We start from the raw sequence: 70,150 nt of genomic DNA, 5'->3' as shown, positions 1-70,150 counted from the left end.
AGCCTTCCAAGCAGCCACCAGTGCCCAAACTTTTTTTTTTTTTTTTAAATTATTGATGAACTTGGCAAGTTTGCAGTCTGGCTGGGCTATTGGGTAGGACACACGTGTTGGGGGAACCTGTACTGTTAACATCTCCGTTGACCTTGAAACTTCAGAGCAAGTGGACGGCCCTGTCTAAGACAAATTCTCTCTGCTCTTACCTCTTATTAATTCTGATCCCAAAGGGCAGTCAAAAACACCTTTGTGGGATACCAGATTTGTTTCCTCAGGGTTTTATTCTTCTCTTTCTTTTTTGATATTTTAAGACAGGGTCTCAGGACGGCCCTGAACTCACAATCCTTTTGCCTCAGCCTCCTGGGTGATGGGATTACAGATGTGCACCACCACGCCCAGATGCTCAGTACTGGGTTTGAACTCAGGACCTCATGCTTGCCAGGCAGATATTCTACCTCTTGAGACACCCTGCCTTGTGTGAATGTTGTATCTGTCTTTCCTGCTTTATGCAAATATAACCAAGTGTGGAAACTAGATAGTTAAAAACAAAATCTGAATCCCAGTGGAGGTTGCTTCTAGAACCTTGAGAACAGAGGGTGGAGCCTGGTTTCCCAGTCTGACTACCCAAGTTCAAGTCCCAGCCTTGCCGCTTGCTGGCTGGACTCTGGGAAGCAAAAGACTTCAACCGCCTGATTCAGTTTCCTCATCTGGAAAATGGGTTTCAGAAAATGATCCAGCTGTGAGATGACACTCGCAATAAAAGTGAGTGCTGTGTAAGTTTTCTCTAAGCTTATTGACACAACTATGTACTTAAAAAGATTCCTGTTTCCACCGTGAATATACAGGGAGAATTTATTGGGCATGGGCTGTGCCACTTGCATCAAAATCTTATTTAAATTTTTATTTTTTTTTGCAATGCTGGGGATGGAAGCCAAGGCCTTGTGCTTGTTAGGCAAGTGCTGCACCAGTGAGTCACACTCCAGGTCTTATGTGATTCTTTTAAAATTAAAAGTCTTATTATAGGAAGAGTCAGGCCAGGCACTGGTGCTCACGCCTGTAATCCTAGCTCCTCAGGAGGCAGAGATCAGGAGGATGGTGGTTTGAAGCCAGGCCAGGCAAATAGTTCATGAGACTCTATCTCAAAAAAACCATCACACACACAAAAAAAGGGCTGGAAGAGTGGCTCAAGTGTAGGCCTTGAGTTCAAACCCCAGTACTGCAAAAATAATAAATGAATAAATAAATAAAAAGGTATGTTAGGGACATCTTGTATTTGTACCATTACAACAATTGGTGTTTCAGCATGAGCTCCCAGAAACAGATGACAGAGAAGGTAGAAGACAGTTTATCAGAGGTTGTTTCACACAGAAAGTACATGCAAGGGCTGGCGGAGTGGCTCAATTGGTAGAGCACCTGCCTAGCAAGTATGAGGACCCAAGTTCTAACCCCAGTGTCACCAAAAAAACCCAAAAAAAGTAGAGGATAGTGTGTCGCTCAAGCTGCCATCACAGTCCCTGGCGCTCAGGAGGCCCCTGGGGAACTCAGGCCGCCTCCTGGAGCTGTTGGAGCCACGCTAATTTGCTGAGCCCCAAGACAAACTGGTATCCTGGGAATCAGAAAAGAGAACAAAAAGTCTTTTTCTCCCCCAAGAAAAACTTGACCTGCTCTGGAGAGGGGGATTTTCTGTCCAAGTTCAGAGCCGAAGTGGCACTCCCCTCTCCGGAAGGCCTAAGATCCTGGTCCAAGCTTCCCTGGCTCAAGGGCCACTTGTCCCTTTACCGCCTTCACCCCTGTCCTGGCGCAGGGCCAGACCGGTTCCCCCTGGATCCCAGAAGTTTTGAGAAGCAGAGCAGTTGTGTGCGTTGGTCAAGGGCCACCTCTGGCTTCTTCAGGAGCACACATTGTCCCAAGGACTTTGGCTCTCAGTTCCTGGCCGCGAAGGGCGACGTGGGTCTTCCTGTGCTCCCTGGGTGGGAGGCAGGTCCTGATGTCCACCCTGTCATTAGGGAGGAGCCCACAGTCACCAAATCAGTGAGCCTGATTGACACAGACCCACCCCTGCTTGGTTTCTTTTTCCTTATAATTAATTTCCTGCTCTTTCAACCCATAAACTCCATAGATGCTCTTGGGACCCCTAGAGGCAGAATGTTGTTATCTCCTGGCCACAGAGGAGAAAACTGAGGCCTAAGAATGGGGGCAAAAAGTTATGAAAGCAGCCAAGATGCCCCAGCACTGACGAATGGATTAAGAAAATGTGGTATCTATACACAATGGAATTTTATGCAGCCATGAAGAAGAACGAAATGTTATCATTCGCTGGTAAATGGATGGAATTGGAGAACATCATTCTGAGTGAGGTTAGCCTGGCCCAAAAGACCAAAAATCGTATGTTCTCCCTCACATGTGGACATTAGATCAAGGGCAAACACAACAAGGGGATTGGACTTTGAGCACATGATAAAAGCGAGAGCACACAAGGGAGGGGTGAGGATAGGTAAGACACCCAAAAAACTAGATAGCATTTGTTGCCCTCAACACAGAGAAACTAAAGCAGATACCTTAAAAGCAACTGAGGCCAATAGGAGAAGGGGACCAGGAACTAGAGAAAAGGTTAGATCAAAAAGAATTAACCTAGAAGGTAACACCCACGCACAGGAAATCAATGTGAGTCAACGCCCTGTATAGCTATCCTTATCTCAACCAGCAAAAACCCTTGTTCCTTCCTATTATTGCTTATACTCTCTCTACAACAAAATTAGAAATAAGGGCAAAATAGTTTCTGCCGGGTACTGAGGGGGTGGGGGGAGAAGGAGAGGGCAGGGTGGAAGGTAAGGGAGGGGGTGGGGGGAAGGGGGAGAAATGACCCAAGCACTGTATGCACATAGGAATAAAAGAAATTAAGAAAAAAGAATGGTGGCAAAGACAACCGGAGGCTCTCCGCATCCCTTTCCCTCCTCATAAGCAAAAGAAACCCCATTTGTAGCAGATAACACAGCTGCCTGGGATTTCCCAGACTCCTTTGTGGGTGGGCATGGCTGTGGGGCTTGACCATGGTCACAGGATGTGAGGGACAGTTCCCAGAGCTTCTGAAGAGCTCTGGGAGAGTCAGCTGCTTCTCTGTGGCTGTTCCATGGTTCCTTCTTTTCTTCTGCTGTCTGGAAGGTGGAGCCCGCCATGTTGAACCATGAGGTGGAGCCCTGATCACAGGTGACCATGACACAACGAGGAGATGCGAGCTTGTCCCAATGTGCCAACAACAAGCCCCAAACCTGGAGTGATTGTAGCTGCAGCATGGCTTGGTGGGCCCTTCCCTGGAGGGCCCATGCTGGGCAGCCAGCTTGGTGACAATGGCTCCTTCAGAGCTTTGAACTTGGCCCAGAAGGCAAGTGGCCCTTGTTCCAGAGGGAATGTCAAGAGCTCTTCCTGGCAGGACAAGCGCACACATTCACCTCATTCCCATTGGCCTTCTCTGTACGGCCCACCCCATAAGGCGTGGGGCAGGAAGAGGGGCGTTGGCTAAGGAAGGGAGGCCAGAGGCTCCCGGGCAGTGGAGGCCAAAGAGTTTGGTCTGTGGAGAGTGCAGAGGACATGGCAGCCTTGAGTGAAGGGCAGGAAACTTCCAGATAAGGGCTGTGAGGAATTGCAAAGTGGCCAGAGGGTCTTCCCTCCCCTGGACACCCACCCGTGGCCATGGGACATTGCCACTCCCCCTAGGAAGTATTTCTCTAGCCCTTTAAAGCTGGACTTGGCCTCGTGAGTCACTTTGGCTAGAAAAGGCTTGAGGAATGCTTGTGCAACCAGGCTCGTCACTCCTTCCCCCTGGGAAACCATGGTCGTCACCCTGTGAGCCCTGGGTAGCCTGTTGCATGAAGGGAAATCCATGGTCATCAGCCCCACTAGAGGCATCCCAGGCCAGGAGGACTGGGCAGTTGGCCAACTCAGAATCACCAGAAGTAATAATGTGTGCTGTTTGAAGCCACTGAGCTTTGGGGGTGTTTCTAATTCAGCAAGAATTGGCTGGTTCAGGAGTATTGGGGCATTTTTGGGTCCACTTTCATTATCTCCCAGAGCAAGACGTCAGAGGGCAGTCACGGTTCAGTAGCCCAGTGATGTCATCAGAGCCCTAGGGGTTCTCATATGCCTGACCCTTCATCTTCATGGCTTTGCCTTGTGTCCTGGGCTTGATGCCTCATGTTCTCAAGAAGGCTGCCTGTGCCTCAGGAATCCTGTCCTCACAAGACAGTATCCCAAGCATTTTGTTGGGACTTATTGGGTAAGAGCCTTCCTCTCTTTACTGGGTAGAAATATACTTTCCAGAAGGTTCCACCTTTAGTTCATTGGCCACGACTGGTCACATGTCCACACCTAGATCAGTCATTGGCAGAGAGCAATGGTATTGGTGTGCTTGGTTTTAATTAGTCATGACCCCTCCCCCACAGTAGACACATTCTACTGAAACAATTCAGGTTTTGCTGGCAAATAAGTCGGGGAAGTGGCCACTGGACAGTTCAGGTAATATTGGGTGTCACTACTTGTGGGTAGAGGGTATGTTGCTAGTGTATCACAAACAGCCCCCAATGTATAACTCCACAACAAGTAATCGTTGGGCTCAAACCCTTAACAGGCCACCCAAATCCTTGTGCGTGAATGTTTACACCACCATTGCTCATGATGGCCAAAAACAGACAAAAAAGGAACAGAAACAAGTCAAATGTCTATCAAATGAGGAATACTTAAGTAAAATGTGGTCTAGCCACAGGAGGAATACGATACAGCCATGAAAAGGATTGGAGCACCAACACATCTTACCATGTGTATGAACCTTGAAAACACGATGCTGAGTGAACAAAGGAAGACAGAGGCCACATGTTGTTTGAGTCCAGAACAGGCTGTCCATAGAGACAGAAAGCAGGGGCTGGTGGGGTGGGGGAGGCTGAATGGGTAAAGGGTGTGTGGTCTTTTCCTGGAATGATGAAAATGCTCCCAACTTGATAAAGCTCCCACAGCTCCGTGATGGACTAAGCACTGAGTTGTCCTTTTCAAATGGTGGCATAAGTGGTACAGTGCCTGCCTCACAAGAGCAAGACCCTGAGTTCAAATCCCAGTACTGCAAAACAAACAAACAAAACCCCTGGGGGTCAGGTTAGGGCACACAAGGACAGGCCAAGGAGTTTACTCTTTATTTCCACTAATGAGTGACAAGATTTGGAGGTGCATCCCTGGATATAGACCTCCATTTTGAGGTCCTCTGGGTGTTTTCATGTACACCATCCCTGGAATTCTCACGAAGAATCTGCAGTTGAATGTGGCCACTTGAGCTGTGGCTCAGAGAGGTCTGGTGACTGTCTCGAGGCCACACAGCTGGTAGGTTGCATTTGGATCTGCTTTAACTACAGGAACTTTCCATGCTGTCTCCTGACTCACCAGAGGCTGTGGCCTGGGCTCTGCCATGTGGACCACCTGCCTTGGCTGTCCCCTGTCCCAGCTCTGATTGCAGCCTGTGATGCTGGGGACAGCCCCAAAGGCTCCTCCCAGAGTGCTGATGGTCCTCCAGCCTCCTCATCCCACTGGCCAGTCCACACTAGCATCATGGGGGTTGGTTGCTTAGCAACAGGGATGCAGATTCTGCCTGGAGTGTGAGAACCTACAGGAGACCAGCCTAGGAGAGTCAGGTCCCTGGGCTGGGTTGGAGTCAGGAAGCTCTTGAGGGGGCAGCTGAGCGTCAGAGGACCTGGGTCTATCATATGACATTATTGTGAACACAGGGCCTTTCTTAGGCATCTGATGCCAGGCACTGAGCTGACAATGCCAGGACATTGCCTTCCAGAATCTTCCCCAAGCTGTGTGCAATAGGTTACTATCCCCTTTGCTGAGGAGACCTGGGCTCAGAGGTGAATTGACTTGTCACACAACCAGGATCGGGGAAGCTGGGTTGCGACCCAGGCCCTTCTGACATCCAGCTGGCCTCCATTGTAGCACAGAGTGGGCGCTCGGTGGAGGGAGTCCTCCAGGTAGCCCCCAAGGCCCCGTGTGACCCCCACGCTCCACACATGGCTCTTCTCCCCACCCTCCGGGCACCAGTGGAGCATTGTGTCATTCATTCACCAACCGATCCCAGCACCTGAGGACTTGGAGATAAAATCTGCATGCTCTCAGCCTTCTGGGGAAGGGACAGACGAAGTGACAAGAAACAGACAAGTCAGTGATGACCCTGCTGCAGACTGGCCTTTCCCCTGCCTCCCTGCCTGCTGAGGAGCAGGGATCAGGTCTCAGGCACTCAGGGTCGTGGGAAAGCCTTTTACAATTTTGGGGCAGGGACTGGGCATTGCTGAGTAAGGCTCTGCTTCTGCTTTCAGAGAGATTACCATCTGGAGACCAGTCAGCAAATGGGGCAGATTGTCCACATCATTTAATGACATCCTGGATCTGGGGACAAGAGTGCAAGGACCCATTAGTAACGTCTGCCATGGGATCAGATGGGGACCAAACAACTGCCCTGTCTGGAGTTGGAAACAGAGGGGAATGGAGAGAGGGGGACATTAGAGTTTACACTCCAGGGGAAGCTCTTCGAGGTGTAGATGTGACCTGGGGGTACAGGGGTAGACTGTGGCTGTGACCATGGGGTGGCTTGGCCTCTGCCCAAAGCAGAATTTTCTGGAGACTGGACGACAGCTAGAGAGCACAGGCTCTGAATTCAAAGACATTTTGAGCCAGGTGCTGGTGGCTCCCGCCTGTAATCCTAGCTACTCAGGAGGCAGAGATCAGGAGGATGACGGTTCGAGGCCAGCTTGGAAGACCCTATCTTGGAAATACCCAACACAAAACAGACCTGGTGGAGTGGCTCAAGTGATAGAACGCCTGCCTAGCAAGTGTGAGGCCCTAACTTCAAACCCCAGCACCACTACCAAAAAAAAAAAAAAAAAAAAAGATAATTTGAGTTCAAATCCTGGCTCTGTCATTTATTTAACCTGTGACCTGGGCATAGCATTTCACATCTCTGGGCCTCAGTTTCCTCTTCCGTGATAGGAAGTGAGTGTTTATTCTTACCATATTGACCTGAGGACAGTGGTCTATGGGATGCAGCTTCGCTCCTCTGTGTAAGTGGCGCCCCCTAGCGCAGCCAGCGAAAGGCATTTGCTGGACCTCTGATAAGGCAGAGGCCCGGCGATGTCAGGTCACTTAGCAGGGTCACACAGCTAGCATGCAGCAGAGGTGGAATTTGAGCTCGGGTCTGTCTGACTCCACAGCCCCAGCCCGTTACCACCATGCTGTCTGGCTCACCATGATTTACCAAATCTGCAACAGTGCACATCTCAGAGCGTGGACTTCATGGAGGGGGTGCTGAGTTGGTGAGCTCGGGGTACTGCAGCGCAAAGCAGGCCAGGGAGGAGGGGCGCAGCTGGGAGACCCTACCCTGCTTGGAAGCCCTACAAGTGACAGGTGCCAACAGCATTTTCAGTGGGACACAGCAGATGTGTCTTAAGTGAACCAGGGGGAGGGGGTTGCCCAGCTCTCAAAGGGCCACTGGCTCTCCAGTCATTTAGCTGGTGACACAACAAAAGGGAGGCACCAGGGAAAGGGGAAGTTCCTGGGACTGGGGAGAGCAGGGGGAGGATGGTTCCAGAACCCGATGAGAACAGAAGCCAGGAGAAAAGTGCTCCCTCGTCTCCCCAGTAGAAACTGGGCCATGGGTGGGTGACTGCAACTGAGCTTGGCCGGGTGGCCTACTTCAGCAGCACAGGTAGCCCCCAAAACTCCCAGAGAAGGGATGGTGCTCTGGGTATGGGGGAAGTCAGGGTGCGCTGACCAGAAGGAGGCAGGAAAAGCCAACAACACTCATTCTGCAGCCCTAGAACATTCTGCAGCTCTCAGATTCTTTAATTTGCTGGGCACTGATTTGTTTGGCTTTTATTTTCTGGGAAATTAAAACATGTGGCATGATTTGGGGTGGCTTGGGGCTGGGGGCTGGGCATGAGAGACGGGGCTGTGGTCACTGTGTTCAAGCAATGATGCTCCCAGAAGGTGACAGGCCATTGAAAATGCCCTGCTGCAGCCACCCAGCCAGCGTCTCAAGGGCAGGCATGCAGGAGTGAATTTTAGGGTCACAACAGGTAATCCGGTCTGGCCAAGTGACCTGACTGTCACCCTGATCCTGAGCTACAGGACAAGGGGATTGAGCTAAGTCTGTCTGAGGAGAGACAGCTTCTTAAGCAGGATGACCTTTGTGACCTCGGCCTGAATTCCCAGCCGTCACTGGGACACCTGCCATTGGCAGAGCCTCTGGGACGTGGGGTGGGGCTGAGGTGGACTGTGAAGTTCATGCCCCCTCAGAGGGGCCAGTGCCAGTTGACTGTCACTCATAGAGCCAGACCATCTGGGTCATGTCCCCAGGCCTCAGTTTCCTTACCTGTAAAACTGCACAGCACTAGAAGCACCCCACAGAGCTGCTCCGAGGGTGATGGATGCAGGTTTGCAAGGTTCAGAGCTAAGCTGGCATTCCTCTCTTCCCGCACTGGTGACTGGGGGTGACATTATTTCTGTGAGGGTGACTGATGTGGTTTCCATTTGTGCCCAAAAAGAGGGGGGATGTACTGTTCCTGTCCCAGTCCAGGGCAGGAGGTGGCTGCCACCTGGAAGCCATGTCATTGTCACTGTTCTACAGTGACACTGGCTCTTAGATCTTTCTTCCAGAAGTGACATGGAAGCAAGTCACATGACTCCTGTGAGTTTGATGAGAAATGGGCTGTGCATCCTGATGTCAAGTACTGGTGTGTCCTTGGAAGGACTAAGGATGACACTTGGACATTCTGCTGTCCCTGTCAACCCTAATTAGGCCCTTAATTAGATTTTCATGAATAATAACCAGCAAGCTTTTCTTTCAGTGCTGGGAATCGAACCCAGGACTTTGCACATGCTGAGCAAGTGCTCTACCACTGAGCTACATCCCCAAGCCCTTCAGTTGTTGAGATAGAGTCTCTCTATGTAGTTCAGGGTAGTCTCCAACTCACTATGTAGCCTAGACTTGCCTTGAACTTTCAGTCCTCCTTGCTTCTGCGTCCAGTACTGGGACTACAGGTGTGTTTCACCACACTTGGCACAAGCAAGTTCCTGAGTCTGGTGCCTTAAACCACTCAGCCATCTTGATACACCCCAAGTTCTTGAGCATTTTACTATGTGCTGCCCTACAAGGTAAGTAGCTGGCAGCAATGTTTTTCAGAAGAGAAACCGAGGCTCAGAGAGGGGAAGTGATTTTCATAAGATGGAAAAGCCATACAAGGCCAAGCAGACTAGAAGCCCGGTTTCCTCCCTTCCAGGCCATAGGAGGCTCCCTTCCAGGGGACATGACCTCTAAGCCCTTGGAATATACGTCTCTAAGAGTGTCTTTGCTTGCCTGAGGCCTTAGACTACCCTGAGTGGTTTTTTGATAGGATGATGTATGATGGGGGCTTCACGCTGTTACAGGTGGATGTGTGGGTACTCTAGATGTTCTTCAGTTCTTTGGGTACAATGTCTAAGACTAGGAAACTGCCCTGGGTGCAGCAAAAGCCCCTCAAAGAGTAAGACAATAGAAGGAAATAATTTAATAACTAAATCAAGTATCCCTGGAGGCCTGAGGCAGGCAGCTGGAAGAAGCTGTAGGATTGGGGCTTTATTATGCAATAGGGTGCCACGAAACTGAGGTCTTCCCCTGTGGCCCCTCCCTAAATGGTTTGATGACTGCTCAGTGTCTGCCAGGGTATGGGCAGTCACACACCTGCTCTTTTGAGAAGGTGAGGGCAGACACCTGTGCGTTGGATCCTCTGCCCGTCCCATTTTAATGCCCCAAGTGGAAGGTCATGATGTCCTCAAGTACATGTGTGACCTTGACACAGGGAATGTGCCCCACAAGGAGGGTAGTTGTTGGTCCTGGGTGTGGGCCATCTGGAGTCTTAGAACAGAGTCCTAGAGCTGGGCTTTTCCTCCTTCCTGCTCATGTCCGTCTAGCTACTCCACTAACAGAGCCATGTGGTGTACTTGACCTTGACCTCCACAGGAGGTGGAGACTGAGTGACTAAGAATGGACACATGGAGGACTGGGGGCATAGCTCAAGTGGTACAGCCTTGCCTAGCAAGCTCGAGGCCCTGAGTTCAATTCCCACTGCTGCAAAAAGAAAAGAAGACTGACCACACAGTGGGGAGCCACGCCCATGTGACTGAGTCCAGTAAGGACCCGGGGATGCCAAGGCTTGGGGGTGTCTCCCAGGTCCGCAGCACTCTGTGCTGTAACACTTCACTGCTGCAAGAACACAGCAGTGTCTGTAAGACTCCATGGGGAGGGGACACGGGAACTGATGCTCGTGCCTCTGCCCCATGCACTGACTCTGATCTGGGTCCTGTCCTGAGATGAACTGTGACCAGGTTGGTGACTTCTCTGAGTTCTGTGAGTCCTTCAGCTGACTCACTGAACTGAACTGGTCTCTGCGGCCATCTTTGGAGATGCAGAGAAGGCGGGCTCCTCAGCCTCTGTCCTTAGTCAGGGCTCCCCCTGCAGACTTCTCTTCCTCTGAGGCCATGCCTGCTCCCAACCAATATTCGGGCCCATTGGTGCCCGAGCAAAACCAGGCCAGAAAGATGCAAGGAAGCTAGAGAAGATCACTGCAAGTGACTTGGGCGCAAGTGTCACCCTCACTTCACAGACGAGCGAAATGAGGCCCAGTGAGGTTAAGTGCTTTGCTCCCAGTCACACAGCTGGCTGGTGACAACCCAAGTCTTCCTGACTACAGGGCTCATGCCTTGATGCTGTGCGTCGACAGCAGTCCCCAGCATGGCGCCCTCCATGAGAACAGGTTAGGCACCAAGGGTGTGTTGATGTGGCACCTGCTTCCTCAGAGCTGTGCCCATAGAGGGCTGCAGAAGGCTCTTCTGATGGATCAGCAGCAACAACTTGCTGACTCTAGTGGATCCCACCTGTCACCCTAGCTACTTGGTAGGCTGAGATCAGGAGAATTACAGTTTCAGGCCAAAAAAGTTTGCAAGACCCCATCTCAATTGAAAGAGCTGTGCTTGGTGGGGCACACCTGTCATCTCAGCAACCGTGGGAAGCATAAAATAGGAGGCTTAAGGTCCAGGCTGGCCTGGGCAAAAAGAGACCCTATCTTTAAGATAACTGGAGCAAAAAGGGCTGGAGGTGTGGCTGAAGAAGTAGAGCGCCTGTCTAGTAAGAGTGAGGCCCTGAGTTCAAAACCCCAGGACCAGCAAAAAAGGAGAGACAGAGAGAGAGACAGAGAGAGAGAGACACACAGAGAGAGAGACAGAGAGAGAGAGAGAGAGAGAGAGAGAGAGACAGAGAGAGAGAGACACAGAGAGAGACAGAGAGAGAGAGAGAAACAACTTTTAGAGGTGATATGGAAGAATCAGGCCCTGGCTACAAGGAAGAGGTTGGGAGGAGTAAAACTGCAGAAGCTCTGGCTTTCCTGCAGGAGAGGGGAGCAGGCCTGCAATAGGTCTTAGAAACCACTTTAGTAAAAAACCCTGACTCCTCACTTGGACCCTCAAGTTAACTAAAAAAGCAGGATGCAAACCTGACATCCCCACCTCATTTGCATCTGTCTCCTTCGGTCTAAGTCTCTCTCTCCTGCTGTCAGCCTGGATACCAGGAATGACAGGACTGATGGATAACACCTTTACCAGGGACCAAAACTACCCCCAAGGAACAGCACAGGCCAGACCACCCACAAATGAGGACGATTACCTGGAATGATGAGGCCACACCTGGAGCAGGAGGAATCATCTCATGGGGACAGATTGCTCCCCTCAAGTGATGATAATGAAGACTTCTCCAAACCTCTTGCAGAACCAGAACTGAGATGACCATCAACCAGGCACACTTTGCTGGGATCTCCTTAATTACACTTATCTCTTGCCTATTTTACCAGACACCAGGAGCTCCAGTGCTAAAAAACTCAGCACCCCTATTTTCCTATGCCCCACCATGTCTGGGTGTACAAGGTCCCTTCCTACATCCGGAGCCTTGCCCGGGAGGCATGTCGTTCTTCTTTGCTTTACTTGCTGGGTAGCTCTGTCTCCTACCTTGTGTCTCTTGTCCCTGCCTGAAATTTTTTTTTTTTAGTAGGACTGGGGGTTGAACTCAGGGCTTTGTGCTTGCAAAGCAGGCGCTCTACCACTTGAGCCACACTTCCAGTCCATTTCGCTCTGGTTATTTTGGAGATGGGTTCTTTCGAACTATTTGTCCAGGCTGGCCTCGATCTGCAATCCTCCTGATCTCAGCCTTCCAAGTAGTTTGGATTACAGGCTTAGTAAGCCACAGCACCTGCTCCCGCCTGGAAATTCTTATTGTACATTTGGAGACAAGACTCTAAAGGGCTCCTTCTTTTGGGGACCTCCTCAAGACCCTCACTGATCCCAATCCCTATTAGGAGCAGAGTGACAGCTGTGGGCGCTGGGGATGCTTGCACACAGTCAGTCCAGGCATCCAGGACATCCAGGCAGGGAATAGGCACAGCCCCACCTATCACATCTCCTGGGTGACAGATTCCTCACCTGGCCCACCAGTGCTGCAAAGACTCCTGGGAGATGTAGTTTTTAAAGCTGGGCGCCTGACATTCCAGTACAAGTGAGAGGAGGGAAGGAAGGAGAGAGTGGATCCGTCTCCTTGAAGAGGAGTCAGGCGGCAATGGCCTTTCCTTAGAGCAGCTGAGAGGCATGCTGGGGTTGGAGACTGCCAGGCCACCAGGTCCCTGCTGTCACCTTCACACGGGCGGCCATGTGCCCCCAGCACCTTGTGGGGTAACAGGTGACAGCTGATTTTCTTTTTCCTCTCACAATCTCTCCCTGACTGGCAAACGCTACCCATTTGTGGCCCTGGCTGGGAAGTGGGCTGTGACAGGGAGAGGAAGGTGGCCCGTGGGGTAGGGGGCAGTTATTTACTTTTTCAAGAAGATGGAAGCATTTGGCACTACCACTGGTGCCAAACAGAAATTAATACTGGCTGCAGTCCCAGGCTGGTTGCATCACTGTCCCCAGGGCAGCTCTGACTCCAAGAAGGTCACTTGCTCATCACAGGGAATGGTAGGGAGGGGTGGCTGTGTCAGCCAGGCGACCCAGAAAGAAACAAGATGGGTCTGAGATGGGTCAGGAGACTTTAAAGAAGTCTCAGAGCCTGAGCAGGGCTGAAGGGACAGGGAGGCACAGAGAACAGCAGGTAGGAGGCAGGAGAGGATTTGTGTGACTCAGGCTGGTGAGGACTGGCTCTGGGAGAACGTCATATAGAAGGAAGCACATGGAGGGACCTGGCCACCCAGAACAGGGGACACAGGACCCCAGGCAAAGAGGGACTTGGAAAAAACAACGTTCCTTTTCTCTCTCTCTCTCTCTCTCTCTGGGGAAGGGGAGCCTGTGGTGACATGGACAACACCGTTCACTTCTGGACACACAGGGCAGAGAAGAAAGGAGAATGAATTGGAGCAGGGAGAGGACTCTATGCAAATATTCAATAAACATATGGTAATTTTTACAGTGATTATTCAATACCCCAGGAGGTCTCATTAACAGATATGCAACAGTTTACTTGAAAATTCTCCTCTTGGACATCTTTTTAGAAAGCTTTTATTGAAGTAAGTCTATGAAGGATCCTCAGAAGTATACAACGGAGTGGACTTCCACAAGTGAACTTATCTATGTAGCCCTGGGAGAAACCAGAACATTCTGGAATTCTGGAAGCTCCCTGTCTTCCCCTTCCTGTTATTCCTTCTCCATCTCTCCTCTCTCTGCATCCCATATTCTGACTTCTATTTTTTTTTTTTTTTTTCTGGCAGTATTGGGGTTTGAACTCAGGGCGTCACACTTGCTAGGCAGGTGCTCTACCACTTGAGCCACTCTGCCAGTCCTTTCTTGTAATTGGTTTTTTCAAGATAGGATCTCATGGACTATTTTCCTGGGTCTGGTTTTGAACTGTGATCCTCCTGATCTCTGCCTCCTGAGTAGCTGGGATTACAGGTGTGGGCCACTGGCACCCGGCTCCATATTCTGACTTCTAAAAGCATGTGCTGGTTTCTCCTGATTTTGCATGTTTCAGTATGAACTCGTTTGGGTCGGCCGTCTTTGTTGTATGCGTTGGCCTTGTTTATTTCTCCCTGCCCCAGTAGAGATAATGTGAGTGGCATCTTTGTGGGTATGAAGTTTTTCCTTTGCCTTATCCAAGATGAATCCCCAGGCTTAGGCTTCCTGAGTTGAAGGTGTAAATATTTTCTAAAGCTTTTGCCATCAGAGACCAAAATACTTTCTGAGGGATGTACGGGTCCTTGTCACTGCCCTGACTTTCACTGGGAGGGAGACCGGGGGAGGTGGGGGGGGACGGACACAGCTCTGGGTGGAATTGGGGAAGAACTGAAACTCCCAGTTCCCATTGTCGCTGCATGGGCCAGTTCTCAGGTGCAGACAACAGAATCCGAGCTAGCCATCACGTGGCCTGAGGATTGGCCGGTGGGCATGGCATCTGAACAGCAGGATTAGAACTCAGATCTCCCCATGGCTGAGCTCAGGCGCTTCAGCTAATGCTGTGTACTGGGCACTGGACATTCAGCTGGCACCTCTGTCCCCAGGTCTCCCAGGGGACTTCCTCTCCTGTCTCATTGGCCAACTAAGATCTCAGGGTAGGCTCTGTGAGACCCCGAGATGCACACGATTCTGGGCTCCACTTGGTTCTGGAACCAAATTACAAGGACATTGAGCATGGCCAGCCCTTCTGGCCTCAGCAGTGCTACGGCCGTCCCCCGTGTTTGCAGAGGGTGGATGCCAGGATACCCCTCAAACGCCCAGACTTCTGGTGCTCAAGTTCCTTATATAAATGGCACGGTATTTGCACAGAACCTCTGCAGTGCTCTCGAGGGGTTATGTCATCTCTAGACTGAGGGACATGGGACATGAGAAGCAGAACTGAGGAATTCAGAAAAAAACAAAACCAAACAAAGAAATGTTTTTGTAAGCGTCACACTTCTGCATGGAGCAGGAAAATGATGACCTCCCCCTCTCCACCTCTGGTCTTGCTGCAGAGGATCATGACGCCCTGGGGACCAGGCATGAATACCAACAAGAGAACCACCTGGGCCATGGCACTCCCTCCACTTGAAAGGTGGTCATTAAGGGTCACAAAAATTAATCTGGATGCCAGTGACTCACGCCTGTAATCCTAGCTACGTGGAGGCTAAGACTAGGGGGATCTCAGTTTGAGACCCCATCTCCAAAACAGCCAGAGCAAAATGGCCAGGACGTGTGGCTCACAGGGTAGCGCATCTGCTTTTCAAGTGGGAAACCCTGAGTTCAAATCCCAGTCCCACCAAAAAAAGTCACAAAAAGAAGAAGTCTTTGTCACAAGGACTCCGGAGTAACCGTCTCAGACTTAATGTTTCTGGGCCGAGCTGACAACTCCAGATCACTATGGTGGCAGGCATGATTGACACGAGCCAGGTGTCTAGAACAAAGGGGACACTTCTCCTAAAGAATGCTTGACAGGATCACCGCCTCACTGTCCTATCACCAAGCCCCCCGTGACACCAGCTCATTTGTGCCCATGCTACACGCCCATGCTTTGCCCACGAGCACCCCTGTTTTTTGGCTTCACTCACTGGGTAAACCTGGTATTCTCTTGCCCTGCATCTTGGGAACTCTTTTTCTGGAAAAATGGAGAACTGAAGTGCTGAGCTGAAAACTCCCTTTTCCTTCAAGACCCTCACGAGCCACCAGTGACAAGATGATTTGCAATATCTGACACATGAATGTTTAGGGACTAGTGACAAGAAAAATGCCCGTGCGTGTTCTAGAGGTATAATTTTTTCAATCTGCACTGGGTTGAACCCATGGAGGTCTGGCTGCGTTTGGTGACAAATGGCCACCCAGCTGTGACTTCATATAGTCTAACAGCATCCAACACCTCAGTCACCTATCAGCAATCTTTTGTTGCCTGGGAATTTTCTGTCTAAATTCCATTTCCTGGGAAAGAAGCTCTGATTGGATGAACCTGGGTGAGTCACTCTATTCTCATCCAATCAGGAGGAGGGAGGGTTGGTGACATATTATTTCCACCGTGGAGAGTAAGTCCAAGGAGGATGACGAGTGGCCTCTGCTGACTTACCTCAAACTAAGCCAGCACCGATGGCTCTGGTAAGATAGGGATGTCCAAACTTTTTTTTTTTTTTTCCAAGTGATTTGTTATGCTATTAACAAACGTGATGGCAGAAGTCAGAATCTGGTGCCACTGCCTGACACTTTTATGAGTTAATTTTCATTTTCAATGTCATAGGTGTCATATTGCACCATCTTTCAGGCGGTAAATGTTCTCAATTTGGTCCTGGCAGACTTAAGAAATTGAGGCACAGAGAAGTCTACTAAGTTTTCCAAGGGCACACAGCAGATCGGCAATACCCCTTTTCTGAGGATTATTTTCACAGTCCCTAGTACTCCTGTAACTTAGCATGCTTTTTGGCTGCAAGAAGAAACTGCAATCCAGGCTGGCTTAAACAATAAGATAATTTAGTAATTCACATAACAGGAAGGGCAGCGCTAAGGTGGCTTGCAGGCAAGGTTATGCTCCAGGTTCTAGATACCTTGTTCTGTAATTCTCTCTAGGCTCTTTCCTCCACCATGTATTGTTTTTTATCTCACGCTGGCATCCCTCATGCTTACAAGAGGGCTGCCAGAACCACTACCAGCAACATACTTCCTTGCTCAAAGCTTTTCCTTGCAGACCTGGGCTATTCATCGTTCCTATCTATCTGATTAGGTCACTGTCAGTCATATGTCTGTCCCTGGACCAGTTGCAGCCTCCAGGAGAATGCAACGCACTGACTGGCTTATCCTTATGCTCTTTGTCCAGTCACTGGCATGGCGGATGGACCCAGCCTGGAAGTGGGTCACATAAACTGAGTGGGAGAGGGATGGTGACCTGAGCCATCTTACCTGAGTCAGCTAGGAAGGAGGAGGGAGAACGCACACCAGAAAGCTGTAAAGAAATCCTTGTGATTGTCTGAGTGGCTTTTCGATCCTTGGAGCCAAAGTGCCCCAGGGATAGGTGGGTTCCTGGCTGGGGTCCAAATGCCTCTGCAGCTTGGCTCCGATTCCAGCTGGTTCTGCAGCCTCTGCTCTCGCCTGTGCTGCTCACGGCTGGCTTGGGGCTTCGGCAAGCCGGTGTCCACTCTGCTCCAGGCCCCAGTGCAGGAGCTGCTGCTCTGATCCGTGAGCAGAACCAATGCTGCCATGTTCTAATTCAAATAAGCCTCGTTCTTCTCTGCAGGCGGGCTGGCATGGGCAGAGTAAATTCTTCTGAGGAAGGCCTGTTTACAACAAATCCTGAACTCAGTCATCTTTCAGCGGTTGACACTTGAAATCTCCCATGCACAGAGCTGAAGGGAGAGCCGCCCTGGAACTATCAATGATGAGACACAAAAGCTTTCAGAGAGTTGCTCAGGCTGGGGGCTCTGGGTTCAAATCCCACTAGCCCCACTCACTGCAAAACTGCAAGCCTCAGGCTCCTTCTCTGTAAAAATGGTGGTAATGTATATCTGCGACCCTTTATCTGATCATTTGGAGGCAAAAGGCTGACCGGAGGCGGTTCATCACCTTTATTTATCCCACTTGGCATCAGAACTCATATGTCTCCTTGAAGAAATGTTCACGCGTTTGATTTAAAACCCCATACTTAATATACCTTCACACTAACTTTCCTCTTGGTTACAACATGGCTGCCAGCAACACCAGAGGCGACATGCTTCCGCCTGTCCCATATTACCTTATTCCATTAGTATGGCTGAGCTACAATTCACTCAGGAATCGAGGACGAGGTAAGGGATGGTGGCAGCGGGAGCTCGGTGGTCCTTGGCACAGCCACTCTGGGGCGAACGTGGTCTGTGCGGTCACAGAGGCGCGCGTTCCAGGGCCGAGGGCGCCACGCGGGCGGGGGTCGGCAGCGAGCCAGACCGCAGGGAGCCGCGCCGGAGCCCGCGGGCCGCACGTGGTGAGTTGGGCGGCGCGGCTGCTCACAGCGCCCCCTGCTGGAGACATGGCAGGCGCGGCGGCCAGGAAAATCCCAGGGTCCCCTCATTGAAATGCAGACAAGCTACAATGTGTAAAGTGACTTCAGAAAGTCCCCAGCATGTCCACTTTCCTGGCCTAGCAATCCTTGTTGTCCAACAAAGTGTGGACGTGTTTCTGCACCCCGCTTGGGTGGCACCCCAACACAGGTTTAATCCCCACATCAAGCGGGGCAGCCCTGGCTCGGTGTGACCCACCTGCAACAATGCCTGGCCCCGGGTCTCCGCAGAGTCCATCACAGGACAGCCTTATCCTTTCAAGGCAGACCGTTAAAACTCAGGAGCGGAGAAGGCGCAGCCTGTCCGCCCCAGCTAGTTAAACCTGAGGCCAGGAAGGTGACCTTGACTTACAGGAAATGTCAAAGAGGATTTGCCAAGAGCCAGCCCCGCCGGAACCTCCATCGTTCCTGCCTGTAGGACCTTCCCAACGTGAGATGCATTCCTGTAAATATGATTTGCAAAATTCCAATAGGCTCACAAGCCCAGGGGGAGAAAGCCAGGGGTGCGTGGTCACCAACTGTTGTCCTGTCGCCTATCGGCCTTGGAGTCATCTTTAGACAGTGATCATGGACATCAGGAATGCTTGAACAAAATACTTAATGAGAGTGTCCTAAACAATAGTGTCAACGAGAAGCCTAGAGATAGTTCCAGGGATGAGTTGCAGCAAACAGTGTAAGGACTTAAAATTCCCCTCCTCTTTTCTCTTCCTCTCTTCGTGGTCAGGGGATGGTTGCTACAGCACCGTCAAATCACCTTGCCTTCACAGTAATTTTCAAAAGCACTAGGAGAGGGGCACGTGGACAAACTTTCTCCTTTTTTGTCACAAAGGAATACAAATAAACTACTCCTTATTGCTCATTGGCCAGGGCTGGTCATATGCTCGTTCTTAGACCAATCACTGACAGAGATAAGTGGAGTCACATGATATGCAGGAACCAATCACAATTCACTTTCTGGCACTGGGTACATTGAGGGAGGAAAGGAAGAGGTGAGCTCTAGTTAGCTAGAGTCCTGCTGACTGCTGTAACAAGTAAACCTCTGTGTTTCACAGGCAGAGTACAACAGATGCTATTTATGGACTGGTCCAATGAGGGTGTTGATAGAAGGCAGGTGACTTCTTCCCTAAGTGGTCTCAGGGTGACACGTGCCCTCTGCTCACATCCCCTTGGTGAGAATTCAGCATTTGATTCTGCCTGGACACAAGAGTAGCTGGGAGGTACAGCAGCAAGTCCACAGTGGGAAGTGGTGTTTGGGGGAGGCAACAGGTGATCTTCCTTCCAGGTGATCTATGACATCATTACTCTTAAGTAACATCCCATCTTTCCCAGACCTTTTTGCCACTCACTTCCTGGGAAGTGTATGTCCCTACACTAAACCACAAATCATTTCTCAACACTCCTTTGTAGCTCTTCTTGAACCCCTATTCATCCTCCGGAACCTAAGTTAAAAGCCATCTCTTTTGGGGTGCCTTTCCCACTATTTTTATCTTGAGGCTGACTCATCACTGAATCTCTACAGGTTTAGCACACAGTAGGGGCTCAGTTTGTGTGCCAAAAGTAATTGAGTACTCCAGTCACAAGAACTCATTTCACTGTAACTGAAAGAAAACCATCTCCGATTGCTTTAATGGAAGATACTGATTTGTGTTACTGGCCATGACCCTGAGGCTTCTTCAACCTTGGCTAAATCCCTGAGTTTTCAAGATTCAGTCTTTCTTCATATTAGTTTTAATCTCTGTCAGCCACTCCTGACCTCATTCTCCAAGGTTCAAGTACAACAGGAAGTGAAATCACTCTCTTCCGGAGTGTTGGAGTGTAAATTCCACTGTCATTCTGCTTGGACTACCTAGGGTCCTTTGCCCTTCCAGGACCCAATACCAGGTCGGAGGGCAAGGCTTATGCAGATTGGCAGGGATGTGACATTCTGATTGGTTCATTCAGAGTTCCATGCACCAATCCTGAAGCTGGTAGGGTGTGGTCAGTTCCAGAGGCTTAAGGGAGAGCATGGCTTCCCACAGGAAACTCAGGCATCGCTATCAGGTCGTTCATCAGGAGCGTCCAGTACGTTGAACAATTCATCTCATGCCAGCCATTGTTGGCTGAGCACCATGTGTCAGGCCCATGTGCCTTACACACAGTGACCTGCAAGATTGCTTCTAGAATTTCCTCCATTTTCCAGATGAGGAGACTGAGGCACCAGAGGACTGGAATAAGTGGCTGTGGAGGAATTGGACACAACCCATGCTTTAAGCCACCAATTGCCGGGACTCCTCGGTGGGTGGTTTCTGCTTTGGGATCTTAGCCGCTGACGTCTGGGAGTGGTGGTGCAGAGGGTCTCGTGACCCTCTATAGGACTTGTCGGGCTCATATTGTCCCTACAGAGGCTCTGAGTATTTCTGGGTCAGGTGAGGTTCAAGTTATGACATGACAAAAATGCCCCTCAGTGCCATAGGCCCCTGTTCTAAGACAAAAAGACAGGGCTCCCCATCAGGGGACACACTACCATTTTGATCCCTTTTCTTTGGGAACACAGGGAGCAGAGGGTAAATGACATGCCATAACCATCTGTCCAGCTCCTAATAATACATTGTGAGAGCAACAGTTCCAGGAAAACATGGCTTTGGGGAGGGGAAGAGCACCCCTCCCCAAAGCCATCTGCTCTGTCCTCACATGCCAAGCTGTGGGCACAGGAGAGCAGGGAAGGGGGAGGTGCCACTCAGGCCTGCACGGCGGGCAGGGTGGCTCACACATTCTCTTCCTTTTGTCACCATAGACAGGACATTACGTGAGAGAGAGACACGCTTGCCAGCTTTGAATAACCCGGGCCGAGTGTCAGAGTAGAAGCAAAGCTTGTTTCCTGCAAGATGCTAAAGGTAGGTGACAATGCCTCCTGAGGACAGCCAGACACTCTTCTGTCCACTTCGCATGTGATCCAACGTCACATCTATGTGTGCTCATTTCATAGATGGGCATCTGGAAGCTCAGACTTGCCCAAGATCATGCAGGTGGAAGAGTTAAGGCTTGAACTCAGGCCCCCAAAGGACACTGTGTTCCCCAACATAGCGAGGGTCCTCTTTAGCATGCAATAAGGAAACCAGCCATGCGTCCCCCCTGGGGCCCCAGGGCGGGTGTTCTAGGTAACAGACAAGCAGTTGACATCATCCTGGGGTGAGGGTGGGGAGCTCCCACCTGCAACCCTGACCAGGCAGTCCCTCCACCACAATGAAGCCTGTCTGGTCACCTGACCCTTCACTCTCCGGCCCATGTCCTCCAGTCCAAGAAGCACAGGAGGAAGGAGTGGGAGGCTCTCCCGCAGCTCTTGGACAAGGTCAGGGAGCAGCAGGCAGAGGCCGAGCTACGGAAGCTGCGGCAGCAGTTCCGGAAGATGGTGCAGAGTCGCAAGTCCTTCAACTTCCGGAATCAGCTGAAGATCGCCAGCCAGTAGTAAGTGACCGTGACCTCGTACCCGCTGACCTTGGAGGGCAGCTGGGGGCGAGACCTTTCCAAATCCCACCTGGCCACCTGGTCTTTAAAGACCTAGTGTCAAGAGAAAGCACTCCAGGTGGCCTCAGTGGGAGCGGGAAGGGGACATCTCAGGGAGGGCCCTCCATGGAACCCATTCCGGTTCTTGTCTCCATCTCTTGAGTTTACCAGTAACCAACCAAGGGCCATGCGGACTGTCTTGAATCAATTCCAACCCAAAACTCCCAGGGAGACTCTGATTGGCTCAGGTGTTTACTCCTGGTCCAATCAGCTGTGGCCTTGGTGGGGCGGGGCCGGAGGAGGGGAAGGGGGCGTGGTTATCCCTCCAGCGGTCTAGCCGCAGAAGCAGGAGTTCCCGGGCAAGGCCAGGGTCGCTGGGCTGCGGCCACCCCAACGATGCCTCCTATTTGTGTGTCCTTTTGGAATTGCAAGATAGATTCTTCGAAATTGGGTTGCCTTAGAAATGATGATGTGTAGATTTCTTTGGGCAAAAGAAAGGCGTTCCCTGGAGCTGAATAAATAAACAAAACATATTCTTAGATTCCCACCAAGGGAAAATAATCCCTTAGCTTCGTCCATAATGCGAATACGGGTAGAAATTATCTGTTGTTAAAAAGAAACTCTTATTGTTAGGTGCATAAAGTTCAGAGGATGGAGGGAAAGGGTTTTTTGTTTGCATGGATTCGCTTAGGGCCAAGGCTAGTCCGTATGGGATTTCTCTGTGAATTTTTAAGTCATCTTTTCTCAAGACACTTTACTGCCATCTATTGGAAAAATGCTCATTGTGTAGGGATTTTATTAGAACAAGAAAAAGTGTTTCCCAGGAAAGTATAATGAATCAACTTAGTGATACTTTGTTGACACTCTAGGTTTGTGCAGTTCACAACAGGCACATCAGTGCCTACACTTGGTGGGAATCAGGCACAGCTCCTGCCTGGTGTGTGTCTAAGTGGATCCATTTGATCTCACTTTGATGAAACGGAAAGGGAGGGGTGTGGAAGAGAAGAGTTTGGGGTTTTTTTGTAATAAAACACCTATGATAGGATCAGAACTGAGGTGAGGTGCCTGGGGTCAGTATTTCAGGAGATGCCATATTTAAGGAAGCACTTGTCCTAGCGCTGACCCTAACCTTAGGTCATCCTGAGAGTGAGTGCCTCCTTTCTTAAATTTCAGAGTGTCTCACTCCCCTTGCCCAGTCCCAGCCCCACGTAAAAGACAAAGCCTCCTTTTGCTCTTACCACCCCTCCTAACCCAGGTAGGCTTTCTCTGTTTTTTTCTCTTAACAAAGACCGCCTTCCAGGCGGGGGAAATTCAAGTACTCACTAGCTACGTGTGTCTAGGAGGATACCTAGTGACATCCCTCTCCTGTCCTTGTAGAATGTCCTTCCCCAGCACTGCTGTAGGACAGGGGTTGGCGGACCATGGCCCAAGGGCCAAATCTGGGTGGCTGCCAGCCTTTGTAAATAAAGTTTTATTAGCACATGCCCACCCACACCTATTTCTTCCTGCCTTGCCTACTTTCCTACTGGGAGGGGAGTCCAGCAGTTGTAAAGGGCAGAGTGGCCCTCAAAGCCTAAAATATTTACTCTTTGACCTTTTATAGACAGAGGATGGCCAACCCCTCCTCTAGAACAATCTGTAGCATTCTAGAATGATGCTTCTACACTTTATGTGCACAGGCAGCACTTGAGGATCTGGTTACAGAGCCCCTAGGTCCTGAGTGGGGTCTTGAGGCTGCAATTCTCCAAACTTCCAAAGGACACTGTGACAGCTGGTCCCAAACCACACCACCAGTGGTAGCAGAAACCTGCCTCCATGCCATTTCCCGTTGGTCAGCTGTTGGCAGTCTCCCGGTTCCCTTTTCTTTTTGAGATCCCCTATTTTCATGTCTGTCGCCAACTCTTTTGCAGAGCAGCTAGGGAGAGCAGGGTCAGACAATGCTGGTCCAAAGCATTGGTTGGGGTTCAAGGTTATTTTGTTGATGCCAACTTGTAGAATCCTGCCCCTTATTAGCAGAGATAATTGGCTGCTAAGTCTGGGAAGATGGTGGTCAAAACCCAACCAATACCCTCCTCACCCCCACTTCCCACCCCATCCCCTCAGCTGCAGAGAAAGAACACCCTGCTCCAGCCTGTCTAGGCAATGGATGATTTTTTTTTTGCAGTGCTGAGGTTTGAACTCAGAGCTTACACCTGGAGCCACCCCACCAGCCCTTTTTTGTAATGGGTTTCTTTGAGATAGGGTCTCGAGAACTATTTGCTTGGGCTGGCTTCAAACCGCAATCTTCCTGATCCCTACCTCCTGAGTAGCTAGGATTACAGGTGTGAGCCACCAGTGCCCAGCTGACAGATGGGTTTTCACAGGCCCAGCTACAAACTGCTCCCCAGGAACGTAGAGCGGGGAAACTGCAGCAAATTGGGTCTGGGGTGATTAGAATCCAGACCTGAATCTGAGACCTCAGGCAAAATCTCTCCATCATTCACTGGGGTGACTTGCGTCTCCCACGTTCCTCCCAGGGCTGAGGCACCTGCAGCAGCTGTCCCTCTGACTGTGGGGTGCAGGGCTAACTGAGCCTGCTTTTCCCCAGCAAGGAAATCGAGAGTCTGAAAGCTGAACAGGATGAACTCACCCTGCTCCTGGGTCTCCTGCGGTCATCCAAGAACCTGAATCTGAATCAGAAGAACTACGTGGAACTGAGTTTCCTGCTGCAGACCAAGGAGGACTACGAGACGCTGATTAAATCCATGAAGGTGCTGCTGGCCGAGCTGGACGAGAAGGTGCGTGTCTCCCCGGGGCTGCACATGGGGATGCAGGTTAGGCAGGCGAGGCTGCCCTGTCCGCCATTCGTGTCCTGCCATCACCACCCCAGGAACCCCAGCCTGACATCTAGCCTGCAGATGGACCTGCAGGGAGGGGCCTCTTCCAGTGTGCGTTCCTTGTGTCTGCCTTCTCTCATACAACACCCCAATAACAGCAAGTAAACACCCCGAGGCAGCCCCGAAATGCAGCTCACACATGGTATAATCCTTTATTGGAGGGGGTGGTACTGGGAGTTGAACTCAGGGCCTTGCACTTGCTAGGCAAGTGCTCTACCACTTGAGCCATGGCCCCAGCCCTTTTTGTGTTGGGTATTTTTGAGGTAGGGTCTTGTGTTTATGCCCAGGCAAGCCTGAACTGTGATCCTCCTATTTACATTTCTCATGTAACTGGGATGATAGGTGTGTACCACCACACCCAGGTATTGGTTGAGATGGGGGTCTTCAGAAGTTTTTGCCCAAGCTGGTCTCAAACAACTCAGAGTAGCTGGGATTGCAGGTATAAGCCACTGTGCCCAGCCTATCCTTACTAGTTTGTATAAATCAATATGATGCCCCAATTATAACATATAGAGGAAATGGAAGAAAAAGTTGAACACTAAAATTGAGTGTGTTTTGATATATGAACGTTCTGGTCCAACAGATGTGAGACAGGCCAGTGGCCTCTTTCTATGGGGAACCAGGTAGTTAATAGTTAGGCTTTCCAGGCTATATGGTCTCTATTGAAACTGCACTCTAACTGTGTGTCGTGAAGGTAGCAGCCACAGACAATACAGAAACGAATGGGCATGGTTGTGTTTAAGTAAAACTTTATTTGTAATAACAAGCTGTGGGCCTGTTTGGTCAAGGGCTGTAGTTTGCAGAGCCCTGTCTCAAAACAGGTACCCAGAGGTCTGTATAGATCTGCACAATCACCCAGGATTCACAGCCATGCTGCGCACTGATTCCAGCCTGTTCTGTCCCTAACTCAAAGATCTATAAGGTGCTGGTGACATATTTCCACAATGGTGACTAACTCTTGGTAAAGTCCCAAACTAATCAAAGAACAGTCTCTACTCTTTGTTCACACAAAGCCTCCATTCCCATCTATTACAACTGAACCAAAGAGTAGGGAACAAGTCTTGGATGTCTGGTGCCTTCTCACAGTGGCAGGCTGTGTGACTTTTTGTGAACCACCATGAGGTGCCTGTGGGGTCCTCATCATTAAAAGAGTCAAGCAACACCTTTGCCAGGTGACAGAAGGCTCGTCAGGGGCAATGGCATTTCTGCCAAGACACCATGGCTTTAGAGAAGCCAAATTTATATCCACAGGTGAGTAAAAATTTACATGCTAGCCAAACCTCTGGATTGCCTCATTTTACCCAAAGTTGACCCAACAGTTGAGTGAAACATCCACATATAGGATGAGAAAGACTGATGCTGCTTTTGCTGCAGCCCACCTTGGTAAATGAATTGTAGAATCTGTACTCCTGCAGATGTTAACACAGCTTCTCTCTCTCTTTCTCTTTCTCTCAGATTGTTCACATGGAAAAAAAAATCACAAAACAAAGACAGATCTACTTAAAAACACAAGAGATCCATAGTCCCCGGAAGCTGCAGAAACAGATTCACATTTTGGAAACACGGTTGAATGTCGTACGTACTTGGTTCTCCGCAGTCCTAGTCCTCCCCTGTGCTCTGGGTAAAGAATGGTGACTGTTAACAGAGCGGTCACCATTTCTTTGGTTGACTCAGGAGCTGGGAATTGGTGGTGGACACCCAGGCCAGGAAGCCTATTAGAATTTTCTGTTCATCCTGCTCCTCCCACTCCATACCAGCTGCTGTGGCACTTGCCATTGTCCCTCCATCCCATCCTCACTCCATCTCATGCCTGGGATGCCTCTTTACCTGCCTCAAACACTCCTGCTCGTTTTCCAGAATCAGCTCAAGGTAGACCTTTCTCCTCTTCTGTCATAGCCGGTGACTTGTTGATGTTCTTTTAAGTACTGTCAGGCACACGTATTTGTAACTTGGTCACACGTGATTTTTTCTGATCATCTTCAACTGACAGTAGCTTTTGCATTAAGCTCTCTAGATTACAAAATAGCTTAAGTAAAAAAAAAAAAGAGAAGAAAAGAAAAACAAAAAAGGAAAGATTTTAGTCTTGGAATAGAAGAATTCAGAGGTAGGCATACAAGTGGGCACTTTGAGCAGAGCTGGATCCAGGTGCTTTTGGAAATCTCTTTCCATCTCCTCTGGGTAAGCTTTATTTTCAGGTAGACTCCCTCCTCCAGCACATGAGCAAATGCCAGCAGAAAGGGAGCATTTTTCCTGTGTGTTTAATTACATGTACCACGTCAGGTTCCCATTGGGCCAGCCTGGGTCAAGTGTCTGTCCCTGAGCCAATCAATCACTGTGTCCAAAAGAATAGGCTACATGGACCTGAGTCCCCTGCTCCCAAGGCAGGGCAGCACTGCCCTGTCCACACTACGGGGAATAGAAGTGGGAGAGAGGTGGTTTTGACCCTTGAAAAACAAGAAGGGAGAAGGGACACAGGGCAGGACAAATCTCACTCCCTCCTGGCTTGGGAAATTGCCGTTTCTGAAACAGAAACCAGCAGAGAGAGGGAAAGTGGATTGATTTAGAGAGAGGGCTGTCAGTAGCTTTCCCAGACCACCAGGCGTTCACTAGGCATGGATGGAGCTGATGGATTCTATTCGTCTGTCCTCCCCAGCCACCTGGGGGCTGACTGAGGACAGGAGGGTAGCTTTTTAATAGACATGCCCAGTGGTTTGTGACTGTGCCTCGGAATGCACAGGATGTGTGTTAAAAATGTCATTCCTGGATCCTGTGCAGAATGGGTGGATCAGAACCTCCAAGGCACAAGGTGAGGCCGTCTGCACTGTTGTTAGCAAACCCAGTGAGGCTGAAAGGTCCCCCTTGGTCACATATCATAGCATCAATGCCTGGCACAGTGTGAGACCCAGAGAAAGTATTCATCAAACATCTGTTAATTGAACAAGTGAACCAATGAATGCATGCAGGATGTCATGATGGCTTGTCTGTAGAGTTTCATATTTTTTGTTATAGGTCTACTCCGATTTTCTTTTTTTATTTCTTTTTTTTTTTTGGTGGGACTGGGGTTTGAACTCAGGGCTTCACACTTGTAAAACAGGTGCTCAACTACTTGAGACACATATCTCTAGTCCATTTTGCTCTGATTATTTTGGAGATGAGGCTTGGACTGGCCTCAAACTGTGATCTTTGGATTTCAGCCTCCAAAGTAGCTCGGATTACCTGGATGGTAATTCTATTTCTTATTTGTTTGGTAACCTCCACTGTTTTTTTCATAGTGGCTGGAGGACTGTACATTCACACCAACAATAGAACCAACATCACTTAAAAAAATACTTTAAAAAAACTAAATGAATTTATTAAAAGACAAATTTATTAAGACACACAGAAAAGTAGAGAGAATAAAACCATGACCACCCACACTTTGAATGCCTATCACTTTCATTTAATAATTGTCAACGTTTTGCTTTAATTTGCTTTGGTTTTTTTAGCCTGAAGTATTTTAAGATAAATTACTTACCTTAATTAACATAATTAAGGTAAGGCATGATGACATTTTGCCCCTAAATTCTTCAGTTTCATCTCTTAAAATTAAGAATTTTAATTTACAATCATAACACCGGTAACGAGCCTGACAAAGGTGAATATTTCCTTAATACTACTGAATAACGAGCCCCTACTGATACTTCTCTGGTTGAATCAAAAATATCTTTTAAGAGCTGATTCAGTCAAGGTCCATATAATTGTTAGGAGAGTGGTCTTAATGGGTGGCATTTTTGGCCCCTCAGGGACATTATCTCCCAACGGAGACCCTTTTGGTTGTCACAGCTAGGTTTGGGGTGGGGGCACCAGTGGGGATTTAACATCCTACAGAGCACAGGGGTCATCCAGTCCAGAGCCCCAGCAGTGCTGAGTGTGAGAACCACTGCTCCAGTGTCCCTGTTCTGCCTCATTTGGGGCCATCAACCTGCTGAAGTGTCCCAGTCAATGGGCCCATAGGAAATTCTGCCTTCTAGATTTGACTGGTTATTTCTGGTGGGGTCATTGCCCTTGTTCCTTCCCTCCCCTTCCATAATTTCTCAAAACTAGAAGTTAGGTGGAAAAGTAGTTGAGGAATTTGAAATCTGGAAGGTCACTTAGCCAGTTGGTGGCCAACTTAGACCTCTCGCACTGTACTCCAGCCATTGTTCCATGGCCCTGGGGTGGGAGGTGAACAGGATCTTCTGGAAGCTTCTCTGACACTCCAGGCAGGACGGACCCTGGTTTGAAATGCAGCTCTTTCCACAGGTCACCGTTCACTTTGACAAAATGATGACCAACAATGCCAAGCTCCGGAAGGAAATCGAGGACCTCCGGTTCGAGAAGGCCGCATATGACCACGTCTACCAGCAGCTCCACCGGCGTCTGATGATGCAGAAGAAAACCATGGACTCAGCCATCGAGCAGTCAGCCCAGGCCTATAAGCAGAGGTGGGTGGAGAGGCTGGGGTGGAGGGCTCAGAGTTTCTTGCCGAGCAGCCCACTTCTTACGCTGGGAAACCATAACCACCATGATAACTGAGCACTGACCATGTGCCCAGAGGGATGCCAGGGGCTCTGGGCGTCACCTTTACCCTCACTGACCCTCACCATTTCACAGACCAGAACAGAGAGGCTGAGAGAGGCTAAAATACCTACCTGAAATCCAGGTAAGTGGCAGACGTGGTGAGGTCAGGGTGCATACTCTGTCTTCTGTACCCTCCCCCCGAGGTGCCCCACACTAGTCCAGCGGTCTTTCTCCACCCAGGTCTCTCCTGACACAGAGAGCAGGTTTTAGAGTCAGGAGGATCTGGGTTTGAATCTTGGCTCCACCATTGTTGTAGGGTGTCTTTAGGTGGTAGTGAGGATTGATGACTGTCTTAGGTAAGAGAGGGCCTGGGCCACAGTGATTGACAGGTGGTGAGGACGGTGATGGTGAGGATGACGTTGTGATGGTGATGGTGGTGAAGGTGGTGATGGGGATTTTGGTGATGGTGGTGATGGTGGTGGTAGGGATGGTGGCAATGATAGAGATGCTACTTCTGCACCTGGTGGTGACAATGACAGAGGGTGATGATAGGAAAATCACCTCCTGGGATGCTGCAGAGCTCACAGCTCCAGTTCAGGTAGGAAAAGGTATTCTTCTACTCCCAGAAACCTTTGCTGTTAAAGAGCATGAGGTCACAGGCCAGGCAGGAAGTTCCTCTGGACTGGGGAGAAGGGAGAAGGGAGAAGGGAGGACTCTGCAGACACTGAGGCCCTGCACCCTCACCAGGGTGGAAGCCATGGCTAGAATGGCTGCCATGAAAGACCGCCAGCAGAAGGACATCTCTCAATACAACCTGGAGATCCGGGAGCTGGAGCGGCTGTATGACCACGAGACCAAGCTCAAATCCTTCCTGCTCGTCAAGCTGAACGACCGCAGTGAATTCGAGGAGAAGGCCAAAAAGGAAGAAGGTATGTTCTCTGGGTGGTCCCCCTCCCTCCCTCTCTCTCTTCCTCTCTCTTTCTTTTCTCTCCTTCTCTCTCCCTCCCTCCTCCCTCTCTCTCATTGCCCAAGTCTCCTTATAGTAGGAGCACCAAATTTTGCAAATGAAAGTATAAGACACTGAGTTCTAGTTAAATTTCAGATGGACAATGGACAATTTTTAGAACAAGTGTGTCCCACGGAGTATGTGGCTCGGACTTATTCTAAAACCTTGCTTCTTCTCCCTGGGAACCAGAGAGGCCTTTGGCGATGCAGCTCGCAGGAACTGGACTGTGTTTTATCTGTCAGCCGCTCCCTGCAGGATGTGCGCTCCATTGTTTTGGGGTCCCCTAGACCTTCCCTAGGTTGGGTGACTTGCTGGGGGGACTCTCAGCATGTAGTCACCCTTGTGGCTGTGATGTGTTACAGTGGAAAGGCACAAAGCAAAATCATCAAAGGGAAAAGTCGCAGGAGTCAGGGGGACCAGAGGGAACCAGGTGGGACTTTCCAAGAGGAGTCCCAGAGCACACGGTGTCCTGCAGTGTCGGGTGACAGCACGTGTGAAAAGCTGTCTCCTAGGACTGTGCACTAGAGACTCAGTGGCCACAACTCTTCCCAAGAGGCTGGTGGCATAGGCGCCCTCTGCTCAGCACATTCCTAGTCCCCGGACTCACAGCAAAGCAGGTCTTCAGCACAAACCACATTTTGGCCAGGTTGGGCACCATGAGCTCTGTCATCTAGGGGGTATTTACATCTGCCACTCAAGCCCCAGGTGCCACCAGAGCCAGCCTTAAAGAGTCCTTCCTAGTGGGAGCGGGCAAGGCTGCTGAGCCAGCTCCCTTCCAAATAGACTGGAAAGGCTAGGCTCTTCTGAGCACTGCCTGCACAACCCTCCTCCCTCCCTCCCTCCCTCCCTCCCTCCCTCCCTCCCTTCCTCCTTCGTCCTCCCTCCCTCCCTCCCTCCCTCCCTCCCTCCCTTCCTTCCTCCCTCCCTCCCTCCCTCCCTCCCTCCCTCCCTCTCTCCCTTCCTCCCTTCCTCCCTCCCTCCCTCTCTCTCTTCCTCCCTCCCTCCCTTCACTCCTTTTGTTAGAAATGCTGTTCCCAAACAGTGATCAGAGAAACACTTGGGAGTAGCTCAACAAGGCAAAAAGAAGTTTTACTTCTGCAGAAGGGTGCAGCCACAGACCAGAATCTGATAGGCAGAACACACTGGGCGGGGAGTCAGCTCGGTTTTGATCTCTTTGCCCCTCACTCTGATGGACGAGTTTGGGTTCTCAGTCTTCCTGATTGGCTTAGATGTTGTTTGGGGCAAGGGCAAGGTTTTCCAGCATGGTGACCTTTTACAGCTTAATGAGAGAGTGATTACCCATGGTTTACAGCTCAGTGAGGGAGTGATTTCTCAAGGTCCCCTGCAGACAGGAGACGGAGGCTGACATTTTTACTTATGGTTTCAGGAATTTGAGATTTGATTAGGCTACAGAAAAGACAGGGCAAGCAGTTTGAGATTAGGGCATCGTGGTAAACAGCTCTTTGTCTGACCGCAAGACCCTTGCAAGGTCAAGCCACCCTTCATCAAACAGTAAGCAGCAATTTCAGAGGGTAGCTGCCGTCTACACAGTGACAGACATGAACTCCTTTGACGGAAATCAGCTGACTTTAGTTGATTCTTACATCAGCCTCCCAAGTAGCTGGGATTACAGACGTGAGTTGCTTTTTCTGTTAGTTCTTCTGCCAAAATCTCCTTGGGGCCCTGGCTTCCCTAGCAGCAGACCTCAGCCCAGTGACTGGCACACGGTCACTGCTTGCTCAGGAGTCCGTGGAGTGGGTGACAAGCAATGCACCTGTCTCATCTCCTGGGGAAATCCAACCCCATCCCAAGGCACAGTGGCCAGGGAGTGGATTCCTTTTGGGACCCACTGTTGCTGGTGTTTTCTTCAGCACCGAAGGCAAGGAAACACGGCAAGGAGAGCAAGGGTGAGAGCTTCGAGAGCTACGAGGTGGCACATCTGCGCCTGCTGAGGCTGACCAAGAATGGGGACCTCAACCAACTCATCGAGGACTTCATGGCCAAGGAGGAGAAGAATTTCGCCCGGTTCACGTACGTCACGGAGCTCAACAACGACATGGAGACCATGCAGAAGAAGACGCAGAGGATCCAGGTCAGGCCACTCTTGCTCCCTTAGGCCTGGGGCCACCTGTTCCTGCCTCAGCCTCCCCTAGCGCGGGCCCCTTGGGACACCGTGCCATGCCACGTCCTGCAGACAGAAGGATCTCGGGGTCCAGCCAGTTGGGCAAACGCGACTCGTGCCCCACAGCCTTCCCTACATTTTAGCATCTCTGAAATTGGCATTTGTCTTAATGTGGTCAGGTCTCCTTGCCTCTAACAGTGACATTTATAACCCATGGCATGTTTTATTATCCAGGGTTCAGTAAACTATGCCCATGCCTGTTTTTTTACAACTCACGAACTAGGAGTGATTTTTTTTTTTTTGAGAGATTTGATGTACAGGAGCACAGTAAAGGTTCTGACAAGTCCTGCAGGAAAGAAACCTGTTTATCTTTGTTGAACCCATAACTTCTCAAATTTAATTGGCTCCCTGGGCGTCTTACTCCCCAGAACGTAAATAACATCCTTTGGAACTGTCTGCACAGAATAGAGTCTAAACCCCTTATTGCTACACTCTGCCCCCTGCAAAATTTGGCTTGGACCTGCTCGTATGGGCTCAGGTCTTGTTACACCATGGACCCCTCTGCAGCTGCCAGCCCCAGCTGTCCCCTCCTCAAACACTTCCTCCTCCCCCACCTTGTGATGACATCCTGCTTATTAGCCCTGACCCCCACACAAATGTCCCCACTGCTGGGAATTCATTACTCTTTCCTCTGAGGTCCCTGTCCTCTATGTGACAAGAAGAACTGCCGTCCTTCATAATATCGAAGGGTAACAATAATAATACCTGTAATCAAACAGTAATGAAAATAATACAGTAACCAGTATTAGTGGATTTAAAGAACACACTTTATAGATAGCAGGAGACGTTAATAGGCATCCAGGTGGTCCTGTCAGAGTTGGGGCAGGAAACAGCACAAAGAGGTAAACTGAGGGCAGTGTCTTAAAGGATAAGGAAGTCCTGGAGAGTGCAGGACCAGTCAGGGTGGCTCCAGTTTGGGTGAGGGGAGGGAGCAGCTTCTGCAAGGAGGAGAGGTGCTTGGCCAAGGCTTTGGTGGGTCCTCCCCGGGGAGATGCAGCCCAGGAGGTGGGCAAGTAAGTGCCGCCCCCCACCCGCCAGTCTCTACACCGTGCCTCCCATTGGTTGAGTCTAACTGGCAGCCCTAGCAGGGCGGGGAAGGGTGGCAGGTGGATTGGAGGCAAGTGAGGGAGTCCAGCCCAGGGAGAACCCTTTTGCTCCCTGTCGCCCTCCCGAGGGATCTGACACAGGACAGGCATGTGGGTGTATTCCCTTTATTCCCAGAGTCCAGGGTGACACAGGGGCACTCGGAAGTGGTTCTTAATAGAATTGACCTTGACCTTCCCATTCACCTTGAGGGTACAGCCTGTCTGTCGCCCAGCATTAGGACAGATTCCTGCCCTCTGGGCCGCATGTGGAGAGTGACATACTTGGACTAGAGTTTCCAAACCCTTATTTAAAATCTATGGACAGGAGGTGTGGTTCAAGTGGTAGAGCACCTGCTTTGCCAACAGGAAGTCCTGAGTTCAAACCCCAGCCCCCCCCAAAACAACACAAGAAGAAAGAAAAGAAAAGCTACAGATTGTTTTTGTTTAAACCCATACTAGAGCAAGCAGGTAGTGTGGGGGTGGTCCTGGGTGAGAGGTTGGGGTGCAGTGAGGTCAGAGGGGGTGCAAGGACCTAGTGGCCTCTTGTGGCTCTGCTCAAAGTAGGGACCAGGTTTTTAAAATGTTGTTTTTTTAAAAAAAGATTCTAACATCTGGCTGTAGCCTTACCTAGAGGGCTGGGGTCTGAAGTCACACACTGGCTGGACACAGCCTCTGTCCTTTTCTTTCCTCTCTTCCACCTCGAAATTGTTCATTTATTACGTGCCAGTGTAGAAATCAGGATATTCCGCATGAAAATCTGGATTCCTGGTTTCTCTAGGAGCATCAGATTTGACAGCTCCGGCCCAGGTTCCCTCGATGGGCAGGGCTGGTCCTCATTCACCAGAACTCACTGGTCCCACTGCTCAGCAGTGGCCTCTGCAGTTGCCCCACCAGGCGCAGGTGCTTCATCACTGTCTTCTAGTGGCCGCCTTCGGTATTGCAGGGGCCTGGGTTCTCATCTTCCAAGAGGGCACCCAGTGGGGTGACGTGGACAGGCCATAGCAGAGGGCTGTGAGGACGCAGGTGGTCCCCTGACCTGACCAGATTGACCTTCATATGGCCCATACCCCTTGGTGGCTCTCCCTTGGCCACCCTATCTCCTATTGGGACCAGTGGGTCTGATGTAAGATGGGCCTCAGTTTCCCCATCTGTAGAATGACTCTTGAAGTAGAACAGTAGCTTCTAAGCTCTTTTTAATTAATGAACTGATTTTTGCAGTCCTGAACCACATCTAATTAGAGCTCCAAGAGCGCACTGGATAAGTAGCTTCCAACAGGGAGGCTTAATTCTAAAATATTTACAATGTGCTTAGGCTGAGAGTGCAGCTCAGTGGTTAGCGCAAGTCTGGCAGGTGCAAGGCCCGGGGTTCCATCCCCAGCACTGCAAGGAAAAATAGAGATGCTTATTATGAAAAATTTGGGAACAACCTATGATAGAAGGAATTTAAAAAACCACCCACTCTCCCACTGCCTGGGAGACAGTCGGGTGATATTTTGAAATAATTCTTTGGCCCTTTTGTCCTGCTCCTCTTCCTCTTCCTTCTCATGGTGCCTTTAAAACCTAGCGTAGCAACCGTCACAGGGGACGCAGATGCCCCACTGGAATCTCAGGATGGTTCATAAAATGCAGGTTCCCAGGCCTCTTCTCACATTACAGACCTGGCTCCCTATGGAGAGCCTCCTCCATTGTACGAATGAACCATCAGTGATATGACCAGTCGCCTGTCAGGAAGCATTTAGGCTGTCCCTAACTGGAGCCATTGTGAAGACCACACAACAGACCCCTGAAGGGCTGCGCCTGTGAGCTGTTCTCAGATTTCCGTGGGACACAGTCCTAGGAACAGAATTGTTCCGTCAAAGGGTTGAGACGCATGGTGCTGAAGACTTGTTGGAAATGCTCGTTCTCGGGCCCCACCCAGCCCTACAGACTCAGAAACTTGGAGTGGGGCCCAGAAGTCTGTTTCCACAAGGCTCTGGGGGACTCTGATTCTTGGTGGGGTTTGAGAGCTCCCGCCCCAGAGCTGCTCGGTTCAGTGCAGTAGCCACATGTCAGTATTAAAGTGGAAAACTTGTTCCTCAGTGCCACTAGCCACGTTTGAAGTCCTCAGTGTTCCGCATGTGGCTGGCGACCATGGCCTTAGCGCAGGTGGAAAATCCTCGACTGTCCCCTTCTGGGTAATTCTACAGAGAGGACACACATTGCATCTCTGCCCTTCACTCCCCTTTCCCTAACTGGCTCAGGATGAATCCTGGGGCTCCTTGAAACGATCACTTAAACCTCCAGTGTCCCTGGAGGTGCAGACTGGGTGTCGCATGAGTGGGGGAGGGGAGCACCATTTTCCTCAAATGTCTGATTCTCTATCTCCCCCTTCCCCCCTACCAAGCAGGACGAGATCATCCACCTGCGATCCCGGCAGCAGGTGACCCATGATGACAGCCGGACCGTCCTGGCACAGATGGAGGTGAGGTGGGGTGCAGGAGAAGGATGCAGGAGTCCCCTGTGGGGGACTTGGCTAGCAAGGCCCTTTGTTGACTTCTCCACTTTCTTTATGGCTGAAGTGTACATGTGATGGCTGGACCTGTGGCAGCTTTAATGCTACCACAAGGTATCCTTGGGATGTAAGCCACGCACCAAGGATAGCAAAACAATTAGAAGGAGCATGGGGCATCGTTGATGTCAGATGGCTCCTGCCAGCCCTGAAGTACCTGTTTCTGGGCTTACCTGATAAAGTCGATAAGCTTCTATCTTATCTGGCCCACTATCATTTTGGGTCTCTGTTATTAGCAGCCAAACCACAAATTTACATTTACAATGTAAAATTCATATACGATCTCAGCTCCTTGACAATGGTCAAGTGATTTTACCTGCTGGCCTCAGTTTCCTCATCTGTAAAATGGAGAGGTCAGTAAGCCAACCCCACAGTGAGGCTGCAGTGAGGATTTGGTGAGACTGTGCCAGCAAGGCCCATGGCCAGGGCAGGATGTACAGTACTTGCTCACCAAATGCTTGGACCTGGGGCTGCGGTGCTCAGCGTGGAGTGCTTGCCTAGCACACAGGCCCTGGGTTCCAGACCCAGCACCAAAAAACAAGTAGAAAAGAGGGAAAGAAATGTCTGCGGTTGCTGTTATTGGTGGAAAACAGATGCCGGACAAAGGGGAGAGAGGAGGAGAGCTGGCCTGAACTCTGTAGCCCCAGCCTGGGCTTGGCTGCTGAAGACCACTAACGGGGGCACACGTTTATAATGAAAAGGTCAAGGGACAGGACTCTGTATTGACACCTGCAGGAAAGACTGCCTGTGGCAAAGGCACATGGCTGGCTAGGACCCAGGCCATCGCAAAGCATTGGACAGGTGTCTTCCTGTGCCTAGAAACAGCTGACAGGCCAGAGACAGACAGACAAGAACTGTGCTCCTGGGTTGTTACTTTCGTCCCTTCTCCAGGACTGTCTCCCACCTGGTGGACGGCCATGGCGGTGCCACCCCCTTGTGGGCCACTGGGTGGCAGCAAAGCATAGGTGGCCACAACCCAGGCGCGTGCCTCAGGAGGCTGCAGGGCCATTGCAGGTTTCCAGCCAGGGTCTGACCCTCCCTGAGCAGGTCACCCGGGGCTGAAGCACACTCCTCTCTTGTCAGAGGCCTTGGACAGGGGACACTCCCCACCCTGCCCCTGCCTCTGTCCTAAGCCCCACTTTGGCTCTGCTCTTCAGCCTGACTCTGGGGGCAGGCTTCCTCCCAAGTGTGCGTGATCAAGCAGGAGCACTCCTCTTCCTTCTTATTTGATTGACTGATTGATTGATTGACTGATTTGATTTGCTAGGCAGGCGCTGGACCACTCGCCACACCCCAGCTCAGGAGCATTAATCTGTTTTTTGTTTATTTGCGGTACTGGGTCTTAAACTCAGGGCCTTCACCTTGAGCCACTCCACCAGCCCTTTTTTGTGATGGGTGTTTTTGACATAGGGTCTCAAGAACTATTTGCCTGGATCCGGCTTCGAACCTCCATCCTCCTGATCTCTGCTCCTGAGCAGCTAGGATTACAGGCGTGAGCTGCCAGCGCCTGGCTAGGAGCGTTGATCTTAACAGCCCAGGGCTGGAGGGTGTGTCCTGGCCCTGCTGAAGTCACCTCCACCTGCTATGTCAGCAGAAGTGGGGGACCTTCTCCCCTAGCAAGTGAGACTCAGGGCCTGGGGGCCTGGGTGGCTGCTCAGAACAGTCACTTCCTAGCTCTGCCACTTTGAAATAGTGTCAGTAAATGAGGGAAATAATACAGATGATGGCAGCCATGGCTCCTGCTGACCGTGAAAGCCAGAAAACCTGGAACCCGATAGGTCTTTACAGTGGCTCACAGCAGGCAGCTGAGCCTGGGGCCCTTTCCTTCTCTGGTCCTGGTGCTCCTTGCCTGAAAACCAGCCAGGGAGGCTGAGGAAAGGGCCAGGAGCATCCCAGCCCCCCACCCCCAGTGCTGGCCTGTCTTTGGTCCCCGAGGCTCTCACACTTCACTGCACACCAGTGTCACCTGGAGGCTTGCTAAGAGCCAGGTGACTGGCCAGGCCTGAGAACCTGGACCCTCAGGCTGCAGCAGGCACTCGTCAACCAGTCCCCAGAGGCCACCCTGACACTGCCGGCCCTGGGACCCTGCTTTGAGAACCGCTGGACTCACGGGATGGTGGTGGGGGAAGAACTGTGAGCAGTGAAATCTGTGCTCAGCATTTAAAGGTAGACCAGAACAGACTAGAAAATACGGGAACCTGCAAGGACAGCATTGGCTTCTGAAGCTTTAAGTTGGCAACAGATAAATATACACGATGTGTGTGTACATGGGCCATGATGTATTTCTCCCCAGGGCCACAAAATTGGTGGTTTGGTTTTTTTTTTTAAATGAGTCAACAGTTTTTTTTAAATACTATGACCCAAGCTGGGCGTGGTGGTGCCCACTGGTGATCCCGGCACTCAGGAGGCTGAGGCAGGAGGATGGGAAGTTGGAGGCCAACCTGGGCTACACAGGGAGACCCTGCTCAAAAATAAAAAGATAAATAAATAGCACTGTGGTCCAGCACTCAGGGACGCGAAAGAACTTACAGTAAGCCATGTTTACCCATGGGACCCTTAAAGCACACTAGTAGTTTCTCTTTCTTTCCTGCTCTATTTGATTCAATTCTTTAAAAAATGCTGATGGGAGCACCTTACATCGCTCCACACCTCAGCTGTCCCCACAGGGTCCCCAAGCCCCTCCCACGGAAAGGAAAGTCCTTGCCAAGGGGCTGACCCCGGGTGGGACCTGGTTCTGCCCCCAGGAGAATCTGAAGAAGACCATGGAGGAGGCGGACATGTTCGAGAACAAAAGCAGGGAGATCAGCAAGACCATGGAGTACCTCAAGAGCTCCGTGGAGAAGCTGTTTAAGAGGATCAACTGTGACGCCACCAAGATCCTGGTGCAGCTCGGAGAGACGGGGAAAATCACCGACATCAACCTGATGCAGTACTTCGGTGAGTCACGCAGGGCAGTCCTGTGCTTCCTGTAACCAGGAATGACAAGTCAGTCTTTGGGAGGTAGCTAGCTTGGTGGTGAGGCACATGGCACAAGGCCAGCCTGCCCTATTCAAATCCTGATTCGGGGCCTTGTAGCTGTGTGACTTTGGGCAAGTTTCTGAACCTCTCTGTGCTAGAAAATGGGAGTGAACCCAATAGATTCCTCATAAGATTGTTGGGAGAGACTTTATAACTGTTGTAGATAGATGCGGAAGATGTGTGTGATAAATTTAACCTTCCTTTCTGATAAAAACTTTGTAACAAAGTAGAATTAGAAAGAAACTTTCTTAACCTGATAAAAGGTATCTCTAGAAAAAGAAAACACAGCTAACATGATGTTTAGTGGTGGGAAGCTGAGTGTTTTCCTAAGATCAGGAACAAGGCAAGGATGTCTGCTCTCACTGCACTTGTTCAGTGCTGCACGAGTGATCCTCGCCAATGCAATAGGGCAAGAAAAATAAATGAAAGGCACTGTCACCAGAGAGGAGGAAATGAGGGGCTCAGACGAGTGCCTCGCCTGTAGTAAACGCCTCGCATCCGTCATGCACGCCTCTGATCACGGCTCTATACTCGGAGTTGACAGGACACCTCTCTGGATCAGGAGGGCATTACTGCTCTCAGAATCAAACCTAAGATTTTCAGTAGTGTGGGGCCCTGGAGCTCCCCACCCCTTTCTGTGTGGGACTCAGTGCACAGTGATATTTATGGCTACCGCTGCTTACAGTGAAAGGATATGGAGCAAAAGCAGCAAAGGAAGAAGAAAGGGTGTGGGGTGCTGGGCAGAAACCTTGTGACCATTTGTCAGCTCATGGTGGCAGGAGCCCTCTTGAAATTCAAGTTCTCAGATGCCAGCCAAGAGCCACTCCACTAGGGGCCTCTCCAAGGAGAGAGGCCTCAGGCCTGCTCTGTGAACCTCTCTGTACGCAGCCCAGCGGCCTCTTCATAGCCAGGTGCTGGCTTGCACGTCTCCTCTCTTCCTGGCCTTCCCAGCCCCATTCTCCTATGTATCCTGCCAGTCCCTTCCCCACCACATGTTCCATTCCCACCTCAGGGCCTTTGCACGGCTTTTCTTGGAACCCTTGCCTCATGCTCAATCCCTCCTTGTTCTCGGGGCCTAGTGTCTGTCCTTTCCCCAGCCGGGTCCCCCTTTGCTGCCCCATCTGAAGCTGCCCCCACTCCCATAGCTCATGGTTGTCTCTGATCTGACACCCCCGGTCTGCCTCCATGTGGACATAGCTTTCCTGCTGCACCTAGGAGGTGCCTGGAGCCAACAGAAAGCTTCAGATGCAAATGTTTTGGGCCTCTGACTTTCAGATAGGATAGCAACAGTTTGGAGAGGGTGCAGTTTAATAATAATAATAATAATAATAATAATAATAATAATAATAAAATAGATCCAACTCCAGTAGCCATTGAATTCAGATAGTAAGCATCTAATGGTGGGTGACACTTGCATTCATTGGCTGAGCTGCCCGGCTGTTGCTTCTGTCCCTCGGGATCCCCTGAGACTTCCTCAGAGCGAGGACCATCCCTGTGTTATGGCTGGCATGGCCAGCATCTCTGATCACCCATGGAATGAATGAACGAGTGAGTGAATGGATGAACGAACGACTCCAGAGGCTTTGGAAACATGGTGGGAAGGGCGCCCTCCTCAGACAGGTCAGGGAATCACTTCTGCAGGTGGCAAGGTCTCCAAGCCCCAGTTGGGGTCATTCAGGGAGGGGTACAGGGAACAGCGTTGCAGATGGGAGGAACAGTGTGAGCAAAGGCCTGGAGCCTGGACCAGACACTAGACAGGAAAAGGTGGCACAGAGAGTATGGCCAGGCTGTGTGGCTCCCAGTGTGGGCGTCCCACAGTTTTTCTGCCTTCTTTCCATGGCCACCCCCCCTAAGGAGGGTGGCCCCCTTAGCCTGTTGCGCTCCTGTGAAGTTCAAATGCATGGAAATGGGTGTGAGGTGGCCCCATGTGGACCTCTGGGATTTATGTGCTAAGGAGTGAGGCTCTGTTGCCTTACAAGATCAGATGTTACCCTGCAAGGGGGACCTTGACCCATTGGAGAAGCCCCCAGTCCTCACAGCATGAGGCCCCAGTGCTCTGGCACCCTCCCTTTGTGCCAGCAGCAAGGCACTGGTCTGGTACTGTCCCTTGGCCACCATAGTGGCCCTGGCCTCTTCCTTCCAGCCATCATGGAGAAGAAGACCAATGACCTCCTGCTCCTGGAGGCACACAGGCGCATGCAGGACGCAACGAGGGTGGAGGTCGAGGTCCCACAGCCATTCATCAACCCTTTCTGGGGTGGCTCGGCCCTCCTCAGGCCCCCGGAGCCCGTCAAGGTCGTGCCCCCTGTGTTCGGCACCGACTCCTTCAGCGACAAGCTGGATGACAGTGAGTTCCAGCTCCACTTTGCCGGGTGGGTTTTGGGGTCAGAGTCTGGTGTCTGCCAGGGTCTGTGGGGCCGAGCCTCAGTTTCTCCTCTTCATTTGCTCTCCTAGACCCATTATGTCCACGGGCACTGTCTTGGCTGTGGCCACTGGGCGTGGTTGCATGGGGACAATTCTCCCAATGACGCAAAGGTGACTGAGTTCTTGGTGACCCTGAGACGTGTAAGACTCGCGGTTACCTTGTGAACATTTCAGATGAACCTTAAAGTGACGAAATGTTACGGTTGACAAGTCGTGGAAGTGGGAGAGCCCTAGGGGCTGTCCGTCTCTCACCCTGTGCCCTGGAGTCCCCCCTCCACCTGTGACCTCCCCTGCCAAGAGCAGGGTCCCTGGGGACCTGTCCCGGGTCCCCAAAGCCCAAGGTTGAAGCAGCTGACCGCGGTTCACGCCAGAAGCTAGCAAGATGCTTAACTGTGGCTCGCCTGGCCACGGCCCTTCGTCTTGTCCCTTCCTGAGGCAGAAGTTCACAGTCAGCCCCTCAGTAGGAGCCAGCCCCGTACTCAAGAGGTGGGGATCAAAATGGCCACTTGTAGCTCGAAAACACATAGGGAACTGATCCTTCCAGAAAGTCACTTGGGTCAGAAATGAAGCGAGAGGACATTTACTGCAGTCCCAAACCAGAAACGAGAACTGTCCCCCATTCAAGGTTGGTTAAATAAGTCATGGTTCATCTAAACATACAATGGAGTACTATGCAGCTAGTATCAAGGTCGCTTGGGTCACTGTGAGCTGGGGTGGGAGCTTTTTCGTATTCAGATGGAAAGACAAAGCCAGTGTGGTGGTTTAGGTTCCTAAAAAACCTACTGTGTGCACATGCACAACACACACAGCTCCCATCTGATTCACTTGACACTTAGTAGGAGCGACAACTGGTCAGGTGCCCCCCACATTTGCACAACTTCCTTGGCCTTTCAAGGGCCCCCTTCCTAAAAGGGGGCTGGGAGCAGCTACCAGTAACTCTGTCCTCCCAAGCTCGAGAACTTACAGCTAACGTCCTCCCTTCCGAGTCAAGGAATGCGGTCACACCTTGGGTGCTGTGAGCCACCACAGGTGTAACCCTGAGCGGATGCCCCTTCTGGGTCAGTCAGTCAGGGGAAGGTGCCCCCTGATTCAGTCCTCCTCCAGGTGCCTTTGTGCAGTGCACACCCTGAACAACCGCCCTTCATGTTTTGTCTCCTCCATAGCAAGCCATTCCCACATGTCATTGGGTATCTCTGCCCCTCCCCTCCTGCCTGAGCCCTGAGGATCTCACGTCGCACTCCCCAGCTCTGTGAAGGGACCCCAACCACCCTTGGGTGGCCATGCCTGGGACGCTGGGCCTGGGAAGGAGGCCCCGGAGCTGGGCTTTACTTCCGGCTGCTCACACACCTGTCCTTGGTGCAGTCGAACATCCCCTGGACCACAGCAGCCTGTGGCAGATTGTGCTGGACAACTATGCCCTGAAGGAGAGCCGGCTGAAGGACGTGCGCACAGACAGCCTGCCCGAGAAGGGGGACGAGCAGAGGGCCAAGAGGAAGGTGACTGCCTGAGGCCCAGGGCCTCATCTGTTCCAGTCCCAGAAAGAATAAACCTTTTCGTTCTGTAGTAGCCCTAGGGCCTTTGCACACGCCGAGTGAGAGCGTGAGGCTGGGGGCAGGGGTTTGGGAACCACTTCTGGGACAGGGCTGGCCAGAAGGCTGTGTTTAGAAGAGGGGGAAGGGCTGTGTGAGTTCACTGTGGCCCCCAAGAGCCTTGAGAGAGGGCCCCAACAGCTGACCTTGCTAAGGCCAGCATGCAAAGTGTGTGGCCCCAGTGTAGTCAAAACACTGATCTGGAGACCCCGGGGCCACACAGGGTGCGACAGACAGGAACTAGGAGCCCAGGGGCTCAGGGTCTATCTCTGTGTATGTCCGTGTGTCTGAATGGCTCGGTATTTCTGTGTCTGTCTCTTGTGGTGAACGTGTCACTGCAGCCATGTCCAGGGCGACTCCCTGTGGTCACCCTGACCAAGTGGCCTGAGTGGAGCCCAGACATGGGTTCCCAGCCCCAGTGTCTCTGGAAGGACTAAGAGGCTGTGGGGGACGTGGAGGTGGCAGGGTGTGTGGCTCTGTCCCTCAGCTTTGCAAGGCCCAGTGCCAGGTAGCCAGGGGACTTCATTGGTCACAGGGGTGGCTCTGGCCTTGGGCTCTTCTGGTGATGGCACTGTCACCACTCCCGAGGGGGCTCAGACCCAATGGCACCATTGCCTTGTCCTAGCTCCCGAGTTCCGGGCTTTCTGGAAGCCCACTTCCCCTCCCTGGTTGTCCTTCAGGAAATCCTCTCCCATCCCCAGACCCCTTGTCAGAAGACACTGAGTTCTTCTGACCTCAGCCCCAGCAGGACGTGAGTCCCGTGACCCTGGCTTGACGCTTGTCAGTTCTCTGGCAAATGCATGAAGTGTGTTCTGTTAGTCCTGTGGAGCTGGAAGACAGAGACACCCGATTCTCACCAGGACTGCTGAGTGGACAGAGGAGAGATGGGAGCCACTGCAGCCATTTTGCCACCCTGAGAGCAGGGTCACATGAATGCAGGCAGAGCTGGGGAGAGGCTGCTTCTGCTCTGAACATACAGCTCCAGCTCCTTGATGCAGCTGTGCCTGAAGCCATTGGACTTCTCAGCTACGTGAACCCACTTGTTTCTTTTCTTTTTTGGGGGGTGGGCAGCACTGAACCCGGTTTGAATGCAGCCTTGCACTTGCTAGGTAATTGCTATACTGCTTGAGCCTTGTCCCCAGTGCTGTTTCTTGAGTTGGGATTCTTGCAGCCGTAACAAACCTGATGCTTCACCCTTGACTTTGGTCACTCAAAATCTACAGTCAAGGAGAACCAAGGCCCTGGACCCCAGGCAGGGCCAGAAATCAACATTGCTGCCCCAATAAGCCAGGAAAGACGCACAGACGACCTCTGTGTTATCTGGAACCAGAAATTACCTTCTAGTGACTAATGACTGTGGTTTTTACCTAATGAGCCAGGAGCAGATGTGCGAGGCTCCCCCCCACCCCCCGCCCCTGTCACTGCCCTGGGCCCCTCCCAGCCCATCTGGGGGGACACACCCATGGCACCCTCAACAAAGGGGTGAAACTAGACGGGAATTGTCACTCAGTTAACATCTGGTAAGATACACCCTGGGTGGGAGTTGTCCTGGGTGACTGTGAACGTTGTCTCTAGTAAAGAGTCACTAGGATTCAACAACAATGACAGCACGGTGCCCAGCCTTGTACACAGCCTTTGTGCGGGCCTGCCTTATTCAGGGCGTGTCTGTCTGTCAGAGGAACGCCATGACCCATGGACAAGCTCCTGTTTATTTGCACCTGTGGGCTGGGGGCCATAGGGGATCTCCAGCCCCGCCAGCTGCCATGAGGGTAGAAGTGGGTGAGGTAGGGAAGGAGGTGTAGCTGGGGGGGGACAGGAAGCACCCCGAGGATGATGGGGTGGCCAGTGTCGCTCAGTCCTTTTCCTCCCCATGGGTGATGATATGCACCAGGTTCTTGTAATCCAGGTGGCCGGTCACGTCAGGGGGGAAGGCTATGAACATCTGTTCGATCTGGTGACAACGAGGTGGGGGTGAGAGGTGGTCTGGGCTGTGGTGGCTGTGACGGTCATCGGCGACTCTCCCAGGAAGGACATGGGCCCTGCCTGCTGCAGGAGTCCCTCCCTGGGGCAGCCACAGCCAGGAGCAGTGGGGGGGTCCGCTGGCCCTGCTGCCTCCCCCAACCTGGGACACTTGGAAGGGCGGCTCCAGCCCCTGGGGTCCCTGGGCCTCAGCCCAGATCATTGGTGAGCTGCGACTTGGCCCAGCTTCCCCTGTGTCCTTGACCTTCCCTGCCCTTCCTTGCCAGAGACTGAGCCCAATCCTTGCCCCCTGCTTGGACATTTATGGCACCTGGCCTGCAAAAGGGCTGGGATGGTCACTGAAGGGAGCCAAACAGGCCGGGTGAGAACTGTGGCTAAGTGGAGGTGCCTAACTGCTTACAACGGTCAGCCACCTGGATATGGCCAGGTCGGAAGGTCAGTGCTTCCTGCCATTAGCTTGTTCTGTTCTCACGTCATATTTTCAGGTAGGTTCTGTTATTATCCTCCCTTAAGGATGGGGAAACTGAGGCACGGTGAAGTTAAGGAGCTACCAGAGTCACATATGGTGGGAGGTGGAGGCAGCTCTTTTGACTGCTCGACTTTGGAGGTGAAATGTAAACCCCGTTTCTAATGCAGCGTGGACCTTGATGGGTCACTTCTTACGGACACACTGCTGCCCCCCGCTGGAAAATGACGCAGCCAGCACAAAGCCACCCGCGTGTTGTAAGGCCGCTGCGGGCAGAGCCTGACTCCCACAGCTGCACGTGGCGACCTCGCAGCCATGGTTGTGAGGAGGGCAGAACCTGGAGTCGGAGCTGGGCTGGGGTCCAGGCTCTGGCATTTCCCATTAGTGTTGTCATTTTAGGCAAGTGACTTTACTTCCTGGGCCTCAGTTTCCCCATCGAGGGTGGTAGAGGATGGGATGAGGCAAAGCTCAGTGAGCGGTGGCTGCTTTTCTGGAGGCTGAGCCACGAGCTGAGTTGTGGGGGCCCCGTGGGACCCCATTACCTCCTCTTTGGAGAACCTCTCCGCCTGCGTGGTCAGCATCTCCCGAACACTGCAGGAAGAGGAAAGCAGGTATTGGGGTTCAAGTGTTGGGGAAGGAAATTGGGGGTCCCCTCTGCCCTCGGAAACCACTTACTAGTCGGCTTTCAGCACCCCTTTGCCTTCAGGGTCAAACACCTTGAACGCGTTGAGGATGGTCTCCTCGGGGTCCGCCCCTGAAATGGGAAGGGGTTCACACATGTTGTGGGGGGCTAGGGACCAGGGCCCCCCAAAGATGAAGGGCCCAGGGCCAGCCTGTTTTGCTGGGAGGAAGACCTGCCTCCTGCTGCACCCCAAGCCCTGGCAGTTAAAAGGCTGGGCTGAGAATCCAGGTGTCAGAGCTCACTGAAGGTCAAGTGCAAGCTAGGTGTGGACAGACCAGGCTTCCAGTCCTGACTCTGGGGTGGGGCTCCAGGGGAGGGGTGTGTGTCTGAGCCTCAGTTTCCCCCCTGGAGCCTGGGATAAGGCAGAGCACAGGCACTGAGAGCTGCTGCTTCCTTGGGTCCTCTGTCCCTCCAGACGTCACCTCCCCACCTGTCCTAGTGCCCCGGGATGCAGACCCAGGCGTGGGACACACACGGTGAGCTCACCCTTGAGCTTCTCCCCAAACATGGTGAGGAACACAGTGAAGTTGATGGGCCCCGGGGCCTCCTTGAGCATCTCGTCAATCTCCTCATTCTTCACATTCACTCGTCCTAGGGAAGGAGACGTGGGGACTCAGCCCTGGGGGGGTGGGGGTGGGACACTGGCATTTGCACTACCGTTGCAAAGAATCTAGCACAGAAATAGTGAAGAGGTGTTCTGCACAGTGTCGTTTGTAACTAGGGACAACCCAACACCTGGTGTGGGAGGGGCAGTTATTGTCAGTGTGTCACACCTGAAACCTTTTGCACAGGTGCTCACACTCCACCTGCTGACCCACAGCGGTGAGGGGTGTGACACACCTGCTCTTCAGCCATGAGCCCTGACACCACTTCTGTGAGAATTAGAAAAAGCTGCCCCCTTTAAGACCATTCTTATTTATAAAAGGATGTAAATTGAATAGTGCCCTGTAGAATTGTGCAGTGCACAACCTGCACAGCTGTTCAAGGTGGCCCTGAGGTCTGAGGATAGGAATTGGTGGTACTGGGTGGTGGCAGGTTAGATGTGTATATTTTGAAAGAGCTCCGTGCACTGCTCTCACGCTGTGAAGATATTAAATAAAGCTAAGTCCAGAACAGAATGAGGCCAATTATTTGGGGAAAAAAACAACAACAACAAACCCAAACAGACGTGTAGAAAGACTTCGAGGAAAGAGACTGAAAAGTTGACAGTGGAGCACGGCCCTTTGGACAGTGCTCTTTTCTGCTTCACATTTTTCTGAATGTTCTAAGTTTTCTGTAGTGAGCTGATATTGCGTTAAAAACATCACACACATCTGGGCGCCGGTGGCTCATGCCTGCAATCCTAGCTGCTTGGGAGGCTGAGATCAGGAGGATTGCAAATAGTTCAAGAGATCCCATCTCCACAATAACCAGAGCAAAATGGATTGGATTTTTAAACCCTGGATGTGCCCCGTCCCCCAAATCACACAAAAAGTCATTTCAATAGAAAAAATTAGAGAGCATTTCCATCCTTTGAAGTTTGTTGTTTCCCCTGCAGCACTGGGGCTTGAACTCAGGGCTTTGCGATTGCCAGGCAGGCGCTCTACTGCTTGAGCCACCACGCCCCAGTCCAGAAGTTTGTCTTAATGGCTGTCCAGGCTGAGCCTCTGTTTGGATAATGAGGAGAGAGGGAAGGGAGAGCTTTGGCAGTGGGGTGGGAACAACGTACCCAGGGCGGCGAAAGTATCTCTCAGGTCGTTCTTGTCGATGAAGCCGTCCCGGTTCTGGTCCATGATGGTGAAGGCCTGTTGGGGGGTGGGGGGTGGGGTCACTGGTCAGCCCTGGGAGACAGAACGATCCAAGGATGGTGGCTGGGGACCGGGGGAGGGACATTCTGGAATGCGCGACGTTAGATCCAGTTAAAGGTTAGAAACAGGGTTGGGCGTGGTGGTGCATCCTGTAACCCCAGCTGCCCGGGAGGTGGAGGTGGGAGGATTGAGGTCTGATGCCAGGGCAGGCACCAGCTTGAGACCTTATCTGAAAGATAAACTAAAGGCAAACGGGCTGGCAGAGTGGCTCAAGTGGTAGAGCCCCTGCCTAGCAATTGTGAGGCCCTGAGTTCAAATCCCCAGTACTGCAAAAAAAAAGGACAGACCCAAGAGCACTGAAAATGTGTCCACTCAAAACCCTGTCCACAAATGTCCACAGCCACGTGACAGATCATGAGGGCCCCACGCTGGGAATACCATGAATACCACGTCCTTCGCACGGTGAACAGCGTGGACTATGACTTCGCATCCACAACGTGGACTATGACTCAGCCATGAAAAGGAATGCCATTCTGACACATGCTAAGACCTGGATGACCCTTAAGGATGCTGAGTGGGAGAAACCAGACACAAAAGACACAAAAGGCCACATAGCCACGGTTCCGTTTCTTTGAAACAGGCCGGCAAATCCCTACAAACAAAAGTGGATGAGCTGTTGCCCAGGCTGAGGGAGGACGACAGAAAGTCGCCGGCCATGTGTACTGTGTTTCCTTTGGGGTGATGGAAATGTCTCGCAAGCAGTGGTGACAGTTGCAAGCCTGTGACTATACAAATGACCCCTGCACTGTGCACTTAAAACAACTTTTGAATCACATCCCTAAAGTTAGAAGTGAGGTGGTCTCCAGCTTCCCACCCCAGGCCTGGATGTGACATTTCATGCCAGGAATTCCTCTTTTCCTGGCAGCCTATGAGACGTGAGGGGGGACAAAGGGGCGGATGTCCCCCCTGTGCAGAGGCCCAGGCTCCACTCCAGCATGGCTGCCACAATTTTCCTCCAGGGGCCATGGAGGGAGCAGCCAGAAGACAAGTCCCCAGCCTGTCCTGCCAAGCCGGGCACAGTGGCTTCATAGGCCCCTGGTATTTCACCGAGCCTGTGTCCAGGCGACAAGACGCTGCTTTTCCTCTCAGATGGGCAAGAAATAGCCACACTACTACCTAGTCAGAGTTGGGGAAACGTGGGGACAGGCATGGCAATAGGAAGTCATACAGTGGGCAGGGTGGGGGGACACTGCAGCAACAGCTCTGCTTGGCTTTCCTCCCTCCTCCCTCTTTCCCTTCTTCCCGCCCCTCCCCTCCCCTCCCCTCTGCTGTAGTTCTGCTTTTAGGATTGAACCAGAGACAGGAGCAAAGGCCCAGCTGTGCATAAAAGTAGACCTCTCTAAGCAAATGTGTCCTGGCCACAGAAGTCGTTTAAACAGATGACAGAAAGTGTGACATGTGTGGTGACTGTAATGCATCCACCACCGGTCCCAATTGTGACAGGTGACATGGTGCAAACTCCACGGGCACTGGTTATTTTCGGGTGGTAGGATCTTAGGGACACAGTGTGGGTTTCTTCTTTCTGCTTTCCTGGAATTTTCCCCCTACATTTTCAACAAGGAATATGTTGTATAGTCGGATAAGCAGCAGAAGTGTTTAGCAGCCATGTCTACGAAAAGTCACACATTCACTCTGAGCTTGGGCGTGGTTGGAGGACAAGCTGGTCCCTGCAGGGTGGGGACAAATGCAGGTCAGTTTGTGTCTGGGGGAAGGCACACCTACCTCCTTGAACTCCTGGATCTGCGTCTGCTCGAACATGGAGAACACATTGGAGTTGGCCCCATCCGCCCTCTTCTTGGCTTTCTTGGGTGACTGGGGAAGAAGCAGTGGTTAGAAGCTGCGAGTGAGAACAGGACAGGTCCCTGGAGCCCCTGTCGCCGGGCTCAGCTGCTCATCTGTGAAATGGGGCCAGGGAACCCACACCAGCAGAGCTGGGTGCAGCAGAACAAGGGGTGGTGGGGGACAGAGAGAAAGAGAGAGAGACAGAGCGAGAGAGAATAGGAACAAAAGACTGAGGCTCACGGAGCCTGGTAAGCCTCAAGGTGAAATGACAGTGTGGCAGGGTGCTGCCAGCTGTCTGTCCCAACCCCACAACCTTCCCCTTCAGGAAACAGGGAGGTCTCCAATGGCCTGCCCCTTCCCCCAGATCAACAGTGCAATGTCACCCTTCTTGGGTCCTGCTGCTCTCTGGCTTTAAACACAGCAGGAGCTTAAACACTGCCTCAGGCTATCTCCTTTCAAGAAGATGCTGTGATTACCGCCCTCATTTTACAGGTGAGGCCACTGAGGCTCAGAGAGTTTAGGACACTTGCTCCAGGTCACACAGCCACAGAAAGGCAGAACCCAGGTTAAACAGTCTGGTTGAGCAGTGTGACTCCAGCGCCTGGCCTTTGACCCACAGGGACCCTGAGTTGGGGGCTCGTGTGTGTGGGGGCCACCTCCCCACACAACACAAGAGGAGAGGTTTTACATTCTCAAGTTCAAAAACAAAAAAAGATTTTTCTCCCCAGCCACCTGAACGAGAGAGGAAGAATTTCAGTTTGACTTGTAGGAGCGCTTAACCCATTCCCCAGCCCTGGGGTTGTTGGTAGCTCAGAGGTCAGAAGACAGTCATAAAAGCCAGCTCTCCTTCTGGTTTCGAGTCCCCCAGAACCACTGGATTTGTGGCCCATGGGGACATTGATTTGAGCCTCTCTGTGCACGCCCCGCGCGCGGCACTTTTCCACCCACGGCTGGAATCCTCAGAAGCCGCCTCTCTCCCCTCCACTTTGGTCCTTGGCAGGTGGGTGGTGTTCCCTTCTCATCCTCCCAGCATTGTCCCCTGAGGATCCAAGGCCACTCACCATGGTGGACAGGACAGGACGCTGCCTCTGGGGAAGAATTCCACACGCCTGGCTCGCCTCTGCCTGGGAACAATAAATACCTCCTTCCCGGGTTTAAAAATAACCCCATGACCACTTTTGGCAGTCCTAGGTGAGGCGACTCCACCTAAGCCCCCCCACCCCATGCCGTTCTTCTGAAGTAAGGACAGCTTGCTGGCCACCGGGTGACATATGAGACCAAAAAATGTATTCAAGGTTAAAGAGACGGCAGCCGGATCACGGGCCTGGGGAGAGATGCTGTGTGCTCTCTGCGGCTTGGGTGGGCGACACTTGTGCCTGTCAGTTTGGGGGAGGAAGGGAGCAGGAAGGGAGGTGAAAATGTTCTGTAGTGCTAGCCGGCCCTGGCCCACCTCGGGACCTTTGCACCTGCCGTCTCCTCCCCGGCACACCTTTCCTCTAGTCACCTGCCAGCTCCACTGCTGGCCTCAGTCCCTTCTTTGCTCAAATGTCCCCCACCCTTGCCTGCCCCACTCCCCCATCTCCCTTTTCTGCGTGGGTTTCTCCCAAGTGTCTGTCACTTCCACATTCATGGTGGGATTTGCTTGCTATTTATTTTGTTCTATGTCAGTGACAGTCAGCTCTCGAAGGCGGGATCCTCTCTGGTTTACCTTGCCACGGTCCCCCCAGCTCCCAGCAACTATTTGGCACACAGCAGGTGCTCAGCAACAAATATTTGTTGACTGACTGAAGAAACGACAGCTCTCACTCCCCAAGAGCTTGCTGTGTGCCAGACGCCATGTCCCTGGCTCATATTCAATTTTTCTAACTACTCAGTGGGTGAGGAACAACCTTATCATTTGGGTCCCTATTTTATAGGTGACCAAGCGGGAACTTCTCCAGACGGGCTCCTGTGCCCCTCTGAGCAGAGCTGGGGACAGGGTCCCCAGGACACTGGAAGCCTCACAGGACTCTGAGGAACTGCAGGACTTCTGGGGCTGGAGTTTCCCAGACACACAGAACAGGTTTCCTTATTAGAGTTTCCATAGACAAGTAAAAAAGGTCGGGCAAGCCCCCAGGACCGGGTCACTGTCGCTCACTGTCCTTCTCAAGTGGAAAACTCAGGCACAAACTCAGGAATGGTCTATTGGATTTCTGTCCTCTCTGTCACTCCCAGGTTACAATGACTTGTCAGTGGCCAAGGGAGAAAAGTGTGGCAGCCACTGTGGTTGGAGCGTGGTGGGGGATGAGGTCAGGGGTCATGATGGGCCTAGAAGGGAGGTGTCAGTGTCCTCAAGGGCCACCTCGCAAGGGCCACCTCGCACTGGGCCATCTGAGACTTGTGCCACCAGGCTGTAAGAGGGGAGGGAGGAGGAGAGCTCTGGCCGGATGGTGTGGGGTGAGGGTCAGACGGGCCCTGAATCTCCCAGTGCCTCAGTGTCCTCACCTCAATGTGGAGATCACATCAGCCCCCAGGAGGCCTTTGTTGCGAGGACCCAGACAGATGGTGTCAGGGGACTTCAGGGCCTGGACGAGATCCAAAGCCACATGGCTGCTGGGCTGGGGGCCCATGGGCTGTGAGCCAGGCCTTGACCCAGGAAGAGGGTTTGGCTCCATGCAGGCTAGATTGGCCTCAGCCCCTACCTCTGGCCTGCACAGGATAGGGAGGAGCCTGAGGGCTGCTCTGTCCCCAGGCTTGGTGGCTGAACCACAGGCCCGAGCCAGAGCCCCTGTCCCTTTGCTGCCTGGAGTCCTACAGGTAAGAGGTTTCCTGCCACCAGAAGTGAGTCCCATGGAGCCAAGAGAAAACCCCAGAGTCAGAGAGCAGAGCCCGGGGAGGAGCAGTGAGCAGCTTCCAGAACGATCAGAAAACAGTCCAGGTGAGCTCTTCCTGCTGCTGCCATGGAAGTGTTGTCACGATGAACCTGGCTGAGAGTGACCCAGATGGTACCTGGCAAAACTGAGCGTCAGCAATAGAACGGGCTGTTTTGAGGCTCTGGTGGGGAATCCACCCGCCTTTCCCAGCTCTCCCGCATTCTTTGGCTCGTGGCCGCCTTGTTCCAACCTCTAAATCCAACCTCCTCCCTCACTTCCTGGGGACCCCAAGAGTGCATGGGGCCCAGCTGGAGGGTCCAAGACCATTGCCCCCTCCCAGGATCCCCACCCCAACCATGGTGGCAGAGCCTTGGGCCAAGGGAGTCACCTGCTTGTGGGCTCCGGGGATCAGGACCCTGGCATCTTTGGGGGGCCTTTTCAGTGACTTACAGGACGTTGGAGAAAACAACAGCTCGGGGACTTTAAAGTGCACACCAAAACCCAAAACCACACCTCCAATAAAAAACAAAGGCCATCATTTTATTGAGTGGTAATTTTTTTTTTTTTTGATACAGGGTCTCATTATTATAGCCCAGGCTGGCCTCTAGCTCTGTTGTGCAGGCTGGCTTCCAACTTTCAGTCCTCCTGCCTCAGCCTCCCAGCTGCTGGTATTACAGGCATGCACCATCATGCCCGACTTGAGTGGTAATTTTTAAGAATTACCCATTGGTGATTTTAAGAGAAGAGATGAGGAGAGAGAAAATATAAGTAATATTTATTGACGTAAGAAGGATTTTGACCCCACATTCAAAGGGCGTTAAGTACCTTTCTTTTGAATTCTACTGTATGCAGGGTCTGGTATCAGGAGTAAGAAGGTGGTAAGGTTTGAACGTGCCCCCTGAAAAGTGCGAGTGTGGGAAATTAATCCCCAAATTCATGTGTTGAGATGTTTGGAGGAAGGGTCTTTGGGAGACAATTCGTGTTAGAATGAGGTCACCAGGGTGGGGCTCCCATCATGATATTAGTGGCTCTATGAGAAGAGAAAGGGAGACCTCAGCTGGTCTCCCCAGATGCCCTCTGCCATGTGGTTACACAGCAAGAAGTCCTCCCTAGTGCCCCAGAATCATTAGACACACATTTCCTAGCCTTATAAATTACCCAGTCTGTGGTATTGTGTCACAGCAACAAAAACTGGACCAAGTCAAGGGTGATACACACAGACTAACCTTAAATTTGAGAAATGGGGGAATTTATTTCACCTGTAATATGATACAATAATCTTTGATTTTGAAAATGAAGTAGTGTGTTAATTTCATTATTTATTTATTTTTGGTGGTACTAGGGTTTGAACTCAGGGCCTCAAATTTGCTAGGCAGGCATTTTACTACTTGAGCCACTCCACCAGCCCTTAATTTCATTATTTAAAAAAACCCAAGTATTTGGTTTACCCCATAAAACAAAAGTAAAAAATGGAAAAGAAAGGAAGGAGAGAAACAAAGGAAAGAAGGAGGGGAGGGAGGAAGAGAGGGAGGAAGGACAGAAGAGAGCCAGGTGTGGTGGTATACACCTGTAATCTCAGCTACTGGGGGCATAGGTAGGAGGGTGGTAGTCCAACGTTGGCCTGGGCAAAAACTCAAGACCCTATGTGAAAAATAAATGCACAAAGACTGCTGATGGTAGAGTGCCTAGTGTGCGAGGTCCTGAGTTCAAACTCCAGTACAGCCAAAGGAAAGACCAAAAGCCAACCCCGAGGGAGACTCAAGCGAGACCCCAAGCTGACGTCTTGGAGCTTTCTGTCACACTAGGAAATGGAGAAGCTGGATCGCAGGCCAGGTCGTCCTTTTACCGCCCACAGGTGGTCCAGGCAGCTGTGCCTCACGGCAAAATGTCAAAAACAGCTAAATGAGCACTGCAGAACCAGAAGCTGGAAGTAAGCATGTCACAGGGAAAGCATAAGGGTTCCAGATCAAAAAGATTCCCACGCTCCAAGCCGGGAAAAGTGAGGGCCACGCACCAGGACCAAACCTCACGCAGGAGCTGTGGAGGAGGAAACCAGATCGGCCTGCCGCTTCTTGGCAACACGAGGCAGGGACAGAGGCCTTCCACCCATGGTCCCCAAGTCAGCTGAGGGGCCCGTCACCTGCTAGCCTGGGACGGGAGGAATACTGCCTAGCATGCTAGTGCAGGCCTCGACACCAGCCAGCCAAGCTCTGACTCCAGCCAGCTGTGTGACTTTGGGCAGCTTTCCTGCCCCTCTGGGCTGTTCTCTTTCTTAAGACGAGCACGATGACAGCGCCTGTAATCCTAGCTACTCAGGAGGCAGAGAGCAGGAGGATCAGGTTGGAAGCCAGCCCAGGCAAATAGTTCGGGAGACCCTATCTCAAAAAACCCTTCACAAAAAAAGGGCTGGTGGAGTGGCTCAAGGCAAAGGCAACAAGTTCAAACCCCAGTATCGCACAAACACACATAGAAGTAACTGAGGTTATTTTGGGGTGTTGTCCTGGAAACTTTCAGTTGGGGTCAAAAACTTCCACTTTTTCCCAGGCCTGGAAAATGTGGTCTTTTCAGGGAAGGGGACCCAAGAAATAGGGACAGTCCTCTTCCCACTGGCCATTGGGGCCCCATGGGGCACCACGGAGGTCTCGGGGTCACTGTCTCCATGTGAACCTGCACCTGTCACCCTTGCCTGGGTGCCCTGTGCTTCTAGTGAATGGCGGAGGTCGGGAAGTGGGGGCTGTGAAAAGGAGGGGACAGAGAAGTGGCCTCTGGATTCCTCTAAACCTCTGAGCCCTGCCTCGAGAGTGGGGCTACTGTCAGGTTTTTAAAAACTGTTTTTTTAAACTGTACACTTACTGTGACATTTCCATATATAATGGACTTCGATCACATTCACCCCTGAAGTAAACATTCACATTTTAGCTTCAGAGTGACATGTGACCTGTCACGCAAAAGGAACTGGAGCTGTTAGAAGCCAGGAGAGGACTGTAGTGACCATAGGCAACGACCAGGGCTGGGTTTTCCAGATCAGCAAAATAAATAAATAACTATATAAATTTTTGAAGCAGAATTTGAGATAAACAATGAGTAGCTGGGGGCGAGGCGTTTAGAATCCGTGCCCTTCTGTGTGTGCAGGCAACAGGCCTGTTAAAAGTCAAGTCCACACTGAGTGAGTGAAAACACGGGTTACAACTCAGTTCTGAACATCACAGAAATGCAGTGACAGGGGCTCCGGGTGGCCGAGGTGGGAGACGCCCTCCAGGCTGTGCCCCAGGCTCCCATTCTTCTTCACTTTTTAACTGAGTGGTGCCTGGGGTGAAATGTACATCTTGCAGGTGTCCAGGCAGCGACTTTTCACACCAGCACACGCTGTGTGACACCACCCAGGTCAGGACATGGAGACTTCCTGCTCCCTGAATGTCCCCCAGAATCCCTGTAGTCATGACCTCGGCCTCCAGCACCACAGCCTCGCTTTGCCAGTCTAGAGCTCCATTCCCTCCACCTCTTCCCTTCCCTCCTCACCCCTTCCCTTCCCTTTGCAGTACTGGGGATTAACCCAGGGCCTCACGCATGCAGCCAAGGCCCAGTCCTTTTGTCATATTCTGTTTTTGAGACAGGGTCTCACTAACTTTTCCCAAACTACCATAGACCTCAAGATCCTACCCCGCCTCCCGAGTAGCTGGGATTACAAGAGTGAACCACCATGCCTGACCCTTCCAGACGTTGCCTAAATCCAATATTTATTCTAGAATTTATAGAACAGTCACAGTCACAGTCCTTTACCCCGTCCCTAACATAGACCTGCTCTGATATTAGCATCTTTGGTGGCCATGACACAGGGGTCATAACTTAGAAATGGACATCACTAGGTGACCCCAGACATCCTGTGGCTCTCCCTTTCTCAGTCTTGTCCTTAGCCTGTTCCAGGATCGAGTCCAGATGGTGCCTTCCACACTTTCGCTGCACAAACACACAGACTTTTCTTCAGATTCCTGGTGTCATATCACACACATACACACATGCGCACAGACGCCCTTTCCTCTTATCACATCACACACAAGGACATTTGTACACACACTCCCCTGAATTTCCCACTCCACAATGGGCCTCGGAGACTTTCCTTGCTGTCCCCAGCCTACCTAACTAACTGTGTGGCCCCGTGATCTCCCTCTCCTCTGTGGCCGAGCCGGCCATATTCAGTGCATACTCAGAGCACCAGCCTCATCGGGTGCCAGCAACAGCAGCAAAATCCCAATGAACTTCCTTTGAAAACGATTCCACCTATTTAAAAGGTCAACATTGCCAGGCGTGGGGGTGCATGCCTGTAATCCCAGCACTCAGGAGGCTGGAGGATCTCGAGTTTCAGGCCAGCCTGGGCTACATAGCAAGACCCTGTCTCAAAAACAAAACCAAACCCAAAATATGGGGTTCTGGTCGTCACCATGGGATATCCGAGCAGTGGAATGCTCTTCTGTGGGTTGGACCATTAAATGCTGCTTCTGTTGAGAAGGGGGTGGTGGGAATGGGCGCCCCTCCCATCTTTGGGGCTTTTAAACTTGAACTTGCGGGAGCCAGAAACCAAGTGAACAGAGGGGAGCCCTGGTCTAAGTGGCTGCTCTGTAAAACTCCTCAGGAGGGACCGAGCCCCGGTATTGACAGTGAGCCAAGCATGGGAAAGCCACCTGTCCCCCGCCTCTGGATGTGGACACCGTGAGCCGGTGCCCCTTTAAAGTGGCGGAGTCTCTGGAACAAAGGCGTGTCAGGCCCTGCCAGCTCAGAGTGCAGCTGACGGGCTCTGTCGCCGAGTGATAACCTCTCTCCTGGTGTCGGGGCCCCTGGGTGTCAGTGACAGCTGCCCAGCAGGGCAGAGGGTGGAAACTGTCAGTTGGTCATGTCATTAGGCTCCAACTGTGTGCTGAGCACAGCTCAGGCGGGCAAGCATGCATGGCTCTGTGCCTCAGTTTCCTCGTGTGTGAAATGGGCCCATAGTGATCCTTCTTGTAGAGGGTTATGGTGAGGTGTGAGGAGTTCCTGGCAATCTCTCAGGTGCTGGGGTCCTCTTGGGACCAGCTCCTACTCTAGGGCACTGGCGGGGATGCATGTCAGGGGGCTGGGTTCAAGGTGGTGGCACGTCTCAGCATAACGCAGCTTTCCTTCCCTTCTCTCTCCAACTCTTTTGCTATTATGATGTCATCACTCTTGGGTTCCCAGACCCCAATACTTAGCCATCTTTCTTCTGCCTCTTAGACACAACATCTATTCTGCCCCAGTTGTTTTGGGGTCTCCCCTCTCTCACCTTTCTACTCCACCCTTCACGCACACACAATCCGAATCCTTCCTTCGAGCCCTACTCTGCTGTGCCTGTGAATGATGACTCCACAACCCTCAATGGCTCCCTAGTACCCCAGGTGCTGGTCCTTGCTCTGATTGGCAGTTAAGATTTCTCACCGCTTGACCCTGCCCTATCAGAACAATGACTGAACTCTGGCTTCCAAGTTGTTCCTCCATGTCCTTGGCTGTGGGACCTCAGCAAGTGGCTCTACCACTCCGACCCTCAGATTCTCCTCACTTGATAAATAGCGCGAACCTTACAAGATCATTGTTTCAGTAAAGCTGGAGACTGGCAATGCCACAAGAGCAGCCAGCATTTCTCCCAGGCTTACTCCGTGCCGGGCACTGTCCACAGCACGGTCCCTGTGGCTGCCCACACGATGAGTGTGGATGGCTTTGTGCAGTGCCTGGCACAGTACCGCACGGCCATGTGTGCACGCATGCATGCATGGTCACTACTGCCTCCTCTCCGACCCATTTCTTGCTGTAGGTCCCTCATTCTGTGCTCTCGGGGACAGAGGCTGAGTCCTGGTGGACACACGCTGGGACCTCCAGGGGTGGGGGAACATTGCAGCTGTGCTTAGTCCTCAGGGGCGGACAAAAAGGGCTGGGGGATGCAGATCTGCCCACCACAGCCACCACCCAGCCCCTGCCCCTGCACAGTGACCTCACCAAGCTGAGGTCCCCAAGAGGTTGCATGGTCATTGCCCCAGTGACTCTGGCTCCCTGAGTTCCCCACACTGTCCTGTGTGTCACCATCATCTCATTTAGTCCTCACAAGGGCACCAAGAGCAGGCGCCAAGCCTAGACCCATTTTCTGGAAGAAGAGACTGAGTCTCAGGGAGGTTCAGTCACCCCCTCCCTGTCCCCAGAGGTCCCACTGCCAGTCTGATGGCACTGGGATTTGAACCCAGGACCCAGGCCTCATCATCCTGCCTGTCACTGTGGAGCCCTCTCAGGGCCTGGGACCCCACCTTGCTCTCACCCCTGTCCCCTAGCCTGGAGTTGGGGGGAATCAGCTCCAGCACACAGTCACCCCATTGGAGGCTTTCTCTTCCTGGTATTTTTAGCCCTTGGTCACCTGCCTTGCCTGGTGGGGACAATCCCACTTTTACTGGTGCCCTTCAGCTGCCCGGGACAGCTGTCATTGTGGCATGCCTGGCGTTCCGGGGCATTGTCCTCGCTGAGGGGCCAGGATGCCAGCAGCAGCTGTGCCCGGCACCTCCCCACCCCCACTGCCGCCCTTGGCTGAGGAACATGGCATGGTGACAGCCCCGTGGGTCCCCATGCTGGCTGAGCTATATAAAGGCCGTGTGGCTGGGCTTTTAGTCATCTGACCGGGGTCGGGGGGTGAAGGACCTTTCCTCAGGTCTTCAGCCAACACCCACTCCGCAGGGCGGCGGCCCGACCTGGCTGGGGACACCGCCTCTGTGGCTTTGCCTGGGAGTGACAGCCTCGGCTCTGGACACTTGAGGCTGCATTGTCCTTGGTCCTGGCCGGGAGGCCATGTCCTATGCACTGCCTCTGTGGCCTCTGCCCAGCAGCTGCCAGGAGCAGCACCCCCTCCTTTGCCAAATGTCCCCACACATTGACCACTGTTCCCAGTGAACGGATCACCCCCATCTGAGAGCTACGGAGCTTCAGGTGACTCCTGAGTGGGAGGGATGGTGCCCTGCTGTGGAGAGGCCGAGGATGGCCATTGTGTCTCTGTGGAACCTTGGGCTGGGGGGAAGTGTGGAGCCAGGGGTGGGACAGATGCCACCCACGCTCAGCTGTGGGTGTGGGGCCATCGTCTTTTCCCTGTGAATCCCCTTTTCCCATCTGCAAAGTGGGTCAGGATCCCGGTTGTGTGTATGCCCACCATGAGGAGACTTTGCTGTGCCTTCTGTGTCATTGTGAATCCCACCCCGGGTGACTGGGGCTGCCCACAGAGGAAAGTCTCTCGCTCCCAAATAAAGGAAAACCCCGAACCCTCAGGTACCCAGTTGTTGCCACCCAGCCTTAGATGGTCACCTGGATTCCAGAGTCCTCCTGTAAAGTCACAAACAATCTTCTGTCCCCTGCCCTTTAAATCAGACCTTTGGGGCACATGACCACCCTGTCCAGCCAGATTCCTGCTCACCTGGACAGCCCTAGCAGCCACCACCCTGGAGCCACTGTGGTTGACAGCCACAGAGGGACCCTGGTGAAAGTCACCAACTCACTTCAAGTGGCTGCCACTCTCAGGAGGCAGAGACTTCCGTCAGCTGTGGCCCGGTCTCCCCTTCTGTCTAGACCAGAGTTTGTCACACAGCACTGCTGACACTAGGGCTCGCCCTCCCTGTAGCGGGGTGTCCTGAGCCTTGGATGAGATTGGCAGTCTCCCTGGCCTCTCTCCCTAGACACCACCCGTCATAACAATCAAAGATGCTGTGACTCACGCCTGTAATCCTAGCTACTTGGGAGGCAGAGATCAGGAGGATGGCAGTTCCAGGCTAGCTGTGGCCTGCAGAGCAGCTGGGCTCCCTTGGGTGGGGACGAGGGTGGCAGGAGCAGGCCACAGGGCGGTTTGCTTGAGTCCAGGGTGACTGCACTATTCATCCCCTGGCTCAGTCAGGTGGCAGAGGTCAGGAGTGGCAGCTCGCCTCCCCTACCCACCACAGGGAAGCTCACCCAGAGCTCTGGGGCTGATTAGCACTGTCCTTCCCGGGCCCTGGGTGAAGGACTAGGGCCACGTGTGCCGTGCCCCATGTGCTTGTCACTCCCTTTGAAAGTGTCCTCTGAGACCTGGTCGGGAAGAAAGTTCTTGGCCTGTGGCAGGAGGAGGATGAGAGGGAATGTCGGAGTCAAGCCAATGGAGCAACGGAGCAATTAATTCTACCTCCCCAGGGAAGGCCAGACAGAAACGGCTACAGTGGCCTTAGTCTCCTGACAACTCTGGACAGGGGACAGGGAGCCTGGAGGATCAGGGAAGCATGTTAATACCTCTGCATCCTAGTCAGGGCCAGGGAAGTGGACAAAGGACAAAAATAGGCAGGAGAGGGAGGACAGAGCGGGAGGGATGGGGAGGCAGCTCTGGAATGAAGGGTTGGGCCAGCGGGGCTTCCGAGGTGACTCATGGTTTTCCAAAGGAAACAGGCCCCTGACCCTGGTGCCCAGAGACTGTCCTCAAGGTGAACCAGTCAGCATATGGACAAACCCACGCTGCTCCTAGTTCTGAACTTAGCTGGGGCCCTGAATCAATGCAGGAGGCCATCAGCAGCCTGTGAGACCCACAGGGATAGCTTTCTAGAATAATGAGAAGTTTGGGTCTGGGCCTGGTGGTGATTTCTGTAATCCCAGCTACAGGGGAGGTGGAGGTAGGAGGAGCATAGTCTGAGGCTGGCCCTGGATAAAAGCTCAAGTTCCTATCTGAAAATTAACCAAAGCACAAAGGGCAGGAGTTGTAGCTCAAGTGGTGGAGCGCCTGCCCAGCAAGTGCAAGGCCCTGAGTTCAAAAGTCACCAAAAAAAAAAAAGTTTGGGAGGAGGCTGGACACGATTGGGAGCCTGGGGCTGTTTCTGGGATTTCTTGGTTTTCCCTCTGCCTCAGATCCAAGTGCCCCATCGTCATACGTCCAAATGTGAGGACTTCTTGTCAGGGAGAAAAAGACCTTTCTGGGCAGGCATGGGAGGACTTTCCATTCATATCTTGGGCCAGAACAAGTTAAGGTGGTGGAGTTTATCCTAAGCCTGTGCTACCTTCTTTGAGATCAAAGGCTCTTTGGCCACATCCTAAATGTAATCAGAGTTCTATAAGCAAGAAAAAAGGATAGTAACTGGATGGGTTGGGGGATACATAGTGTCTGCTGGACCCCTGTCACTATAGCAATATTTCCCAGACGCAGACCCTGGAACACACACTATTCTGCAGCAGTTGCCATGGCTATGGAGCTAGTCTCATTGGATACACTCCTGGTTGCAGGTGCTGTATCAATTGCTATACTTTTATCATCTCATCCAGTAATTACCATAATTCTCGGGGATAAAGGAGGTGGGAACCCTGGAAGGGGGCAGAGGCAGAACTTGAACCCAGGACCCCAATTCTAGGCTCCCTATGCTGAACTGTTTTTCCACACAGCAGACATTAACTGCATTGCACAAGTTTCTCCTCTTTAGGGAGAGGTTTCCTTACATCTGGAATTCTGGAAACTCCTACTTCCCTCTTGCTATCCTTCCTCCCGGCTAGACTGTGCTCTGCTCCTGGAGGGAAAAGGATTCTGAAAGTTCTAGTTTGCTTCTGTTTCTTTGCACTGTCCTCTCTTTCTGGGCACTTACTGGGTTTGAATGAGGTATTCCCATCTATTTCTGTCTCATCAGCAACGTGGGAGCCATGGTTTGGTCTGTGTCACCAGTGTCCCCAGTGCCAAGCCAACCTTGGGCATTTGCTTAAAAGTCTGGGTAAAAACTGGGTTTGAATTCTGGTTTTGTGGGGATGGTGAGGTTAAAGTGAACGTGCTAAACACAAGGCCTGGAAGAAACCAAGGGGAGCCAGAAGTTCCAAAACAGACCCTGGGAAGCTGACGTTGAACTGAGGCTGATTTCTGTCAAGGTCAGTATTGGCCAAATGTCTCAACAGGAAAACTCCAACCACAGCTAGAAAGAAACCAGGGTGGGTGGGGGCGGTTCTCTTCCTTCTCTGCCTCTCTTCCAGCCTGGAAAGTCTCCAGCAGATCCACCTGGCTTCACCAAGGAAAACCCAGGAGCCGCCCCCATGACCTGTCCATCGGTCCCGTCCCAAGGTCTGGATTTTATTGTGGGGACCAATGGGCTCCCCGAGCCCCCTGACTGCGCTTCTCCAACTTCCCAGCAGAGGGCGGTGCTACCTAGGGCTCCGCTGCATCGCCCTGGAGAAGGAAGGCAGCAGAAGCCCGGGAGGGAGGGGGCCTTTGTCCCGCCTGTCCCCCCGGGCCCATCTGTCTCCCCAGACCTGCCAGGCCAGTCTCATCCACGACCCCCGCCACTTCTGGAAACAAGGAGGGTGAGAGAGGACCAAAGTCTTCCTAAAGGAACATATTTGATTGTTATTTCATTTATTCATTCATTCATTCTTCAAATATTAAGGTCCAACTGTTTACCAAGCTGTACATGGCCCCAGGGGTCACCAGGAGCAAAACAGACATAGGAGAGGAGAGGAGAGGAGAGGAGAGGAGAGAATTTTTAGCAGGCGCAGTGGCAGAGCCTGGGCCTGACATGCGTGAAGCCCTGGGTTCTGTCCCCACACTGCCAAAAAATGAAATCGGTGCAAGGTAAGATCCATTTCTTGTGGGAAAATTAGACACTGAAAAAGCAAAATACCACTTGTAATCTCTACCTAGAGAGGACATCTGTTAACGTGGGGGTGTGCACGGTGGTGGTCTCTTTCCAAGCAGGCTCCCATAGCTGGAAAAGTTCATGCAGCCCTCCTCCCTCCCTGTCCTCGCCCCTCCCTCCCTCCCTCCTTCCTTCCTTCCATGAACGAGTCACTCCATGCATGCGGTTCATAACCACTTCTTTGCTTAGTAACGCAACAAGACGATCAGTCCCTGTCAGTGACTATTGACCGACACCTTTATTGGAAGGCTTGGAGAATGCCCCAGCGTAAGGACTCAAGCAGTCCCCCATTAATGGACATTTAGGATGCTTCCTGGTTTTCCCAATTACATGTATAGGCCCTATTCTTGCAGCATTTCTTATGCTGAGTATCTGGTTTTTTTGGGGGGTGCTGGGGGATGAAACTCTGGGCGTTACCCTTATAGAGGCAGGGGCTGTGCCACTGAGCCACGCCCCGGCCGCGCCAAACCACGCCCCAATCCACACTGCCACGCCCCCAGCACATAGCCACGCCTCCAGTCTTCACAGCCACGCCCTGGCCACGCCTCTGGCCCCTCCATCTGTTGTCCTAGGCTGCACTTCCAGAAGCCCACGTGCTGGCCTTTGACAGCTTCAGGGACCTACAGTGAGTGAAGACCTCAGCACTGATCCCTTCCTGGAGAGGAAGTAGCTCCCTGTGAGTTGGCCAGGCAGGGAATTTTTATTTTAATTTTCTTCTTTGTTTACTTTCTTATTAAACTTCTTACATTGGGCATGCATTGCTTTTTTATAATTTTTCTCATAAAATCAATATTAGTTTGTTATAAAAATCCAACACATGTGTATCAGTTAAAAAATAAATCTAACCCAAAAGACTGTTACTCCAGAGGCACCTGCACATCCATGTTTATTGCGGCACTATTCACAATAGCCAAGTTATGGAAACAGCCAAGATGCCCCAGCACTGACGAATGGATTAAGAAAATGTGGTATCTATACACAATGGAATTCTATGCAGCCATGAAGAAGAACGAAATGTTATCATTCGCTGGTAAATGGATGGAATTGGAGAACATCATTCTGAGTGAGGTTAGCCTGGCTCAAAAGACCAAAAATCGTATGTTCTCCCTCATATGTGGACATTAGATCAAGGGCAAACACAACAAGGGGATTGGACTATGAGCACATGATAAAAGCGAGAGCACACAAGGGAGGGGTGAGGATAGGTAAGACACCTAAAAAACTAGCTAGCATTTGTTGCCCTTAATGCAGAGAAACTAAAGCAGATACCTTAAAGCAACTGAGGCCAATAGGAAAAGGGGACCAGGAACTAGAGAAAAGGTTAGATTAAAAAGAATTAACCTAGAAGGTAACACACACGCACAGGAAATCAATGTGAGTCAATGCCCTGTATAGCTATCCTTATCTCAACCAGCAAAACCCCTTGTTCCTTCCTATTATTGCTTATACTCTCTCTACAACAAAATTAGAGATAAGGGCAAAATAGTTTCTGCTGGGTATTGAGTGGGGGAGCGGGAGGGGGTGGAGTGGGTGGTAAGGGAGGGGGTGGGGGCAGGGGGGAGAAATAAACCAAGCCTTGTATGCACATATGAATAATAAAAGAAAAATGAAAAAAAAATAAATCTAAAAACCCAACATGAGGGAAGTAAGTGAAGTAGAAAAAGATGAGCCTCATCTCAGCAGAAACGGCCACAATTTATTTTGTGTGTCCGGCTTTTAGACACGATCCAGACCGTGCACACTTATGTGAATTTTGCCTTCAAGGAAAAGGAATCCTGGTCCCACCTACCTTGGAGGTGGAGATTGGGAGGATCATGGTTGGAGGCCAGCCTAGGCAAAAAATTCAGGAGACTCCATCTTGACTAATAGCTGGGTGTGGTGGTGCACCCGTCATCACAGCTATGCATTCAGGGAAGCGTACATAAGAGGATCACAGTCCAGGCCAGCCAAGGCATAAAATGAGACCCTATCTCAAAAATAATCAAAGAAAAAAGGGTTGGGGGTGTGGCCCAAGTGGGAGAGTACCAGCCTAGCAAGTGTGAAGCCCTGAGTTCAAACCCCAGTACCACCAAAATAAATAAATAAATAAATAAATAAAAATTATGATTATGTTACACACTGGAGGAAAACAACAAAAACCCTAGAGGGCTCACTTCAGACCTGTTTCTGCTCTTTGCTTCCTTTATAGAACGATAGATTTTTGAGATTGTTCCCTCCAGGGGCACATGGCTGTCTCATTCTTTCTATGTGCGGTGGCAAATTTCCATTGAACTGAAGGCATGTGAGTTATCTTTGGATCCCCTGTGGCTGGACAGCTAGTTTGTGTTGTATTATAAACAGTGAAGGGAGGAACATCCCCTGAGCTGTCAGTGGCCGCCTGAAGGGCAGACATGGCTGAGAGGACTGAGGGTGGACAGATGTGCATGGCTCCCCTTTCATCCTCTGCACCTCTGGCACTGGACCTTGCTTTGGTTTCTGTTCAGGAGAGGAGGACAAAAGGAAGAAAGATAGGCAGCTTGCATTGCCTCCCAGAGCCTCGGTTTCTGCATTTGTGGAATGGGTACAAGCGGGTCCCCATCTCATGGTGGTGTTGTGAAGACCAAGTGGCTGATGTACGAGTCTGGGGCAGGGCCAGCACTTAGTAGGTCCTCAGGAGGTGGTAGCTAGTCTAATTCTGGTGGGTGTTAAATCTACCACTGTTGGAGAGAAGTCCAAATGGACCCTTTTTACGGTAAAGAAGAAGGAAGAGAAGCCCACTTGCCAGGTCACCTGACCCTTTGGTAGCACAGAACTCCCTGCAGAGCTCGACCCCTGGATGATCACCTGAAGAGATCAGTATAAATTCAGGGGAATCCCTGAGCACCGGTGTGGAGCCTCAGATTCCCAGCTGGGAAACTGGAGTGACAATTGTGCCCCCTTGAGGGTTGTCATGGTATGAAATGAGATGAGCAGTTTGGTTCCAAGTCCTCTGCACTCAGGGCCATGCCCAGGCGTTGGGGACATGAGAAACTACAGGGGACCAATTAGGATCACGTTTGCCTAGAAATCTTAAGAGGATGGACTTAAGCACATGGAATTCATCAACTCCTGCTCCATCCTCTTAGCATTTGGAGTCCCTTGTGGCCATAATATGACTGCTGCAGCACTAGACCACACATGCACATTCCAGGTAGAAGGAAGTCATTGGGAGGGCAAAGAGAAAAGTGTTGCCTCTTGATAAGAACCTGTCGAGACTTCTGCCGCAAACTTGTTGACCAGTTTCAGCTTTGGGGTGTGTGTGTGGGGGGGGGTTGACAACATGCTGGTATCCAAAGAACACAATCAAATTCTGCCCAGAGAAGTTGGCTTTGGGCACCCATGTGACCGTTTCTACACTAGGCAGTCCTGTGGAGGAAGAAGGGAAGCATGTGTCCCAACAGAAGCCCAGTGCCAAGGGGACAGGTGAGAAAAGGGGCAGCAAATGAGACCCTGGGTCCTCAGAGTTCAGTGACTTCCCAGTGCCAGATGATAACAGGCCTTAGGGAGTGTCCCTGGTGTGGACAGGCTCAAGTTGGGGACTCTCCAATGAGGGGACTCTAAGCCCTCAGCAGACAATGCTTGCTATGACTCGAAACCCCTAATGCCAAGGACAGTGGATTCTCTACTTTCTAGCCAGAGCCACAGCTGCACTTTCCTGTGGTTGTCGGGGAAAATAAGTTTTTCTAAAATATTTTGATGCAAGTAATATTGAGTCGCAAAACAAAAGAAAAAAAGAAAGAAAATGCAGACAAATACAAGGCAAAAAACAATGATCCAGGCCAGATGAGATGGCTCACACCTGTAATCCCAGCTACTCTGGAAGCAGAGATTGGCAGGATCACAGTCCTGGTAGCTGGACAAAAACCACAAGACCCTATATGAAAAACACTTAAAGCAAAAAGGGGCTGGGGGCATGGCTCAAGTAGTAGAGTGCCTGCTTAGCAAGCATGAGGCCCTGAGTTCAAACCCCAGTACTGCCAAAAAAAAAAAAAAGAAAAAAGAAAGAAGAAAAAAATCCTCCAGTGATCTGGAGTCTGCCATCCAGAACTGGATGTGGGTTAACATTTCCCCAAGGTTTCTAATGCGTTCAGACACGTTCTCCCCTCTCCCGCTGTACACATTGCCCCTTAACGTGGCCTTTTCACTTCAGATTTGCCATGCACACCTCGGCGTGTCAATGAACAGCGGAGTGTCATCCCTTGACAGTAGCGCAGTGGTCCTCAGATATCCTGGCTTTTCTCTCCATATCTTTCTTAATGGAGCTGCAGGTTGACTCAAGTGTACGTCTCACCATAAGCCTCTCTCTGTCACCTCCGTGGTCTCTCATCCATCACCTTCTTCAGAATGAAATCCTAGTCGAACAACCATGGGGCCATGGGGTGCACAGAGCCATGCTGCCTTCCAAAAGACGTTTGTGTGCACACTCAGCAGTAGTCCTGACTTTATCCCACACCGCATGAAAACCTCTCACTAGAGAGACTGAAGCTATTTCCAAAGTACTTTTCAGTCATTTTTGCTTCTCCTCCTTCCAATTCTTATTTTGTATTGCATATTTCTAGCTTTCCTATGTTTGAAAAACCCTGGCAATGATTTGCAGTTGTTATTTCTTGTTTGTAGAGATATACAAGTATTTTTTCACTTTTATATTTGTGCTTTTTTTGTTATGGTAAAACACACATGATATGAAATTTACCCTTTTTTTGGGGGGGCGCAGTACTTGGATTTGAACTCGGGGCCTCGGGCTCACTAGGCAGGTGCTCTATTGCTTGAGCCACTCTGCCAGCCCAAAATTTATCCTCTTGATGATTTTTAAAATGTATGGTTCAGTGGTGTACAGTCCATTCATGCCATTGTGCAGCCATCACCACCGTCCATCTTCAGAACACTTCTGTCACCTCAAACTGAAGCTTGGTCCCATTAAAGTCCCAGTCACTTCTGGCTAGCCTCTGGTCGCCCCATTCTACTTCCTGTCCCTGTGAATTTACCTTCTCAGGAGTTTCATGTAAGTGAAATCATACAGTATCTGCTGTTTGCTGGGGGGGCTTATCCCACTTAGCATAATGTTTTTAAGTTTCATCCACACTGTAGCAGAGGTTAGAATTTCCTTCCTTTTTAAAGCTGCGTAATATTCCATTGTGTGTCTGGCCCACTTTTGTTCATTTATTCATCCATCAATGGACATCTGAGTTGCTCCACCTTTGGCTATTGTGAATAGGGCCATGATGAACAAATGCTGTACAGGTGTCTGTATGGGTCTCCGCTTTCTTTTCCTTATGTACACCCAGAAGTCGACACCTGTAGCTTTTAATACCCACTGTGATTCTTTGGGGTGTGCACAAACTTTCCACCTGAAAGTCTTCATCTATCTTTTTCTGGTTGTTTTGGGGTCATTTCTATATTCTGTATAGTTTTGAAAGACAGCCAGGAAGGGGTCCTATAAGTTCATGACTGTGAAACAATCCATTGAATGGCTTGACCTATTAATAATCACTTACTTTGCTCATCAATCAGTGACTTGGACCAGGCTTGTCGAGTCAGCTCATCTCCAAAAAGGCTCACTCCATGGGTGCCTCTTGGCACTGAATGTTCATCTGAGCCCCGCTGAGTTCTGGTGTGTGGGCCACAGTCCCCGTCTATGCAAGTCTCTGCAAGGTTGCTGGACTTCCTCACCGCTGGGTTTCAGGAGCCAGCATCTCAAGAGAACAGGCAGAACTATGCCTGGTGTGTGACCCAGCCACAGACATCACACTGTGTCACTGCTGCTGTACTGGATTGGTCAGAGCAGCAATGAAGGTCAACCCAAGTTCCAGGGGATGGGACACAGATTCTGCCTGTTGATGGAGGAGTTGTAAACTCCTAGAAGAGCTGTGGGATGGCAAATACTGTTGCAGTCATTTTCAGAAATTATATCTGCTAAGCCTGCTGTTTGGCCCCAACAAGTCACTTCCTTCCCACCTGTAAGGGACAGCTGAGACCGTCCCAATATTTTGTCACTGGTCTATAGCAGTTCTGAAATCCTGCTAGGTAGATGTTGGCAAATGTTGCCAATCCTTTGACATTTCCCCTGTGCTGGGAACAGAACCCAGGGTCAGAGCATGCCAGGCAAGTGCTGTACCACTGAGCCCCAGCCCAGCCTGCCGACTCCTTGACTAGAACTCAGTATTGTTACCTGGATACAGCACCGAGCTGTGTCCTCTTTCTATAAACTGGAGCCTGAGTTTCCAGCTGAGTGGTTTGCTTGGCCTGCTTCCTATCCACACAATTTAGGGGACCCAAGGCTTCATTTTACACTGAATTGTGCCTGTTCCTTTTATCTCAAGGGTGCTGCTTCCACCAGACCAATTTTCCTAAAAACAAAGTTACAAGCCAGGTGTGGTGTAAAACACCTGTAGTTCAAGCTACTAAGGAAGCTGAGGCAGGAGAGTTACCCTGAGCTCAGGTGTTCAGGACAACATAGCAAGACCCTGTCTCAGAAAAAAGAGAAAAGAGAAAAACTAGGCTGTTTCTTATTACCGAATTTTAAGAGTTATGTGTTGAGAGTACAGTTGTGTTTTTTCTTTTAAATCAGATATATAACTTGCAAGTATTTTCTTTCAGTCTATGGCTTGTGAAAAGCACAATTATTCAAATAAAAGAAGGCTTTAATTTTGATGGAGGCTAATTTTTCAATTTTTAATGGCTTATTCTTTTGATGTACACAAGAAATCTTTGCCTAAACCAAGGTGTCTTTCTTCAGAAATCTTTAGAGTTTTGCATTTCACCTTTAGATCTATGAAGCATTTTAAGCTAATTTTTTGTGTGTGGGATGAGATGTGGGATGTCTGCTTGCATCATTTTTAGTCAGCATTGTATTGAAGGGAAATGAAGTGACATTGACATTGGAAAAGAAGCAGCAAAGTTGGCAGGTGACATGATGGTCTATGCAGCAAGTCTGATGGACTCTACAGAAAGCATTACAGGAAGGGGCAAGTGAGCCGAGCAAGGTTGCAGGACACAAGCGTGTTACACAAGCCATTGCATTCCTGCACACGTGGTGAAG

At 51.4% G+C, this 70,150-nt stretch overlaps 2 protein-coding genes across 2 annotated transcripts; one reads left to right on the top strand and one right to left on the bottom strand.

Annotated features, from left to right (window-relative positions):
• The first annotated feature begins 21,364 nt into the window (after window positions 1-21,364).
• Window positions 21,365-42,901, top strand: Ccdc63 (coiled-coil domain containing 63). Its single transcript, XM_020162431.2, has 10 exons — window positions 21,365-21,520; window positions 24,147-24,336; window positions 25,891-26,010; window positions 28,717-28,898; window positions 29,722-29,903; window positions 31,852-32,072; window positions 35,634-35,708; window positions 38,540-38,732; window positions 40,957-41,160; window positions 42,600-42,901. The coding sequence occupies exons 1-10, from the start codon at window positions 21,462-21,464 to the stop codon at window positions 42,743-42,745; spliced, it is 1,572 nt and encodes a 523-aa protein (XP_020018020.1). The 5' UTR covers window positions 21,365-21,461; the 3' UTR covers window positions 42,746-42,901.
• Window positions 42,902-44,516: 1,615 nt separating this feature from the next.
• Window positions 44,517-50,781, bottom strand: Myl2 (myosin light chain 2). The gene is made up of 7 exons (XM_020162429.2): window positions 50,645-50,781; window positions 49,524-49,613; window positions 47,663-47,738; window positions 46,441-46,545; window positions 45,948-46,026; window positions 45,815-45,863; window positions 44,517-44,777 (listed from the first exon to the last, which is right to left on the bottom strand). The coding sequence occupies exons 1-7, from the start codon at window positions 50,645-50,647 to the stop codon at window positions 44,679-44,681; spliced, it is 501 nt and encodes a 166-aa protein (XP_020018018.2). The 5' UTR covers window positions 50,648-50,781; the 3' UTR covers window positions 44,517-44,678.
• Between the last annotated feature and the right edge of the window lie 19,369 nt (window positions 50,782-70,150).

The sequence above is a fragment of the Castor canadensis genome, chromosome 18, assembly GCF_047511655.1.
Source record: "Castor canadensis chromosome 18, mCasCan1.hap1v2, whole genome shotgun sequence".
NCBI classification, from domain to species: Eukaryota; Metazoa; Chordata; class Mammalia; order Rodentia; family Castoridae; genus Castor; species Castor canadensis.
This window is presented reverse-complemented; position numbering and strand designations above follow the sequence as displayed.

Excerpts from the sequence above, each read along its gene's own strand:
- Myl2 (XM_020162429.2), bottom strand. Across the intron at positions 45,864-45,947 it reads GGGGTGCTGAAAGCCGACTA|TGTTCGGGAGATGCTGACCA; the intron begins GTAAGTGGTTTC and ends CTCTTCCTGCAG. Across the intron at positions 44,778-45,814 it reads AGAGGTTCTCCAAAGAGGAG|ATCGAACAGATGTTCATAGC; the intron begins GTAATGGGGTCC and ends CGTTGTCACCAG.
- Ccdc63 (XM_020162431.2), top strand. The coding sequence starts at position 21,462 with ATGGTGCAGAGTCGCAAGTCCTTCAACTTCCGGAATCAGCTGAAGATC. Across the intron at positions 26,011-28,716 it reads TGGAAACACGGTTGAATGTC|GTCACCGTTCACTTTGACAA; the intron begins GTACGTACTTGG and ends CTCTTTCCACAG. Across the intron at positions 41,161-42,599 it reads CAGCGACAAGCTGGATGACA|TCGAACATCCCCTGGACCAC; the intron begins GTGAGTTCCAGC and ends TCCTTGGTGCAG.